At 61.1% G+C, this 60948-nt stretch overlaps 3 protein-coding genes across 3 annotated transcripts; 1 reads left to right on the top strand and 2 right to left on the bottom strand.

The window, feature by feature from the left end:
• Positions 1-12159: 12159 nt before the first annotated feature.
• Positions 12160-13462, top strand: RPS21 (ribosomal protein S21). Its single transcript, XM_060077748.1, has 6 exons — positions 12160-12258; positions 12487-12549; positions 12640-12703; positions 12822-12893; positions 13264-13319; positions 13399-13462. Exons 2-6 carry the CDS (start codon positions 12500-12502, stop codon positions 13406-13408), a joined length of 252 nt encoding a protein of 83 aa, XP_059933731.1. The 5' UTR covers positions 12160-12258; positions 12487-12499; the 3' UTR covers positions 13409-13462.
• Positions 13463-13579: 117 nt separating this feature from the next.
• Positions 13580-27917, bottom strand: CABLES2 (Cdk5 and Abl enzyme substrate 2). Its single transcript, XM_060078712.1, has 10 exons — positions 27409-27917; positions 20166-20237; positions 19978-20070; positions 18799-18876; positions 18106-18214; positions 17605-17770; positions 17120-17223; positions 16830-16936; positions 16000-16204; positions 13580-15861 (listed from the first exon to the last, which is right to left on the bottom strand). The coding sequence occupies exons 1-10, from the start codon at positions 27915-27917 to the stop codon at positions 15721-15723; spliced, it is 1584 nt and encodes a 527-aa protein (XP_059934695.1). The 3' UTR covers positions 13580-15720.
• Positions 27918-31138: 3221 nt separating this feature from the next.
• RBBP8NL (RBBP8 N-terminal like) lies at positions 31139-38148 on the bottom strand. Its single transcript, XM_060078907.1, is given in 13 exon segments — positions 31139-31197; positions 31848-31974; positions 32073-32143; positions 32630-32768; positions 33019-33712; positions 34287-34453; positions 34700-34782; positions 34925-35055; positions 35416-35488; positions 35934-36046; positions 36347-36442; positions 36956-36998; positions 38088-38148. Coding segments are annotated over 13 exon segments (1857 nt in total).
• Between the last annotated feature and the right edge of the window lie 22800 nt (positions 38149-60948).

The following is a 60948-nucleotide window of genomic DNA, read 5'->3' as shown; positions in this document are numbered from 1 at the left end:
GCTCCGCTACTCTGGGCAGCCCCCGGGCACCCCTCCCCCGTGTCTCCCGGGGCCTTTGGAGAAGGATTTGCAGCAGCAGTGGTGGCAAGCCACTGCCTGCCTGCCAGGCCTGTCTGCCCACCCGGGAAGCTCTGGCCGCAGGGTCCCGGTGGCCCTTGCGGGCCGGGATGGAGAGTGGGCCGGCCGGGGAGGACACAGCTCTCCTGGGCCCCTGAGCTGCCACACGGCCCTGGGACACGGCAAGTGAAGGTGGAGTCTACCTCGTCCAGGGGAGCACCACAGTCCACTGCCTGCACGTCGGGGCTGTGGCCCAGGGAGGCCCCAGGCCACGGGCAGAGGGGGACAAGGGCCCACATGGTGCTGGGTGCAGCCACTCCTCAGGCCAGTGTGGGAGGGCAGGGACTCTTGTCACCCGCTGCTCAGGTGAGCAGAGGAGGCGAGCTGGGCCCAGACCACCCTCTGTGCCTCCCCCGAGCCAGAGGCCCGAGGGCAGCGTGGGGGCCCCCGGCCCTTGCCACGTGCGCGCATCTTGCCGGCAGGCTCTCGGGGAAACTGAGGCGCGGGTGGTGCTGTGGCCCAGGAAGCGTGAGGCAACAGGGTGAGGGGTTGACAGCTGTCTGTGTGTCCAGGATGTGCTCCCAGGGGATGCAGTAGCAGGGCAGGGCTGCCAGGCTGCCAGGGCCGGGTTGGGGCAGGAGGCCTGGGGCAGCACCCGCCCTGTCCGTCCTCTGGGTCCAGACTGGCTCGTCCCCCGGGCTGGCAGGAGCCCGTGACATCTCCCCCAGCGCCGAGTGCGAGGGGGTGAGGTGGGGCCCCGGGGAGCCCTGGCCTGGACGCTGCCCGGGGGTTGAGAGCCACCCACTCTGGGGCCCCCAGCTGTGAAAAGGGGTCCCTCCTCTCTCCATCACTTCACGTGGCTTTTCAGAGGCAGACTGCCCTGTCGTGCCTGTGCTGGAGACTCGCCAGTGCCCCCCGCCCCGCCCCTGCAGCTTCCAAGGCCGTCAAGCTACCCCTCGCCCCCTTGTTGCCCCCAGCGTTCCAGCCTCACTTGCCTCCTTACAAAGTCTAAGTGCCCCCTCGCACCCCAGGACCTTTGCACGACCCACACCTTCCACCAGGAATCTTCTCCCACCCAGCTCTGAGCCACCCTACAGAGCCCAGCTCCTGGGGGTACATTCTTCCTTCCTTCATTCAACGACTATTTAATATTTTTATTTGTTTCATTTCATTATCTTATCATGTATCTTATGTCCCGAGCCCCATGCCAGGCAGGTACTGGGCAGTTGTGGCTGGATGCTGGGACACCTGTGCCCCATCACCTTCACACTGGCCCGGAGGCCCCGGGTGGGGGAGGGCAGGCCGACGGGGAGAGGGCTCAGCGTCCAGGCCCCCGCTTCTCTCGTGCAGCCTGAGGGCCACAGCGCAGAGTAAAAATATCAGGCAGTAACAAGTGCGGGCCAGGATGAAGGAAGTCGGGTCCCCTACGCTGCTGGCGGGGATGCAGACGGTGTGCCTGTGGACCTAGTGTGGTGCTTCCTGAGAGGAAACGCAGCGTCCCCGGGGGTCCACACCCCCACTTCTGGGGGTGCATCCACACCGATCCTGTGCACAACGTCTGTGGCGGCGCTTTCCATAGCAGCCAAAAGGCAGAAGCAGCCCAGATGCCCATCAGTGGACGAGCGGGAGTGAGGTGCTCCACACCCACCACAACTCCGGGCCTGGCAGGCAGACCCTTTGAAGAAGCCGCTGGAACCAGGAGCCGGCAGTTCGGGGTGCGCCTGGGCCACGAGGCTCGGCTGAGCGGGCGGAGCGCAGCGGAGGCGGGAGCGGGTGACGGCAGGTGGAGATGGCAGAGGCAGGGGTGCCTCTGGGTGCCCGACGGCTCCCACCACACAGCCAGCTGGTCCCGTGCCTCCCGTGAGCGCCCGGGAGGCGCAGGCCTGTGTTTAGGGCTGCGGGTAGCCCAAGACACTCAACCCTAAACAGGAGACTGACTCACACTGTCTCCCCTGAGTGTCCACGGGGCCCTGGGTCACGCGCAGCTCAGCCTGCAGGCTTGTGCCTCGGAGCCTGACCGCGAAACCTGCCAAGTACTGGGGCTCCCCCAGGGCCACCAGTGCTTCAGATGCAAGTGACACCCAACCACCTCCAGTCTGCTGTCACCCCCATTTCATAAAAGGAGGGCTTGAGGGTCTGGAAAGGTGGGGCTGCGGAGGGACCACTGGTTGGGCCCCGTCCCACCCGCCCAGGGCTCCGTTCTGGCATCCCCTCCAGGACCCCCGCTGGGGCCTCCCCCTGCCAGTGTGGAGAGGTAGGGACGGTGGGTGGGCTCAGCTCCAGGCCTCTGTTTGCCTCAAGTTTCAACATTTACAAAACATTGGTCCTCGGCTCTCCTGGGGAGATATTTCCTAGAGGAATGTAAACACGGGAGACTTGGAAGGCTCACCGCAGTGGTAGGGTCTCCTGAGAGCACAGTCTCCTTCTCTGAGGGGCTCTGGGGGGGTCTGTGGCTGGGTTTCCCCCCGGGGGTGGTAGTGAGGGAGGTGAAGCCTGGGAGTTGAGAGTCACCCCCTCCCTTGGAGCCCGGTCTCCTGTTGCCTCCGTGCTCCATCCGGGGCTTGCTGCGTGATCTCAGGTCAGAGGCGCAACCTCTCTGGGCCCCTGAGCCGATGGGGCTGATCGTGTTCTCCTGCCTGTCTTTGGCCCCAGTCCCCCAGCGCCACCATGTCTCTGTGCCACACACCCAGTGGGGCTTTAGGGAGCTGCCGTTTCTGGTGCCCTTGTGCTGGCGCTGGGCGGGCACCTGATCTGATGCTCACAAAAGCCCATTTTACAGACAGGAGACTGGGGATCAGAGGGGCTATGTGGACGCTGCCTGTCACCAGCGCTGTGACCCCGAGGCATTGTGCGACCCAGCCCGCCGGTCAGGGGTCAGGAGGCTGCTGGGTTGGTCAGTCCCGACCTTATCTGCAAGGTGCTCAGTCCCCGTCCCGAGGGCTTGCTCCTGGCTGGACATGTGCCCACATGCTCTGTAGCAACAGCTGACCCCAGGCATTCTCAGCGAGGCCCCAGCCCTGGGAAGCCGAGCGGGGCAGAGCCTGCCAGGAGGCTGTCTGGGCCCTGCAGGAGGCTGGCACAGGCTGCCTGCAGGGCCTCCTGTATCTCCACCGGAATGCACCGAGCCCCTATCCCCTGCCCACCCAGGGGGAAGAATGTGGCTGAGGCTACAGGGGAGCAGGGAGCCTGGGGGCGGTGGTAAGAGGCCTCCCTCCACCTTCTGGAATCCTCGGCCTGGCACCAGGTCCCCGCCTGCCTCTCCCTGCCCCCACTGCAGAACGAGCCCCTGGTCCTCCTCTCCGCAGGCTGCAGGGGCTCTGGGGTGACCAGTGTGAAGGGATGGCACCTCCCAGGGCTGGTCCCTGCGTGACAGTGTCCATTCCTCAGAGAGGCCTTCCCTGACCACCTGACCTACGGCCCCCTCAGATGGGCCGTTGCCCTTCAGAGCCCTAGACCACGCCCCACTGGCATCCTGGGCCGGACGCCTCCCTGCAGGGCCCTCCTGGGCACAGTGGGGTGTTGAGCAGCATCCCTGGTTTCTACCCACTAGTGGTCAGTAGCACCCTCCCCTCCCCCAGGCATGACAGTCAGCCAGACAGTCAGTATGTCCTGGGGGGAACCGTCCCTGGATGAGACCCAGTGCCCCAGACCTTCCTGAGATGAGATGCTTATTGTCCTCTTCCCTGAGGACATGGATCACCCGTCCTGAACGCTGCAGGGCCCAGTGCCTGCCCGGGGCCCCAGGACAGCGTCCCAGCCTGCACAGCCACCTGCGCGAGGTCACAGCAGGTTGGGGGGTGGCACCTCCTGGCTGGGCCCTGCTGGACATCCTGGGGCCTCAGAGTCCCAGAGCGCCTGTGGAGCTGGGCGGGGAGCGGAGAAGCTGCCCAGAGCCCAGAGGAGCTGTGGGGCCGGGCTGTGCCAGACAAGCCCGGGCCGCGCCCGTTCACGTGGGGCAGGAATCTGGATTCCGTCACTCTCCACCTGGGCTTTCCAGGCCCAGTAAACCTCTGTCCCTGGGCATGTTTCTGCAGCAGCTGACACGCTCGGCTGCCTGGTGCTCAGAGGCTGGGCTGGGCCCCACAAGCAGCCCTGTCCACCCAGGCCCCCTGCTGGGCGTCCCCAGGGCAGAGCAGGGAGGTGAAGGACCTCCAACCCGCCGCTTCGGAGTGCACCGTGCCTGAAAGCCCACCATTAACCCTCCTTAGGGCTCAGCTTGGGGCGGGCGGGGGGTCAGGTGGGGGTCCTCTCCGCCGGCACAAGGACCCATCCTGGCTGCGCTGTGTCCCACCCCTCCAACCCCAGAGCCCGAGGCTGGATTCGAGCCCTGCCCTGCATCCTGGCTCCGTGACTCTGGGGGAGCCACTTCCTCTCCCTTGGCCTCAGTTTCCTGAGCTGTACATGCTGCCGGTTCCTCCCAGGTCAGGAAGAGCCGGTCCAAGGTCACCTCCCAGACAGACAAGACAGATAGACCGCAGTACCCGTTTCCACTGAAGAGAACAGCAGCAAAGGGGTGGGTGGAAGAGTGGTCCTTCCCTCCCTAGATCTGTGCCCGCCCGCAGGTGTACAAGGCCCCCAGCTGCCCTGTCCTGTTGAACCCTCACCTCCACCCATGGGGGAAGGGAGAACAGCTTCGACCTTCTGATGGGGCAACTGAGGCTGAGAAAGGAGAGGGGGGACTTCCCTGGCGGTCCAGTGGTTAAGACTTCACCTTCCAATGCAAGGGGTGCAGGTTCGATCCCTGGTCAGGGAGCTAAGATGCCACATGTCTAACGGCCAAAAACCAAAACATAAAACAGAAGCAATATTGTAACAAATTCAATAAATACTTTAAAAATGGTCCACATTAAAAAAATCTTAAAAAAACAAAAAAGAAAGGAGAGGGGCCGGGGCCGGGGGATCGGCACTAGAAAAGAGGGCTGCCCAGTCCCAGGCCTTCGCCTTAATCACTGTGCTGGCCCTTCAGGATGGCGGGGCTTGGGACAGAGGTCAGCCTGGAGCCAGACCCTGGTGTCCACCCCGGCAGGCCTGGCCGGGGTGGGTAAAGGTGGGCCTTGCTGCCTGCTCTCTGCGGCCTTCTTGCTTTGAACCTGAAACTCCACTGGTTTGGCTGGAACATCTTGGCCTGTGGCCAGCATGCTGAGCCCGCAGCATGTCCACTAGGATGAGGCAGCTGGACGCTGTGTGCGTGCCTGGGGCGGAAGTGCCTCCTTTCCTGTCCTTGGCTCGGTCCTGTAGCCCGGCCCCACCGGAGGGATGGGGCCAGAAGATGGATGTTCTTGGGTGTCTCTGACCTCAGAGTCCTCTCCGCTGGGTGTCAGCTGGGGTCCGGTGCCCAGCCTGACCCCCCACTCCGCCTCCAGAGCGCCTGCGCCTGTAACTGGGGAAAGGGCCCGCGAGGGCCTCCTGGGTGCCACCCAGACCTGCCCCAATGCCAGCACAGTCAGCAGCACACCCTGCCTGCCTGGGTGAACGTGGATGTAAAAACCCAGGGGGTGGAAGCTTAGGGTTTGTGTTCCTCACCACGTTTAGGTTATACCTCAGTAAAAAATCTCATATGGTAAAATAAATAAAATAAAATGACAAAATAAAATAAAGTAAAATAGAAGAGAATGTGACACTGGCCAGACACTCTCAGGCTCCCCCGGCTCTGACAGCCTGTGAGTCACGATGCCCAAGGCCCCACAGCCCAGGTCACCGAGGCTGGGCCCACGTGCTGGGGCTGCACGCTGGCTGTGACCTCCCTTGAGCCTCACGGAGACTGGGGAGGGCCGATGTCTGCCTATCTCCCTGAGACCAGAGGATGGGAATCACGGCTGGGTGGCGGTGGCACCAGGACCTGCTCGGTGGGAGCCTGCGTGCTCCTCGGCCTCTGGGAGCCCCTCTGAGGCAGGAACTCTGACGTGAGCTGGGCCTTCTCCCGAGAGAACAGGGCAGGCAGGAAGGGCCAGTGGCCACAGCTCCTGGCCGGGTCTGCACAGGGAGAAGCCTGTCCTTTGGCCCTGAGCTGCAGCTCACCCTGGCCCGTGCCCAGGCCCGGAAGGAGGGTTTCCTGGTTTTGGGGCTGGTTCCCTTCCACACACAATACATTTCAGGCTGACCTGGCCCCACCCGGCCCAGAGGCAGCCACTCTGGGAGGAGGAGGGAGGCGCCCCAGGAAGGCTGAGAGCCTTGCTTACCTGTCTGTGAGGTGGGTCCCCAGGATGGTGCTGGGGAATGGGCAGCGGATACTGCACACGGACACCATCCAACACCACTGGCCGCTGTCACCCAGCTGGGCAGCCTGAATGAGGACCCGTGTGAGACTGAGGTGGTGATAGTGCATCTTCTGGAGTCATCAGCCCAGGGTTCAAATCTATAGCGATGGGACCTGGGGTCACAGCATAATAATGATGGTGATAGAGGTGATGATGAAGGTGGCAGTGATGGTGATCGTGACGATGGGGATGCTGAGGGCCTCCTGAATGCCACGTCCACTCTGAGCACCGCGTATGTGTTAACCCTCCTGGGTGGTGCTCTTACCGCTGTCCCCTACTTTAAAACCAGGAGGAGGAGGAGACAGCTAAGTGACCTGTCATACAGCTACGAGGCAGAGGGAGGGTGCAAAGTCAGCCTGCCATCCTGATGGGATACTGGAAGTCAGGGCAATTTAGAGCACTTGGCGGGTGCAGGGGGCAGTAACAGGTGTATGCTCTGTAGACCTGGAAGTGCTCGGGGATCCTGATGGGGACCATCCTGCTGAAGAGCTGCTTCTCTGAGCCCCTGGGAGCTGCCCCGGGAGCTGCAAAAAGGGCTCAGGACAGTGTCTTCAAGTGCCAGGTCCTCCCGTCCCCAATCCCTTCATCCCACCCAGCCTCTGGCCCTTTTCCAACCTGGAGACCCCACAGGAAACTCAGTAAACAAGTCACCCCTTGGGCAAGGGGCAAGGGGCCAGGGATCTGAGGGAGGTGGCCAGCCCCCTTCAGCTGGCAGGAAAGTGGGCAGAGAGTGGACAGGTGAGCCTCTGCCCTTGGGCCTCTCACAGGGCTGCCTGCAGGGTCAGGTGCAGCTCTTGGGCGCCCCATAGTGGCTGCTGGGGAGAGTACAAGTGGGATGCGGGGACACCTCTCCCCAGGTTTCTGACCTCTGGCAGCCTCCAGCCTGAGCAGCTGCCCCCGGCCACTTCAGATGCCAGGAGACCCTGCTGATGGAAGGCCCACGTAGGCTCCCTTCAGGGACCACTGGCTCCTCTGTCTGCAGGGTTTCTTAAAGGGGGGGGTTGCTCATCCAGATTTCACAGGCCCGAGGGTGGGGTCACAGGGTTTCCTTTTGAAGATCTTGGCCTTGGGATCCCACCTCGGGGAAGATGAGACTGTGATGTCTTGTGTGTGTGTGTGCCCATGTGTGCATGCGTGCGTGACCTATAGTCTTAAAATTTTTTTTTTGATTGTGATAAAATACAGATAACATAGAAATTACCACCTTGATTTTTTTTTTTTTTTTTTTTTTTTTGTGGTACGCGGGCCTCCCCACTCCCTGCCACGGAGCACAGGCTCTGGACGCGCAGGCCCAGTGGCCATAGCTCACGGGCCCAGCCGCTCTGCGGCACGTGGGATCCTCCCGGACCGGGGCACGAACCCGCGGCCCCTGCATCGGCAGGCGGACTCTCAACCACTGTGCCACCAGGGAAGCCCCACCTTGATCATTTTTATTTATTTATTTATTTATTTTTTTGCGGTATGCGGGTCTCTCACTGTTGTGGCCTCTCCCGTTGCGGAGCACAGGCTCCGGATGCGCAGGCTCAACAGCCATGGCTCACGGGCCCAGCCGCTCCGCGGCATGTGGGATCCTCCCAGACCGGGGCACGAACCCGTGTCCCCTGCATCGGCAGGCGGACTCTCAACCACTGCGCCACCAGGGAAGCCCCACCTTGATCATTTTTAAGTGTGCAGCTCAGCGGTATTAAACACATACATAATGTTGTGCAGCTGTCATCACCATCCATCTCCAGAACTTTCTCATCTTGTAAAACAGAACTCTATACCCATTAGACACTAACACCCCATCCCCCATCTTCCAGCCCCTGGCTCCCACCATTCTACTCTCCATCTAAATCTCCTCTCGGTACCTTGTATAAGTGGAATTACACAGTATTTGTCTATGACTGGCTTATTTTAATTCGCAGAACATCCTCAAGGTTCGTCTGTACACGTGTCACAATCTCCTTCCTTTTTAAGGATGAATAATGTTCCACTGTATGCATAGCCCACATTTTGCTTATCTGTTCATCCACCCATAGACACTTGGGTTACTTCCACCTCTTGGCTCTTGTGAATAATGCTGCTGTGAACATGGGTGTGCAAATCTCTCTTCAAGACACTGCTTTCCATTCTTTTGGGTAAATGACCCAGAAGTGGAATTGCTGGATCACACGGTAGTTTTAAGTTTTTGAGGAAACACCGTACTGTTTCCCACAGCAGCTGTACTATTTTACATTCCTAACAACAATGCCCAAAGGTTCCAATTTCTCTATATCCTTGTCAACACTTTTTATTTTTATAATATTTATTTTTTTATATTATTTTTTATAGTGGGTGTGAGTGGTATCTCATAGTTTTGACTGGCATTTCCCTGATGATTAGTGGATGCTACACGTTTAAATGTTCCTATTGGCCATTTGTATATCTTCTCTGGTGAAATGTCTTTCGGAGTCCTTTGCCCATTTTTTTTTTTTTTTTTTTTTTTTTTTTTTGCGGTACGCGGGCCTCTCAGTGTCGTGGCCTCTCCCGTTGCGGGGCACAGGCTCCGGACGCGCAGGCTCAGCGGCCATGGCTCACGGGCCCAGCCGCTCCGCGGCATGTGGGATCTTCCCGGATCGGGGCATGAACCCGTGTCCCCTGCATCGGCAGCATCGGCAGGCGGACTCTCAACCACTGAGCCACCAGGGAAGCCCCTTTGCCTATTTTTGAATTAGGTTTTTGTTGTTGTTGATTATTTTTAGGAGTTCTCTCTCTCTATTCTTAATATTAATCCCTTATCAGATGTATGATTTGCAAATATTTTCTCCCATCTTTGGGTTGCCTTTTTACTGTTGATGGTGTCTTTTTAAGAAAATTTTTTAAAATTTTGGGGGGCCACACCACGAGGCACGTGGGATCTTAGTTCCCCAAACCGGCACCCCCTGCATTAGAAGTTCAGAGTCTTAACCACTGGACCGCCAGGGAAGTTTTGATGGTGTCTTTTTTTTTTTTTTTTTAATGAATTTATTTATTTATTTTTGGCTGCATTGGGTCTTTGCTGCTGCGCACGGGCTTTTCTATAGTTGTGGTGAGCAGGGTCTACTCTTTGTTGTGGTGTGCGGGATTCTCACTGCGGTGGCTTCTCTTGTTAAGGAGAGTGGGCTCTAGGCACACGGGCTTCAGTAGTTGTGGCGCACGGGCTTAGCTGCTCCATGGCATGTGGGATCTTCCCAGACCAGGGCTCGAACCCATGTCCCCTGCATTGGCAGGCGGATTCTTAACCACTGTGCCACCAGGGAAGTCCCCCAATGGTGTCTTTTTGATGCACAAATTTAGTTTTTCATGAAGTCTAATTTTTTTTGGTTGTTGTTGCTGCTGCCTGTGCCTTTGGTCACATATGCAAGAAATCATTGCCAAATCCAATGTCATGAAGGTTGTGTCCTGTTTTCTTCTAAGAGTTTTATAGTTTTACGTTTTATGTACTTGATCCATTTTGAGTTAATTTTTGCAATTGGTGTGAGGTAAGGGTCCAGCTTCATTCTTTTGCATGTGGAGACCCAGTTTTCCCAGCACACTTGTTGAAAAGACAGTCCTTTCCTTCTTAAACGGTTCTCATCAAAAATCATTTGACCATATGTGTGCATGTGTGAGGGTTTATTTCTGGGTTCTCTACTCTGATGGACAGGACTCTCGCAGACCTCTGCCTCTCTCCTTTCTGGTGCTCCGGGGCTCTAGCTGTCTCCGTCTCCTGCCTCTCAGCTACAGAGACAATCTCTTTTTTTTTTTTTTTTTTGCGGTACGCGGGCCTCTCACTGTTGTGGCCCCCCCCACCGCCATGGTGCACAGGCTCCGGACGTGCAGGCCCAGCGGCCATGGCTCACGGACCCAGCCGCTCTGACATGCGGGACCTTCCCAGACCGGGGCACGAACCCGTGTCCCCTGCACCGGCAGGCGGACCCCCAACCACTGCGCCACCAGGGAAGCCCCAGAGACAATCACTTGATGACCAGGCCTAGCTGGGCTGACCCACACACTGACACAGACAGGCAGGCCAGCTGTGCAGACCCCCAAATCAGACAGGCTGGCACCTGGGACCCTTTGCTGCAGGGCTTGCACCTGGACAAATGTCTCCTTAAGCTACAAAACACTGTACAAAAAAAACTGTATGGGATGAAAAATAGCAGCATACATGCACCCTGGAAGCAAATTATGGACAGAAAGCTACAAAAAGACCAAAAACCCAGCTGCCACTTTTAAAGAGCTGGGAGCAAAAACAGGTTACAGGGAGCAAAAGCAGAGTCCTGCGCATGTGCCCTGCACACCCCACCACCTAAGGGGTGGGCAGACCACCTAAGCCACCCCTCTGGCCCGAGCCCTGGACCTGCCCCTATCCTCATATAAGAAACCAGCTCGACTTCCCTGGGGAGCTAGCAAGGGAGCCTGTTGTTTCCGCTCCCCCCTGCTGCAGCAGGAGCCCCGATAAAGCCTTGCCTGAATTTCTTGTCTGGCTTCTTATCAATTTCTATTGATTAGAGAAGGCCAAGAACCCTGGTCGGTAACACAACCACAAACATAAACACGTAATGTCTGTGCATGTGCTGGGGGTCCTGGAAAAAGCACACACCTCTCACGGCTGGCATGAACATGGAATGTGACCTTCCTACAGGGCGCTGGCCTCGGTGACCTCACTCCTGATGCCCAGCTGCTAGTGCCCAGCAGAAGCAACAGCAGACACACTGCCCGCACGAACACTGGTTTCCGGGTACGAGGGAACTGGTGGCCTCAGCCCTCACCAGGCCCAGATGTTAAACCCTCCCACAGCCGCATAGAAGTTGGCAGTGACTCAAATGGGGCACCGTGTGGCCAAGCTGATGGGGAGCATTTGCCCATCACCACAGGGTGAGCAGACACAGCCCTGGGAAGTGAGCTGGGAGCCCAGACTGGGAGGATATGGAGGGCGTGTCAAGCAAAAGGGCATTTGGACTTCGGAGACTCCACGGCCAGGCTCAGCCCGGGCAGCAGGCGGAGGCCAAGTGCGCAGGCTCTGGAGTCCACCCCCGAGGGGCCTTCCCTCTCCCCCGCGAGATGAAGCCCAGGAGGATGTTTTAGTCGAAGCTGCAGGGCTCGCCCCCAGGAACGCAGGGCGGGGGACCCTGGGAAGTCAGCTCTGCAGCCTGGAGTTTTTCTGTTTTCTTCCTTAACGGACCCTTAGCACCAGGAGAGACTGCTCCGTGGAGAACAGAGTGGAAGTGATGTGGGGGGAGGGGTCCTGGGCAGGGGCCGGATGGTGCAGGGCGAGGGAAGGGCTGGGGGGGTTCGACCTGGTTCTGCCACGAGGCTTGGCCGAGCTCCTTCCCTGCTCAGGCACTGGTTTCCCGAGGGGTTGTCTTCCACGTCCTGGGAGGGCGCCCCCCACCCCAGCCCTGCCGCTCCTCCCTCAAGACCCCAGGGGCTCTCCCCACTCTTCGCTCTTAGAACCAACGGCACCCCTCCTGCGTCCACGTTCGTGATGCCGGGCTTGTCTCCGGGGTAAGCGCTCCGGTCCGCAGCTCTCACGTGCTGACGAACGCGGCCCATTCCAGGGCCTCCGTCCCCGCCCTCGCCCCCCGGGTCCGCAGGTCCTGACTGAGCGGCCGCGGGCACCGGGCGGTCCCGGCGACGGGAAGCGCCCGCCCTGGGCGCAGCCCACCGCTGCGGGGACCCGCCCGCGGGCGCCCTCGCGAGTCCGCGCCGGCCACCCGCCCTGCAGGGGGACTCGCCCTCGTGGCTCGCCCGCGGGCACCCTGCAGCCGCCAGACCTCAGGAAGCTCTCACCCGCCGGAAGCAGAAGTACGTCAGAGGGGCCGGCCTTGCTCTCTGCGTAGAGTCGCGGCGGCGTGCGCGAGCCGGAAGTACTCGCCGAGGCCCCGCCCCACCCGCTAATAGCACTGCCGGGGGAAAAGGCCCTTCCTTTCTGCGCTCGCGCTCGTTGTGGTGCCACCAGGTAGGTCTCGCGGCCGCGGTCGGGGTCGGGGCCGGGGCCGGGGCCGGGGCCCGGGCTGGGTGGCGGCGCGGGGGCCTGGGTCGGTGCGGGGCGGGGACGGACTCGGGCGTGCGGGGGTCGGGGCCTGGGCGTGGGGGGCGGCCCGGGGCCCGGGGTCGGTGCGGGGCGGGGACGGACCCGAGCGCGCGGACACGGCCCGTCCTCACGGCGCCGCGGGGGGCTCCATAGGCGCTCCCTCAACATGCAGAACGACGCCGGCGAGTTCGTGGACCTGTACGTGCCGCGGAAATGGTGAGCATCCTCTGCCCCGGTCCCTGCATCCCCCCGCCGCCGCCCCTCGCACGCCGAGCCCCGTCCCCGCTCACTGCGCTCCCCCCGCAGCTCTGCCAGCAACCGCATCATAGGCGCCAAGGACCACGCGTCCATCCAGATGAACGTGGCCGAGGTGAGCCGGGCGGCGGGACGGCTTGTTCTCTGGGGAGGGGGCGAGGCCCCAAACCCCAGGTTGAGACCCGAAGGCGTTTGGGTGCACCTCTTTGTGACCCCCCATTCTCGATTCATAGGTTGACAAGGTGACAGGCAGGTTCAACGGCCAGTTTAAAACCTATGCCATCTGCGGGGCCATTCGCAGGATGGTGAGTGTTCCCCGGCCTTGCTCAGCGGGCCTTTGAGCCGGAGTGGCATCTCCCTCCCTGTTCCCAACCTGAGCAGGTTTGTTGGCAGAAAAGACTGCAGCCTGCTGCACTGGACTGTGCTGGCTGCCAGCCCCTTCCTGGGGGTGGAAAAGGGTGCTCGGGGGCCCAGGAAAGGGCCCACCCTGAGAAAACAGGCGACGACCTTGGAGCTTCCCAGTTATCACAGCTCTTTCAGGCCCCAGGGGTCTGACCCCTGTACTGTCAGGGGTTTGCCTGATGCTAGCGTGTCTACCCTTGGTCAGTTTGGACGGCAGTGTGGCTGGATCTCTGGCCAGCAGGGCGCCTGGTCCCAATGTGCGTTCTCCCCTAGGGCGAGTCAGATGACTCCATTCTCCGACTGGCCAAGGCTGACGGCATTGTCTCAAAGTAAGAGGACTGGGGTTTGGGCACAGAGGCCCAGGATGTCTTTGGAGACCAGGTTTTAAAGTTCTTCCTTTTGTTCCAGGAACTTCTGACTAGAGAGGATCCTGGATGTGGAACGTGTGTTATAAATAAAGAGTGAAAACCTATCTGTTGTTTCACTTCTGTGCTTTGGGGGGCGGGCTCCTCTGGGCTCCGGAGGGTCCGGGCTGGTGTTCTGCCATGACTGGAGGGGGTGGCCAGCTGAAGGCAGCCTATGACACATGTTGCAAAACCAAATTTTACTTAAAGCACAAATACATTACTTTTTGCAAACAGATCCATGACACTTGACTAGACAGTGAGGTCAGATGGCCACTTAAGCGCTCATTTAAGTCCACAGCGCCTCCTAGGCACTGAGGGAGTGGCCCCAGGCCCTTGGATACAGATGTCTGGGCTGGTTCTAGGGAGTGACATTTTAGGCTGAAGTTTAATGCCTTAAATACTGGCTTCATTTGAGTACCACACAGTGGCAGCTGTTGACATTAAAAAGGACGCAATGCACTAAAGGGAAGGTTACAGACGGGTCTGGTGAATGACTAATTCTCACTACGTAAACAGGCAAACTTACTGTAAAGTTACTGTATCAGCCATTCTAACATCTGTATAGAAATTTCCAGGAAGATGTGTTCCTCAAGGCTAATTGTAAACCAGGACGTACGTTTCCTAAGTCGGTCCCCTGCAGTGCCTGTAACAGGAGTGTCCTTGAGACGCTGTGTTGGCTGGACAGGTCACTTTGCAGAACAGTTGCCTGGGGCCTAGCAGCTTCATCCTTCACGCCCTCCTTGGTGCACGTCAGGTTTGGGAGCCATCTTGGGGAAGACAGGGAAGAGGCACTCCTCAATAAATAAGGTCAGAATACAGACACGGGCTTCGCGCTCCATCCTGCAGTTGCCTCCTCTCCTCCCTCAGCCCAAGTGACTGAGGAAGAAGGAACAGCAGCCAGCAGGGTGGGAGCTGCCGTCCTGCACCCCTGCTGGGGTCTCAAGTTGCTGGTGGTTGAGCGCTGATGAGGGCTGGCCTCTCCAGTTCCGCAAAAGCACCAGTGCACACGCGTGTAGGATGCACGGTGGGGCTGTCCCGGAGTCCCTCCAGTGACAGGTTTATGGGACAGCAGTAGGGAAGCAGCTTAATGGCCCAGCCAACACGGTCCTTTCTGAGAGCAGCTGACCCGTGAAGGAGAAGCTCCAGCCCGCGGTCTTCAGTGTTTCTGGTGGGGCAGCAAGTGGATGAACTGGGCCACGTGTAGCGTAGAGAAGCTGGCGTGCCGGGCACACACCTGCCCAGAAGGACAACGACCAGCCCTTGGGGTCTGCTTGGTGTGGCGGCTCCTCCGGCCAAGGCGGCTCCCACTTCCTGCCGGGAGGAAGGAGGAGGAAGAAGGCTGGCCTGACCCTTGCGGGGAGGCAGGGCTGTGAAGTGGTCAGTCTCCTCCCCACTGGAGGGTCAGGTGTGATTCAAGTCACAACTTCAGCAGACGCCATTTAACCAGTTTCTGTTCCCTCAGGAAAAAAAGACCCACAGAACCAAATCCTACACGACAGTAAACACGGTTTCTCCACAATATTGCTTAGGAAGATCAAGAGCCAGCAATCCAGTCATCCTGAAGGTCCAAGTGTCGTGGGCAAGGGGGGGTCTTTCCGGTGAGACGGATCCTTGCATGGGGTGGGCTAGTTCTGTGCCCAGAGGCCTGCTGGGGTGTGTGACCCCCGACAGGGCATCAGGACCTCACAGTGATGTGATCCTTGGAAGAACAGAAGTCCGAGAGTAAGAAAAATGAGACCCAAACCAACCAGGGGTCTGCTCTCCTTGGCTTAGGCTGACGCCGGAGCTGTGTGTGTGGATGTGGGTAGGTGGGTGCACCCCCCCCGAGGGGAGGGGGCCGTGCTGGGCTGGGAAGGAGCCGGGCCGAGGGGGGGAGTGGGGATTCCACAGTGCGGTCTTCACGTCCGAGAACCCCAAACAGCCGAGATGAATGAATGCCCCGACAATTTAACGCTAGCAATCCAGCGCGTGCAGCCAGGTCTGGAAAAGCAGATCTCCGTGAGACGCTGGTGCGGTGGCTTCGATGGCAGCAGAAGGCTGGGTGACGCAAGGGGGGCAAAGCTGTGAAGTCGGGGTTCACCGCCGCGCATCGTGAAGTCCTGGTGCCAGGCCGGGCGCAGGCGAAAACGAGACAGCACAGCGCCCCCGTTTGTTCACGGGGGAACGCAGCAGGGCTCTCCGAAGTACCGCGGTGGTGTGGTGTGCTTTGGAATGGAAGCCGTGTCCCTCCAGGGAAGCGAGGGCGGGGGGAGCAGTGGCACTAGCCGGCGAGGGCCGCGTGTCCGGCCGACGCGCCAGGAGCGCCCGCAGGGGCCGGGCCAGGCTAGAGCTGCTGCGTGAGGCGTCTGTAATGAGGCAACACCTGGTTCTCGGGAAGGTAGAGAGCAAGTTCCAGGGCCACGAGCACCGTGAACTCAAACCCAATTAGATCCCGTCTGTTGAACCGAAACTTTTCTTCTAACTTCTGTGTTGAAGAAGAGAGAGGGGTTGAGCTGCGGCCCCTCCTCCGGTTCCCGTCCAGGTGGCCGGGTGGCCGGGTCTGGGCGTGGGTGGTGATCGGCCCTCCGCAGCCGGGAGTGGGGGATGGGACACGCATACTCACGTCAATGAGCTGCTTCACGTCGTTCTTGCGGAGATCGCTGCTGATCTTGGCGGCCAGCAGCACGCAGGCGCCCGCGCACAGCTTGCGGTTCTGCTTGTTGAGCTTGCCCTGCAGGACCAGCTTCTCAAAGTACACGTAGGCCATGGACACGGTCACGGGCTCCAGACCACACTCCTCAGACAGGTTCCGCATCTCTCGTTTCAAACTGCGGGTTTACACGGGAGCCAAGGGCTTTGGGGCCAGGAGGCGGCCACGTCCCTGCTTGAGGGGTGTGCCTTTGGGCCACCAGAAAAGCGCCATTTCCTCCCAGAGGCTGTGGCCCGGCGCTAGAGCCCACGGCTTGGTGGGCGGGCAGCAGGCTGGTCTTGGTCTCCACTCAGCCCTCGGCACCCAACTGTCCTAAAGGGGACCCCCCAGAGGACAGAGTCCCCGTGCTCCCGTGGCAGTGAGGGGGCCGTGTAGGGAGGGGAGGGCAGTGCAAAGGCCCTGAGGTGCGGCCGTGCTGAGGCAGAGTCTGGCCCTCTGGCTGTGGGGCCTCAACCTCCTCATCTATCAAGCGGGGACGGTCACAGGGCCCGGCTCAGGGTCTGTGGGCGCCACTGAGGAGGAGCCCTGCAGGGGTGGGCAGGTATGAGAAGCACCGAGGGCACCTGACCCAGGAGGTGGCAGGGGAGGGGCTGGCACTGGCCTGGCTGGATGGCGGGAGGGGGCCGAGGAGGGGCGCAGCCCTTTATCAAGCTCAGGAGTCTGTGCAGACCTGGCCTGGCAGCAGCTCGCGGAAGGCCCTGTCGGGCAGCGGGCTTGAGGACGCCCGCCTCAGCCCTCCTCACCTCCTAATTTTGCTCAGCGTCAGCTTGATGTGTGGGAACTTCTCCCGGAAGGTCTCGTTCATGTCCTTCTTGAGGTCGGAGGGCTTCACGTACTCTATCACTGTGGTCTGCAACGGATAAGGACCGTCCCCATGCAGCCCCAGGGGCGTCTGCATGCCACCTGGGCCTGCAACCGTGAGGCCCGGGCCCCCGAGAACGGTGCCGAGACGTGGGTGAGGCTGGGCCCAGGGTGCGTAGCTGCCCCTGCCCCCGGTGCCGGCCCACAGCCCAGCCCTGGGCGGCGCCCCTACCATGTAGGACGCGAAGATGAGGACGCGCTTGTGCTTGCCGCAGGGCCACTGAGGGTCATCCAGGAGGTCGGGGTTGTACTCCAGGGCATCCCCTGCGTCGGCCCCTGCGAGCAGAGGGCAGCCCTGACCCACCACAAGCCCCGGTGAGCGGCTCGGCCAACCCCGGCCTAGTGCCAGGCAGCAGCTGTGCTGAGGGCGTCATCGTGGGACAAGGAGAGGGGGATCAGGGGCTCCAGGCGTGGCCCCCCTCCTCGGGGGCCGGGGGCGGGGAGGACGTCCTGAGGAGGAGGGGTCCCCGCCCAGAGCCATCAGTGGGTGCAGGTTCTCTGCGGCTGGGCTCAGGCGCGGCGCAGGGCGTGCGCTCTGGGGTCCCCCTCCTGAGAGGCTGCGGCGGACCCGCTCCCCGGGCTTGGGCTGAGGACTGTGGGTTTGGATGGGATGCACTGGGCCACCTGCCCTGCCCCCGGTCAGGGCCCTTGGGCTACCTAGTTCCGAGCCAGCTGGCGCCGCCCTGGGTGGGACGGGTTTGCATCTGGGCCCCAGCAGAGCGCGGGGGGCACTGGGCCGGGGCTGAGGCGGCGGGCCGTGGCTGTCCGGCTTGAGCGTGACCAGGGCGTTGGTGGGGTACAGGAACTTGGCGTAAGACACGACCTGGCAGGCAGTGCATTGGACTTAGCCCCGCCGCCCCGTCCAGGACCAGAGGTCCAGCCAGGTCCCTCCTGACCGCTGCAGCTCCCGCCGCCCAGGGCTGACGCTGCTCCCCCCTTGCAGGTTCCAGAATGCCCCGCCCCTCATCTGGGATCTGCAGCCGGAGCTCCTCCCTGCCTCGGGGGCCCCCACGAGGCGACCGGCCTGTCTGCACAGGCTGCGTGGCTTCCTCTGGTGGGACCTTACGTTTTCGAGGACTCAAGTGAAACACAACTTTGAGTCTACTTCCTTGACAGACACACGTAAGGCCCCTGCCCCCACCTGGCGTCTGCTCCTACCTTTCCATCCGCCCCCAGCTCCACGCCTTCCAACTGGAAAACCATCTCGGAAGACACGGAAACGCCGCCGGACGGATGCCTCTGCTTCTGGCTGTCCACCCTCAGGTCACTGCAACGCACGGGACAGGACAGAGCTGCCGGCCCCGCCCCCGACCTCGTGCAGGCGGGAGCCGAGCCCCAGGGGCCCGCAGCGCCCCACCTCTACACCCTCGAGGCCCTGTAGCAGCCTCAGCAGGGTCACGAGGACTCCCGTTGTGAGAGCCGGCTCAGTCTCAGCTCCTTCCAGGTCCCAGGCCCTTCCTGTTCAATCTCCCTGGTGGTGGGCCAACCTCGGCTTCACCCCAAGTCACTTCTCAGGGGTGCGCCCTCCAGCTGCAGCCACACCCTCGGGCACACAGGTCCCGCCGCGCCGTCCCCACCCTGACAGCCATCTCCGTCTTCCCGGGGCTCCGCGCTGGGCACAGCTGCCTGGACTGGTCACGGGATGCACAGCAGTGTCCCGCCAGGAGGAACATCCCAGGCACCAACGTTGAGCAGCTCAAACGAGGTAACAGTGCGGACGCGCCCCTCCCCGAGGACCAGGACCCAGATGGCCTTCAAGCTCTCAAGCAGCTTCCGCAGAAGCTGGTCTGCTGGCCCCGTGTGAGGCTGTGACGGTGTGGAGCCCCCGGCCGGTGGGGGCCAGCCGCTCACCTGACATGCAGGCCTTCTCCGTAGGGCAGGACCGAGAAGGCCGCACACAGGGACCGCTTGGCGCAGATGAGCACGATCCTGCGGGGAAGGACGGGGTCAGGGCAGGGCGGCAGGCATCTCCCTTCCCGCCTGGACTCATACGGGAACTGCCCCAGGCATCAGGGGACGCCCGGGATGGTGGTTCAGCGGTTCATACAAGAGAGGCCAGGCCGTGCAGACACCAGAGGCAGAGGCGCGTGCCCGAGGATGGCTGGTCAGGGAAGCCCATCCTCAGGCATCCCAGCGGGGCAGGAGCCTCACAGCATCAGAAAGCGCCCAGTTCCATGTCCCGAGACAAAGTGGCCCGAGGGGGGCCGCTGTGTGGGGCGCACAGCAGGGAGGACGGCCTTTCCTTCCTCTGGGCGTGGCTCTGCCCAGCCCGGCCCCAGTTCAGCAGAGAGGATGACGGTGGAAGACCCCCTCCCCTGGCTGGGACCCTGGGCACCCAGGGCCCACTGAAGCCAGCCCGGCGCTCAGTCTGCCGGGGGCCTGCTCCTGGGCCAAGCCCGTCACGCTGGGGACCATGCTGGGGGGTCCCGGACTGTCCAAGCTACAGCCACCGCAGGGAAGACGCAGCACTGCCTGACCAGGGCTGCCTGGTAGGTGCCTGGGCACGGCCTCCATCAGGAAGGGGAACGGTCTGGAGACGCTTTGGGTCAGGACGATGGCCTCAAAGCCAGGAGGGCAGAGCGTGAGGGACACGGGGCATGAGGGACGGGGCTCCTACAGACGTAGGGCCTCGGAGGGCTGTGCTGGGCACTGGCTGTCCCCCTGCAGCCCGGTTCAGGGAAGCCAGATGCCCTCCGTGCTCCCTTCTCTCCCGGACACAGCCCACCACTCTGCCTGTTCCCGCTGGGTTTCCAGCGTCCCTGCTGCTACTCAGGCTGCGGTGGCCGGGTGGCTCCTCCCCCAGGACGTGCTGAGGACCCCAGCGTTTGGTGAACATGGAGGGCAGAGGGTGGGATGGGGAGAGGGTCCACTTCCGAAGGGACATGGGCTGGGCCGTGTGGCCGAGCGCTTCCTTAGCGCACTGAAGGGAGGGCTGCTGCCAAGGGCAGGGCCCCGGACCCCGCGAGGCTCGAGGGCGGACGCGGTGGGCAGCCCAGGGCTGGGCTGGGCTGGGCCGGGCCCCGCTGGCACCTGCTGCTCCGGGTGTCGTACTGCCTCATGTTCTTGATGAAGTGCGTCTTCTTCAGGCCTTTGTGTCTCGGGGATCCAGAGGCATGTTTGGTTCTGCAGATGAACAGCAAGTCACTCTTCCCCTCCTGGGAGCCTCTCTGGCCCCAGGAGAAAGGACGGGGGTGCAAGCGGCACGCGGGGCTCCTTACCTTTGAACCGAGGCACATCCCACCGTGTCTTCCAGAAACTCGAGGGAGCAGCGCTGGGAGCCTACGCGCCTTCTGTAAAGAGGACACGGCAGGGCCTCAGGGTACTGTCCAGAGGCTGCCTCATGGGCCCTCCTCCCAGAGGCCCAGCCTGCTTCTCAGGCCTCGATGGGGCCCCCAGGCCATGGGCCAGAAGCAGGTCTGCAGTGAGGTCTGAGTGTTGGGCAGGGCCACCCAAGGCCACAAGAACCTGAGGGGGATGTGGCACCGGGAGGGATGGCTGGCCGGGCCCTGGTGTGCCCACCGCCTCCCAGAGCTCAGCCAGGGGTCCCGGGAAGGGGACGTGGCGGGGCTGGACATCAGACAGGCACACGTCCCGCCAACCCTCCCCGCCCGCCTCAGCATGTGCTGTCCCCGCCCAGGACACCCAGAAGCCTTGCCCACTCGGCTGGGCCGCCCTCCCTGCACCAGCCCCCCGCCCCCGGCCTCAGGGCCCTGGCGGGGGCTGTTCCCTCAGTCCGGAACCTTCTTTCTCCAGATCTTCCCGTGGCGACGTCCCCCTTGACTCGAGGCTCATTCCACACGTGGCCCCCCCCCTCCCCAGGGCAGCAGCAGTCCTGGAATGCCTGTCAGGGAGGTGTCTGCTTGGGCCTGTCGCCGGGCTGAAGCACAGTGGGCGTGCTGAGCTCGCCGTGCTCCCCTGCCCTTGCCTCCTGCCTCTCAGCTCACCCCTGGGAGCCTAAAGGAGCCAGAAACCCATCAACCCGCAGCCCCTCCTCAGCACCGTCCAGGCCTGGCGGCCAGAGCTCTTCCCGGAACAGAGCTCTGCCCAGGGACAGGGAGGAAAGCGCTTCTATTAGACCCACGCAGAGGGGAGTCTGAACCCAGATGTGTGGCTGCGTGGTCAGGAGGCCCCCTGGGCTGGGGAGATGGCCTCAGCGAGTCCTCGGGAGGGGACACAAATGGCCTTAGGTCGGGCCTGAGGCTGAAGGCCAGAGACCCCCAGACATGCTGGGTGGCTGGGGAGGAGTGTGTCCTGGTGACCACAAAAGGGAACCAAAGACCAGCAGCCCGATGACAGTCGGGGGCTCCCCCCAGCCCTCCGAGGTGCTGACAGTGCTGGGGTTGTTCCAGAGACAAACCGGGTGTTTGCTCTGGTTTAAAACCATCCCAGGAGGGGGCCTTACCAGCACCCAGCACACAGGGAGCTCGGGAGGGCAGCCTCGCACCTGGCACTGGGCCCAGAAACCCTGCGCAGGCTGCACCCTCAGGTCAAGGTCACACTCCCAGGGTCTTGCCACCAAGGCCACCAGCAGGGACCGCTGAGGACAAAGCCAAGAAGGTGGGCTCTGCTGCCCCACTCCTCCTGGAGCTCAGGTCGCCGTGGTTTACGAGATGGAGGAACACGGGTCTCACACTCAGCCTGGGCTGGGCAGGTGCCCAGGGCCCAGGTGTCAACAGCAGCCCTTTCCTAAGAGGCTGAGCCTCGCTGCTGAGCCGCTGCCGGAAGCTGCAGCCTGCCCAGATGCCGCCTTCCCTGCAGCATCTCACGGGACCCTCCCCCCAGCAGGACCCCTGGCGTCCAAACGAGGCCTGGCTCGGTCAGGCCATCTCTCCCAGTTCAGGCCAGGTGGGAAGGGGGCAGCAGGAGGGGCGCGTCAGGCAGACGCCCAGCAACCAAGGAGGCCTGGGGTAGGGGCCGGTGAGCACCGGCCCCACGGTGGGCGATGGGGCAGGCCCTGCCCTGAGAGGGTGCCCCACTGCAGGACCCGTGCCGGGAAGTGAAGCCGGCCTGGTGGAGGCGGGAACGCCCCAGACAGGTGTGTGCGTCCTGCCCCCGCGGCTGGCCTCAGAGGCCCCGGGCAGCAGTCCCCTGTGGCTTTCTCAGGCTCGCTTCCTCAGGTAATTTCCCAGGTGAGGCCCGACAGCTCCTGCGTGCCTGGGACCTCGCTCACAGGGCCCAGAGGCCAGCGGCAGTCTCCACCGAGGCAGCCAGGGGCCCTTGGGGGCCAACCCAGGGGCACAATCAGCACCCACACTCCCCGGCTGCCTGACCTCTGGCCCAGCTCGCTCCAGGAGACCTCTCTCAGCCCACCAAGCTTCAACACCTGATCCCAGCTGGTTTCGTACATCTCTGTCTTTGTGGTTTTCTTCTACATTTCCTTCTCGGTAAGCGTTTTATACGTAAACTCAGTCCTCACAGCCCTCAGCGTACAGGTGGTGAAACTGAGGCACAGAGCTGGCGGGGGTTAGGGGCTGGGAGCTGCGCCCTGCCCCCCGGCGCTGCCCCTGCCCCTGGATTCTGCCACCCACCCCTATGCCGCCCTCCTGACCGCGTTGGGGGAGCTGGAATCAAGGCTGCTCCGTGCTCTCAGGGCTCCTTTCCTGAACTCGCCTGTGTCTGCATGATGCTATTTGGGTCTGGGTCCAGAGATAGGGACAACGCTGACGAGGGTACCCTGAATTCTGAGCACAGACCAGGCTGGCCAAGTGAAAGGTCGTTGCTTTCGAGCCCCCCCTTCCCACCTCCCACCCTAGAGGAGCTGGCCCCGCGGCCCGAGGGAGGCTGAGCGCCCCGCTAGGATGGGGACACTCCGGGGGCTGCCAGGCAGCTGCAGGCTCGCTCGTCCCAGGACGGGGACTGGCGCCTGGCCCCTTCCTTAGGCGGCGCCCTTTCTAAACCCACTGCTGGCCGGTCGACCAAGGAGGCAGCCTCTCAGGAGTCCCGAGGCGGGACCTCCACGGTCTCCCACGTGGCCCTGGGAGGACGGCACCCCTAAGCACTCGCCGCTCTGGAAACAGCTCAGAATCCCAACGCTGACCACATGCCGGCCCGGGCCTGTAGGCACGACAGCAACGTTCCAGCACCTCTACCCGAAACGACACCCACTGGGAGCAATCCCGCCATGGGCCCCATTGGGAGCAGGCCCCTGGAAACGGTGTGTGCAGGGCCTGGCTGAGAACCTGCGGGGCGACAGGCGGTGCCACGCCCCGAGTCCTGGTGGTCAGTGGTCAGGCTGTGCGCGCCTCTCCCTGTACACCCGTTACTCCTCTGTTTAAAAAGTGCTACAAACAAACTACAAAGAACAAAGTCTGGGCTCCTGCCACCTCAGCTAACACCCTCCCACTCCCTGACGTCTGGGCAAATGCAAGTCCCAGGGAGCCAGGAGGCCCTCGCGGCTAAGCTATCCAAGGCACACAGGATGGTGTCCCCCACATGGCGGTGACTGGCCCGAGGCCGCCTGCGCTGGACTCTGTAGGGAAGACGGGGTCGGGGGCACAGGGGAGGCTGTCAATATGGCACAGGCGACCACCCCACTGGCTCACTTTCACAGCTGCCCCTTTACAAGCCGGTGACCCATACTCGCCTTCCCCCAGAGACAGGCAGGAAGAGAAATCGCCACTTTTTAGACGTTGTTTCCACTGTCTGATAAACTCCTTCACTTTGTAACTGAAAAAACGGCCCAGCTGAGAAAAGAAGGGCTCCTGCCTAGTTGGGAGACCACTCAGTCCGAGTCAGGGGCCACATGCAGGGGCTGCTGTACGTGGGCTCAGACGGTCTGAGAACGGGCAGGCCGCTGACAGGGGCCAGCACGACGACACTGAACCCTCCCCTGCCAGGAGAGCGTGGGCAGGGGTCTTGTCCGGCCGGCCCACCACACCAGCCCGGCCTGAGCACGGGGCCTGGCACATCACAGGCCGTTGTGCATCCTTGTTGAGTGAGTGGGTCATCCTAGGTACCCTGTCTCACCAAGTCCCTGCCAGCTTCCCCGGGTGACAGGACCCATGTGCGGTCCTGGGCCGGCCTCCATCTCAGCAAGGCCTCTGGACCCCCTCTAGGCTCCAACCTCGGTGACCACCTCCAGCCGTTTTCCAGCTGGAGAGCAAGAAACCCCCAAATCAGTGATGTGAACAGACTGTCAGACACTCCACCAAAATCGCTTTAATTTGGACAGGCGCTCGGCAGCCTCCAGAGCGCTAGGCGGCTCCTGGCTAAGACGGCAGCTAAAATCCCAGGCCCTTTCTCGGCGCCAACCCTGCGCAAACCCTTCAGAAGCGCAAGGGCTTCTGTTCCCAGCTAAGCCGGCCACGCCCCCGGCTCACCTTCCCCCTTGTTAGTGCCCTGGACACTAATGATGACTGCTGGGGGTTGAACAGTGACCCCAAAATATGTGAAGTCCTCACCCCTGTCAGCTGTGACTACAACCACATCTGCAATAGGGTCTTCACAGGTGTGATCAAGTTAAGATGAAGCCATTAGGCTGGGCCCTGATCCAATGACCAGCTGGATCAGGGTGTCCTTATAAGCAGAGAGAAACGCCAGGTGAAGACAGAGACACCAAGGAGAAGCTGTGTGAGGACGGAGTCAGAGACTGCAGGGTTGTGGCCACAAGCCCAGGACACCTGGGGGACCCTTACCCCGGAGCCCTCCCAGGAGCAAGGCCCTGCCCACACCCTGACTCAGGCTTGTGACTCCCAGGGCTGTGAGAGGAAACCCTGCTGCTGTCTGAAGCCCCCAGGCCTCCCCCTGGAGAGAGGAGGGCCAACATGACAGAGGAGGGCACAGCGGTCTGGTGGGGCAGGCAGACGGCCTGCAAGCCTGTGTCTGACCCATCCGGAGAAGCCCAGAAACCGGTAAGTGCTAGATGACCACGGTCTTGAAATGAAAGCAAAGTTCTAGGGAGGAAGATAAGGATTCTGATGATTCACTCACTGGCCTAGCAGAAACAGCCACACCAGACTGTGCCCTGAGCACGAAACACCAACTCCCCACCGTGGGCTGAGCTGTGAGCACACCCTGGGCAGCCGGGATGTAACCCGAGCCCTCACTCCCCAGGCCGGGCCCCTGCCGCCCTCGCTGAGCCCTGGCATCCAGCCCCTCACAAGAGCCCCTCGGCAGAAGTACCCAACACAAACCCATCTCACAGAGAAGCAAACTGAGGCTCAGAGAGGCTGTGCCACCTGCTCTGAGTCACAGAGCTCCTGAGAGGTGGAGCTGGAATTCCAACCAGGTCTGTCCCCAAAGCCTGGGTCAGACCACCACACTCATGACACAGACTTTGGGAAAAGACCCTCAGGATTCTCTCCATTCCCCAGAACAACTTACCCTAGAAGTCCACAGCCTATAGCTGGCAGCCCCCTTTGCTACTCAGCAGCGACTATCTGCCGCCCTGCCTCTGGGCCCAGGAAGCACAGAGAGAAACGGACAGTGCCCACCCCAGGAGCCTGCCATCTGTCAGGGGAGGGTCAGTGACTCTCAGGCCCAAGGGCTGGGCCCTGTGCTCGGCAGCAGAAACCGATGAGGGACAGAGTCTGGGTGGGCAGGCGCGGCCCTGCGACATCTGAACGGGGATTTTTTTGTTTGTTTGTTTTTTGGTTTTATTTTTTGTGGTACGCGGGCCTCTCACTGCTGCGGCCTCTCCCGTTGCGGAGCACAGGCTCCGGACGCGCAGGCTCAGCGGCCATGGCTCACGGGCCCAGCCGCTCCGCGGCATGTGGGATCTCCCCGGACCGGGGCAAGAACCCGCGCCCCCTGCATCGGCAGGCGGACGCTCAACCACTGCGCCACCAGGGAAGCCCTGAACGGGGATTTGAAGGAGGGGAGGGAGGAGCAGGAGAGGGCTCCTTGCACGGGCCAGGTCAGGGGAGGAGGGACACAGGGGCCGTGGAGGGTGCAGCGGGAACACCGAAGGGCACCTGACTTGTGCCACATCCCAGCCTGTTCTGTGTCCTCCAGAGCTTGGGCCCCTGCACACGCTCTTCAGAAGCAGCGCAAGCGCCATCAAGCACCATCGCCAGGCAAGGCTCCTGGTTACAGGCGCTTCATTGCATCCTCCTGTTCGAACAGCTTCGTGGGCCAGGCTGCTGGCCTGGCTGGTTCACAGGGATGGCCTGGCCCCCAACCAGGGCGCCTGAACTGTTTGCTGAATGACACACGGCCTGCCCAGCACCACACACAGGGCTGCGAGACCGGGAGAGGAGGGCACAGCGCAGGCCTGGCTGTAGGTGAGTGGGACCCTCGAGGCCTCACACAGTGATGTCCCTGCCGTTCTGCCCTGGAGTGTCGGAGTGACTCGAATGGGACCTGGCGTGAAGGGGGGACTGTCCTCGGGCTGATGGCTGCCAGGAGACAGGACCACTTCGTGGGAGAGTCTGCCGGCTGAGGAAAGCAGGCTTTGGGGCAGGGGGCACAGACTAGAGGGGCAGAGCTTAGGGGTGGGGTGGCCCTGAGATGGGCTAAGGCGTTCCTAGAAATGAAATCAGGGCAGGGGGAGTGCCTGTGATCTGGGATGTGACAGGCCCAGGGGCCCTGAGCTCAGAGGGGACAAAGGAGGCAGGGGTAATGGGGGGCCTCCAGTGACCAGTAGCTGTGGGATGGGGGGCTGGGAGGTCTGGCCTGGTGTGGGAGACTCTGGGGCTAGATGTCACAGTACAGGGAAGATCCCTGGCCCACATGGAGGGGGTCACCCAGTTTAGAGAACGAAGGGGAACACAGAGGGGGTGTTTGTGAGTCCCTGTGTCAGCGGGACTGGTAACAGTGGGCTGGGGAGGGGGGTGTGTCCTGAGCTGACAGGGCTCTGTGTCTGGGGGCTGAGGGAACCCCAGACCCATGTTCAGGGGATTGACAAGATTGAGAGGACCCTGACCCCGTATTCAGGGGTGGCAGAATTAAGGGGACCATGATCCTTAAGTCTGGGGACTCAGGGGGCCCGAGGAAACCCTAACATCCGTGTCCAGGGAGTTGACAGCTTGCAGATGACTCGTGACTCTGACATCTTAGGATGGTGGGGCCCAGTCAAGACTCCCTTCTGGGGCTGGCAAGGTGCAGGACACCCCAACCCTCTGTCCCTCACTGACAGGGCCCAGGACACCCCAACTTGTGTCTGGGGCTCACAGGGGTTCAGGGTCATCTCCCGATCTCCAAGTCCTATGCTGACAGGTCACTCAAACCCTGTGTCACGAGCTGATCCTGAACTTCTGTAGGTCACCTCAACCCCATTATGAGCTGAGCCAGCCCAGGGCCACCTTGCCACCCTGCTCACTGTGCTGATGGCCCCCAGGTCACCCCGACCCTGTGTCCCGGGCTGTCAGGCCCCCAAGCCACCTCAACTCCTGCCTGGGCCACTCCACTGCCCCCAACCCTGAGCCCTGGGTGACTCCGCCAGGTGACCCCGACCCCCGCGGTGACCCAGCCCCAGGCCACCCCGCCGCCCCCCAGGCCCCAGGTGACCCAGGCCACACTCACCTCTGGCGCTGCCCGTCCAGACCCAGGCTCAGGCCGAGGCCCAAGCCGGCGGGCGCGGGCGCGGGGCTGAGCAGGCCCTGGGGCGCCGAGGCCCTGCCCGGGGGTCCGGGCAGGGGCAGGCCGGCGGGGGGCGCGGGCGGCGGCGGCGGCGGTGGCGGCGGCGGCGCGGGCGGCTCGCGGGCCTCGGCGGGCGGCGGCGGCGGCGGCGGGGGCTTCTCGCCGCCCGGGCCCAGGCTCGGGGGCCGCCCGTCCAGGGAGATGTTGTTGAGGAAGAAGAGCGCGGCCTGGCGGCGCCGCGAATCCCCTCGCCGCCGCAGCGCCTGCGGCGCGGCCCGGGCGGCGGGGCCGGGGGACTGGCCCGGTGACCCACCCGCCGCAGTCGCGGCCATCCTCCGACTGAGCCCGCCGCCCGCCCGCCACCGCCCTCCCGCTCGCGCATGCGCCCGCGCCCGCCGCCCATTGGCCGGGGCGCACCCGTATGCAAATACATCGCCGTCACGCCCGCCCATTGGCCAGCGCGGCGCCACCGGGGGCGGGGGGGGAGCGGCTCCCTTGGGTCCTGGAACGGGTTCCGAGGCGGCCAACGGGGAGCCGGGAGAAGCGCGGGCCCGCGAGGCCTGGCTCTGGGCGAGCGGAGGAGGTGCCGCGGGTTCGAGTCCCTGACTCGGAAGTCGCGGCCCCGGGGCGCCAGTGCTCTGTTCCACTTGCTGGGCTGTGGCGTTCGTGGTCAGCGTTCTTAAAGCCTCGTCTTTAGGCTCCAGCGCACTTCCCCTCTTGGGGTGTGTGTCTTTGCCGGGGCGGGGGTCTGACGTGCGGGCGCTGGAGCTGTACCACCCGCCGGGAGCCCTAGGAATGGCCAGCGGTGCCCCCTGGCCTCCCCCAGTGACTGAAGACAACACCGCGAGTCCGAGGGGAGAAGGCACCTGCCTGGGGTGGCAGGCAGGCAGGCGGTGCTGGGCCTTCAGCCCCAGACAGAGTCCTAAACGGCCGTCAGCAGCAAAGCGACCTTGAGTCTGGGGGGTGCCAGGCCTGTTTCCTCTTCTGTACCAGGACCCCCAACTTCAGAGCCGGTGGCTTCATGCTCAGGTGCTGCCTTCTGGGGCCCCCAGGAGCCCACCTGTGTCTTGGGGGGCAGGGTCCTGCAGCCACCTGTGTGCCACTGGCCTGCTCTGTCCAGCTGTGTGCCTGTGGGCTTACTTATCCTTCATGTGGGGGACACCTCAGGGTATGGTCAGGGTTGAGTGGGCTCAGCCCGGGGCTGTCACCAAGCGCTGGGTCTTCCCGGCGGCTGGAGACGGGCACTTGCCGTGTGGTTTGCCCACGCAGCTGTGAATGCTCCTGCGTGGGACCATACACGGCACACGCATTTCTCTCTTCCGTGCAGGTGTCGGGGGGCGGGGCAGGCACAGCCCTGGCCTGCAGAGCGCCTCCTAGCGGGCGGGAGGCTAGGATCTTCATTATGGATCAGGGCCCCAGGGCCTGACCCTGCTGGACAGCTGTTACCAGTAGGAGGATCCTGGCAGGTTGGGGCGGGGGCGGGCTGCCAAACTGGTAGCTAATAGTTAAGCGGATGGCAGATGAGGGAAATGAAAAGGGGCGGTGGGAGGATGAAGCGATGGAGGGCTGTTATTTGGTTATTGGCCCTCAGCTCCAAAACCATGCTGTCTGCTGCCCGATAATGGAGCTGGGCCCTGTAGACCTTTCTCCTCTGCCAACTGGCATTATGTTAAGCTTTGGTGGTGCCGCAGGGACGCGGTGGGGGCGGGGGGAGTGGGCGTGGCCTTCTTCCAGGTTCTGTGTCGGGTGGGAGCCTGGGTGAGCTGCCCTGTGTGCCCTGTGGTGGTGCAGGTGGTTCACAGGCCAGTGGACCAGGGACCCAGAGTGTGGAGGGGCTCTGTGCGGGGCCTGGTGGACATTCGCTGTTGTGTTCCCACAGCCCTCCCCAGAGGCTGCCCTGGTCCCTGTGATGCTCTGCAGATGGGGCTGGTTTTGATCCTGCCCTTCAGAAAGGGAGTGATTTCCCAGCCCTGGGCACATTCAAGAGCCTCTTGCGTCACCTGCCCAGGCAGGTGGAAGCCCAGATGACCCCCGACCCTGCCAGCTGCACACGCCATCCTTCATGACACTTTATTCTCCGGGTGCCCTGGGACCGGGCCCCCCCCCCGCCCCCGCCCCTTCCAGGTGCTGCCGTCAGCCTTCCTGCGCCCTCACTGCCCAGCACCCGTTTGTGGGACTCCACGAGGGGGCGCCCGAGACCGCTGCTCAGAGCTCCATGCGCCGTCAGGAATGGGCGGCCAGGCTCGCAGCCCCTTGAGTCCAGGATGCTAGTGGAGTTGGTGGGAGGAGGAGGCACTGTCCAGGAAGGGCTGCTGTGCACAGCAGGGGTGGGGGCGGGGCTGGGCTGGAGCTTGAGCCACCCAGGCCTCCCAGGCCCTTACTCCCTGCAAGGGAGCAGATGTTGGGCTGAGGGTGGCGGGCAAGACCATTTCTGAGATGGAGGGGTTCAGAAGACCAGCCCTCTTGGCCTTCCCAACCCCTCTGGATGTGGGCCAGGACCCAGTCCACTACGCTGCTTCTGGGGCCGTCTGCTGGCTGGCGGCGTGGGCTGTCCTGGCCGCGGGCAGTCGGGTGGGGAGCACGGCTGGGCAGGCTGGGGTGCCCCTGTCTCTCTTCCCAGCTGCTGGTGCTGGGTGAGGGGCTGCCGTCCTTGGGGTCCCTCGGGCTCCTGGCTCCCCTAGGTTCCTTATTCCTCAGGACGGCTTCTTCGAGGCTGTGGGAAGTGGACCGAGGTTAGACCAGGAGGCGCAGTGGTGGCCTTGTGTGTCCTCTTTGGCAGCAACACTGGGCTCTCACCCAGGGCCTCGTGGGCAGTTTCTGGGAACTCAAGAGCCCACACTTGTTTGCAACAGCAATGGACACCGGGGCAGGGTGGCCCGATTGGAGGGTGAGCCTTGGGAATTTGGTGGAAGCACAGACCCTCTCTCTAGGTGTGTGATCCTAGAATCGGCCTGGCCCCGATGCCTCCCTTGCCACCTTGCAGAGGGTCTGGGACATTCTGGATAAGCCGAGCTCACGGGGAAATGCTCTCAGAATCCCCAAGACATGGGCTAGGTGCTTCCATGGGCCTGCCTCTGCGGCCACAGGGAAGGGGCTCTGGTCCTTGAGACCCTTACAGGTGGGACCTGCCGAGATGCTGGGCTTCAGGCCCATCTCTGATGCAGAACCAGCTCTAGGTTCTAGGTCAGACAGAACAGGTTGGAATCCTGACCCCACGTACCAGCTCCGTAACCCTGGGCAAGTTACCCCATCTCTGAACCTCAGTTTCCCCATCTGTGAAACAGTGTTGATTCACCACTGGGCTGGGTCACGAGGCCCAAAGGCAGTAACGACCGGACGGTGTCTTGAACCGCTCCATGCGCACAAGATGCAAGGCCGCTGCCCCTGGCGCTGAGCCATGTGGCACAAACTGGGCAAGGGTCCTGTTCTCACTGATCACCCCTGTGGGTGTTGGGGGGCGTGGGTGCCTGCTGGGGAGGCCCTGCCCTGGCCTGGGTAGGGGGGTGTGGGTGGGAGTGGGCTTGACTCAGTGTGGAGGGGGGGGCGGACACGGCGCACCCCTTCGGACCGCGCCCACCAGGACAGCTTCCAAAAATGCCCAGCGGGATGTGCCACGAGATCACACAGGCGTGCTGGCCTCCTCCACCGCTCACCCGGCAAACACAGGCTGCGGTCACCTTCCCGGCAACAGTGGCGCATTGTGGCGGCCACAGCCCAGCCTGCGACGCAGGCCTGCTTGGACAAACACCAGGCAGCATGCAGTATCAGCTAGCTCAGGCGTTCTAAGGCTCTCGTGGGCGCCCGGAGGCCTGGCCTGAGCTGCCACTGTGTCCGGAGCAGGAAGTGGGAGGATGTCCTGATACCCGAGGCTGGAGCGGGGGGGTGGGGGAAGCCCAGAGGTACCACCCTTGGCGAGCACGCGAATGGCCCCCGAACCCCCAGAGGGAACAAACACACCCACACCCTGGGGCAGCACCTTCTGCTGCTACTCCTCTTGGAAGGTGCACAAGAGGGTCCAGGAGTGCCCACCCCATCCCGGTGGGACTGGGAGAGGGGGAGGGGTTCAGGACCACCAGGCCTGGGGGTTGCTCGTGGCCCAGGACGCCCCTTCTCCCCTGTGACAACGAAGACGATACGACCATCCTCGGCTGTGTCCCTGGAATCTCACGCTAGCCCTGGTATCGCCCCTTTTCCAGAGGGAAACAGGCTGGGGGTGAAAGGGCCAGCCCGCGAGGAGGAGGAAGTGGAGTCAGGGTTCACGCAGGCCTGACCCGGGTCTCTGTTATGGGGCTGCTCCGGGAGAGGCTCCAGGGCTGGCTGCTGGGCTCCAAGTAGCCAGAAAGGTGGGGTGGGGGCCGCCCCGCCCAGCCATGGCCGCCCACCTTTGCTCCACTGGTCTGAGGCCCGCTTCCTCTTCTGTGGGCCCCGCCCACGCTCCGTGGCGCAGAACCCCCTGGGTCCCTCGGCTGGCAAGCTCCGCGTGGCCCCCGCCTCGGTGCTCAGCCCGACCTGATGGGGTGGGGGTGTGGTCATGCTGAGGACCGTCCCCGAAGCCTGGGGCAGCCCTGGTGCCCCCACCCCACCCCGCTGTGTGGCCGGGCACCCACCTCGCTGTCCAAGGTGTCTGGCTTGTCTAGCTCATCCGACTCCGGCCACTGTCCTTGGGCTTTGCTGAGCTCTGCAGGAGGCAGGGTGTGGGTCAGGCCAGGCAGGTGGCCTGGGAGTCTAGCGGAAGCACAGACCTCTAACCTGCCGTACTAGGACCAGTGGCAACGACTCTTCAGATGAGGAAACTGAGGCACAGAGGGACCGAGGAACCTGCCCTGGGGTCGAATACAGGCCCAGTGTCTCCAGCACCCGTACAATGACCCCACCGGCTGGGGTGTCCCCTGGCTTGGTTGCTGGGTGACGGTGAACTCCCTACCTGCCCGGAAGCCCTAATTGTTAAGATGCTTTCCCTTCACTGCCTGTGGTCAGAAACATGCCCTCCCTGAGCCCCCAACTGCTTTCTGGGTCTGTAGGTGGGGGGAACCAAGTCCAAGACCCAGGGTTTGGTTGGTCAGGCCCAGGGGGCTGAGCCAGGTCCCGGGACAGGGGACCCCAGCTGATGCTGACCACTGCACCTCCCTCCCCACTGTGGTACCACTTCCTGTGGTCTCGTGACGTCAGTACTCATCCTCACCGGGGTGGCCGTCTCCATCAGGCCTTTGCGGGCAGGGGGGCGGCCTCGGCCTCCCTGTGTCCTCATCTCCTGGCCCACGTGGAGAGGGCAGGCTGGGGCCTGGGAGAGAATGTGAGGGCTCCTGGGGGGGAAGCAAGTAAGTGACTTGAGTTCGCACGAAGCAACTTCCCTGCCCTCGCCCGGCTTTGGGCGCAGCCTGCGGGACCCTGGCCGGGGCTGGAGGGTCAGCCGTCTCCCGTGCGGTGTGACTCAGGCGGCCAGGCTCTCCCCCTGAGAGCTGGCTGGTGGAACAGAGGGAGGAGAGCAGCCCAGGGCCGCCGGGTGCTCTGGGTGGGGCGCATGGAGGCCAGGAACAGGGCTTGGCCCCTTACCGTGGAAGTCGGAGGCTCTTCGGCGCCCTCGGGGCCGTTGCCGAGTCCCTGGACCCCAGGCTGTGCAGCGGCCTCTACTCCCAGGGGTGGTTTGGGGCTGGGCGTGTGGGCACCTGGGGGGCTGAGTGATCCTGCCTGGCTGGCAGGTTTGGGGGCGCCGTCCCGGCCCCGACCCCACTCCGAGAGGTCCAGGGGCTTGTCTGGGACATAGTCCTGTGTGGCCGAGGCCTCCTTTGCCCCGGGACTGCCTGGGCCTGCGGGCTGTGGGTGCTGCCCTCTGGGCAGGGCTGCCCCGGCCGCCCCGACCCCGGGACCCTCGGAGCGGGGGCCGGCAGGCGGGGAGGGTGGCGCCTTCCCCGGCACCGGTGGGCCCTTCAGCCCGGCACCGCCCGCCCGCCCCCGCGCCCACAGCTGCTGGGCCAGGAGCAGGTGCAGCGCTCCCTCCAGCCGCGGGTCCCGCACGCCCGCCAGGGTGCCTGGCAGGCCCAGCAGACCCGCGGGCTCCTCCCAGGCCTCCGCCTCCCCGGCCTTGAGGCCCGGGGTCTGGGGGCCGCTGTGAGGGCTCCTACGGGGTAGGGCCAGGTGGCGGTTCAGGTGGCAGAGGTGGTCAGCCTGGAGGGAGTGCTTCGGGGACTCGCAGGGCTTGGCAGAGGGCAGAGAAGCCTGCAGGAAGCTGTGGGCGAGGAGGAGCCCGCTGACCACGGCCCACGGTCACCCCCGTTTCACAGGGAGGACCGGGGCCCAGGGAGGTGAGGCGAGCGCCCAGTCACACGGTGGGTAGTGGGGAGGGGAACGCCCGGGCCCCCCCGGGCAGAGTTGACCTGGGGTGTCTGGGGGCTCTGAGGAGGGACCTGGCCACCAGGGCCTCTCCCTCTTCTGGGCGTCGGCTGCCTGCCCAGTCCCCTGGAGTGCCCAGCCCACCCGTGGGCCCACTGCAGCCCCGCCCCCAGTCTCCTCTCAGAGGCTGAGAGTGGTCTCAGACCAGGATGAGAGCCTTTGCGTGGGCTCTTCTGCGGGGGTTCTCGGTCCCCATCTCTAACCCCCATGTACCCCCAGTCTTGCTCTGGCCATTCAGGAGATGGCCACGTGGGAACTGTGCTCCGGGCAGGGTAGCTGGGAAGGCCAAGCCAGGGAAGGGTGGGGCTCCTGAAGGGATAAAGGGAGGGGCTCCCCTGGGCTACTGACCCCTCCCCAAAGGTGGGACCAGAGTAGGAGACTGGGCGCCCGACTGAGGCTGCTCCTGGTGGCGGCAGTGGGCTGGGCCTCACCTGTCCAGCGGGAGGCTGTGCTCTCCAGGCGGGCTTGGGGGGCTGCTCCTGGGGGGCGGCAGTGGGGACGTCCCATTGACGGATCCCCGGTTGGCGGAGCAGGCCCGAGACCCTGGCCGCACCACGGCGATGGTCCCGTGTAGCTGGTTGGAGATGTGCTGGGGGCTCTGCACGGGGTGGATGGGTCAGCCTGGGTGGGGTTGGCTGCTGCCCTCTGCCCTTTTCTCTGTGCGACCTTGGGCAGGTCACCCACCCACTCTGAGCCCCGCCTCCACCCATGTCACAAGGAGCTCAGGGGTCCCTGCTTGGCACGGGCCATGTGCGTGGCACACAGCAGTGCTGGCGGCTGCCAGCCTCCTGCCTCGGGCTGCCTGGGGAGAGGAAGGAGTGGGCTCCAGGTCCCTCTCCCTCACCATGTCCGGGGCCCGGGGCTCAGGCAGGTTGGCACCCGGGGAGATTTTGGCTACTGGAGACGTCCCGTACCCCACTGGCCTTTCTGTGGGAGGAGAAACAGAGGGCAGGATGGTTGGGAGGTGCTCAGAGGGGCCAGCTCAGTGCAGAGGGCTCCCCGGTCCTGGGGCTCCAGCCTCCTGGCCTCCCCCGCCCCCCAACAGCCCCTCCTCCCCGTGGACCCGCACCTGCGTGGCCATCCTCCATCTCCTCATGGCCTTCTAGTGGCTTCTCAGTGACGGCCTTCCGGGTGCCCAGGGAGGGGAACAGCAGGGGTGACGTGGGGTCTGGGGCGCCCTCCCTGAACTGGGGCTTGGCCCTGTCTCGAGAGAGGGGGCAAGGACAGGGTGGGTAAGGGAGGACAGTGTCCCAGAGGCGATCAGAAAGGCCAGGGCACCCTCCTGGGGACCCAGGTGACCAGGAAAGACCACCATGGTCGGCTCACACCGATGTCCCGTGGAGCCCAGGCATCAGAGCTGCCGTGGGTGCTGGGGCCCAGCTCTGCTTCCAGGACCTGTGCTTGCAGACCAGGGGAGGTCGCATCTGCTCTGGGGAGCTGGCCTGCGGGAGCCCCTCCCCTCTGTGCCGCGTGCCCGGGGCCCGTGGACGTGCTGGGTGCCTGCTGTGGCTGAGGTGTGCGGGGTAAGGGCTGCTGGGCCCTGGTGCCTCCCCCACTCACCCTGGGCCCCGGAGCTGCTTCACCTCCTCCTTCAAGGCATCGTTTTCCTCCTGCAGCCGGGTCAGCTCGGTTGCTGCAGAAAGCGCTGATTAGGAGGGACTGGGGGAGGGGAAGCAGGGCAGGGTGGGGCCCTCACAGCCTCCAGGAGTCCCTCCTGTCCTGGCCCCAGACCCCAGGGACACCCCCTCCCCGCGCCGAGAGAAAGGGGCGTGTCCTCATCGGCAGACCCTATGAGACGTCAGGGCTCCGCAAGACCCTCCTCATCATGGGAAGGTGGGAGCTGAGGCCCCGAGAGGCCAGGGACGCCCCCTGCCTGGGTAACTGACCAGTGGGGGGCATGTGGGCACCAGCGGGGGACTTTGCACCATTTGTCTGTGAGTTGGGGTGTGGGTGTCCCCCCCCACCGATGGCGCAGCCCAGATCGCCTCTTCCCCTTTCCCCGAGACCCCTCGTCGGGCTGAGCGGGCCCTGGGGGGTCGCCGGCCCCCACGGGAGGGACGCCCGGGGGCCAGGCTCACTGAGGAGGAAGACATGCTGCAGGCTCTGGAGCAGGGAGCTCTCGAACTCCTGCTGCTTCTTCCTGGCCAGCTCCTGGGTGACCATGCAGCGGTCGCACAGGCCCGCCCGCAGCCTGCGGGGGCGAGGAGGCGAGAGGCCGCTCTGAGCAGGGAGCCTGGGACCCGCACTGCCCCCGTCCCTGGACGAGCCCTGCCTTTCCCAAAGGGTGTTCCGTGGAAGCCCCGCCTCACCCCTCCCGTGGGGGCTAAGCGCTCCGTGCGCCGTTGAGTTTGGGAAGGAACCTTGAGAATGCAATTGACTTAAGGCTCTGAGATGTCCTGCGGTGGTTTAGTTTATGCGTTCTCCGCAGAACCCTCTTGGGCTTCCCTGTGCGCCCCGCCCGCATCGTGAGCGCGGCCTTAAGCGCCCCCACCTGTTCTCCAGCGCCCGCAGGTTCTCCTTCAGCGCCCTCTGCTGCTCCCTGAGCTGGCGGTTCTTGGCACAGAGCTCCTCCGCCCTCTGGGCGTCCCTGTGTGTGGGGGGGGATGGGCCACGGTGCACGTGCTGCTCTGCCAGGGCCCCGCGCTGCCCCGCCAGCCTCTCCCGTGGCCTGGGACTGCCTTGAGAAGTGGGGCCTCGCGAGGGCAATGCCAGCATGCCCAAGCGAGAGTGTTGGCAGCCTCCCTGGGGACCCTGTCTCATCCATGTGACACCGGCAGCCTCATCTGTGCAATGGGGACCTGGGGAGCCGGCCAGCGGGTCTCTCGGACTCACGACGAGTCCTCCTGTTGATAATGATTGGTCCCGGAGGTGCCCTGCATGGATGCTGCTTGCCCAGCCCCCTGGAGGGTCCCTGTTCAGTGGGGGAGGGGCTTGGACCTTGGACCAGAGACTCCCCCACCCCCCAAGCCGAGCCTCAGTGTCTGCTTCTGCATCACAGCTGGTGGCCGTTCCGGGGGCCCTGGGGCTGCGGGCGTGCGCGTGAGCAGCTGGGGAGCCGCTGCCCTGCCCATCTGCTGGCCCAGGGCCTGTCCTCACTCACCGGCACCTCTCTGAGTTCAGTTCCAGAAGCTTGTTCTGCAGGCCTGGAGGAGCGAGGAAAGGAGCAGCGGGTCAGGCCCAGACGTGCTGCCACCCCTGCAGCAGAGCTGGGGCGTTTCCTGTCCCCGGTTGTCTGGCAGGGCCCTCTCCAGATGCCTGCCGCCTGCCTGGGTCCCCTCACTGGCTCCCTGAGGTCGCCCCCTCGGCGGGCTCCCAGTCTGCACCTGCTGACAGCTTCTGCCCCCTCTCCTGGCTGCCTGGGACCCTGTCCGGGCCCAGCCTCGCCCCTCCCCGAGGTCTCTGGCTCTGGTGTCTGGCTGGAGATGGGGAGGGACCCTGATGCTGGGAGTGACCAGCTACCTGGCCAAGTCCCAAGAGGAATGTTTTTTGGGTGCTGCCAGAGTTGAAATAAAATGGGCCCTTGGGGGAGACCCCAGCAGACCCCCTCTTCCCCACCTCATTGTGGTCTGGCTTGGGCCGTAGGCTAGCCCAAGCAGCCCCTGCCCCTCTGGGTCTCTGGGGGAGGTGACCCAGGCCCTTTCGGGCTTCAGGGTGTCTGTGAGTACTCTCAGAAAGGTCTCGGGAGGGTCTGGCCCAGGCACTGGAGTGAAGGGAGTGGTGTTGGCTGCAGCCCTGTTGCCGGCGGGAAAATCGGACAGATGTGTCGCCCGGGCAGACCTCAGCCTGGGTGTCCTGGAGGGGAGTAGAGGGATTTCAGCTCAGCACCCTGGAAATCTCTAGACAGGCCTCTGGAGCCTTGAGATCCCACTGCTAGTAGGGAAGTAGGTGATCTTCCTTTTGGGGGACACTGAGGTCCCCACCTTGGGAAAGGGGCCGGTTTTGGCCAGAGCTTCTCGGCTCTCTGTGACCAGGCTGGCTTTTTGTTTTTGCTCTGATGCTAGCTGACCATTCAGGGACCACCCATCCAGGGCTGCGATCGGGGGTGCTGGTCTGAGGCTGGGCTCCTGACCGCTTGCAGCTCTGGGCTCTGGGTCAGGACTCTCCTTCTGGGCCTGGAAGGCAAGGTCCCCAGGTTTGGCGAGATTTGGAAGTGGTGTGTGGGAGACCTCCGGCCTGGCTTTGGCCCTTAGACTGCTGTCCGGGTGAGGGTTTGTCCATCCCAAGCCGCTCACCCGTGATCTCATTCTCATGGACGTCCTTCAGCCTGTTTAGCGACTCCATGAAGCTCTCCATGGCTTCCCGTGGCCCTGGCCCTGGCCCAGGCCCCTCTGTGCTCCAGGTGTAGGGGTGGCCCCTTGGCCTCTACTGCCCCTCCGTTTCCAGCCTGTGGAGCAGAAAGTGCAGAGACGGTCACATTAGCTCAGGAAGGGCCTGTGGGATGTAGGGTCCAGCAGTAGCCTGGAGAGGAGGTGGGTGCCGGTCCCGGTGGGTGTGGGAGTCCTGTCTGGTGACCACCCACTGGGTCATGTCCATACCTGAGGGGCACATAGAGGGATGGGACATTCTCACTTAATCTCAACTACCTAATCCAGTCCTCACAGCAAAGCAGATGCCTGAAGGCATCAGTTCCCGCTTGGTGCTGGGGCTACAAAGGTGCATGCAATGCATGTTGATGAGGCCCCAGACTGGAGATGCCCATGCCTGCCCCCAGCCAGAGGGTCAGTCAGCCAGGGTGCGTTCATCCAATGGGAGAGCCCACTCAGTGGGATCCAGGTGCCCGCAGTGACATGGATGGCCCCGTGGGGCCATGGCGGGGGCTTTGGGGGCCGGCTGGTTGTTTTCCCTGCAGGAGCTGGTGACCATGCATAGGTGGAAGTCTACCCAGCCGCCCCTTGTAGCCTGGGCCCTTTTTCCTGCCTGTGTTTCACCTCCATGAAGTGTTTGCTGAAAATTAAGAGTGTGGGGTTGAGAGCCTAAGCTGGGAGTTGGACAAACTTTGCCCACAGTGTGACCACCGTGAGCTCTGGCCCCTCTGAGCCATGCTTTCTTCCTTCTGGCAGTGGCCATGGTGCCTTTCTAGTGGGCACTGGTGAGTATCCTGCGGGGTCCCATGGGGTCCAGCTCCTCGGAGCTGGGTGTGAGGCCGGGGCTCAGCCCAGTGACAGCTTCCTTACCATGGTGCCAGGCACCACCCTCCACCAGGTGAGAGCCCCTCAGTCCTTGTGGCAGACCTCTGGTGGTGGGTACCGAGGCCACCATTGCCCGCCACTGTCCAGCTCTGTGTCACCATCTGTCACAGAGCTGGGAGTCAGACACACAGCTCACAGAGCCAGATCAGCGCAGATGCCACCAGCAAAGACCCCCACCATCACTGTCTCCAGGCCAGGTGGTGGCAGCCCCTCTGTTCCCTCCTTGTCCTCAGCCTGAGGAGCCCTGGGGGTCAGCTGACCCTGAAAATGAGCGTCTGGGGTCCTGGCACTCCCGACTCACCTGCCGGCACCCTACCCCCATCTGTCAGCAGCGGTTCTTGGTTTGCCTTCTGTACACTCCCGGAACCTGCCCCAGAACCTCACCTTTCTTTCCTTCATGGCGCCCGCCTGGCCCAAGCCACCACCCCACTGCTGGTGCACTGCCGGCTCTGTATTGGCCCCCCCACCTTCCATGCCTCTCCCCAGGAGGCACTCTCTGCACAAGGCCTGGGGACCTCTGCTCAAAGCTCCCTGCGGGAGGTCATGCCTGATTCCCCCAGGGCACACTGAGGGAGAGGCGTGGTCTCGCTTGCATTTCAAAGTTTGCCCCAGGACTGGAGTGTTTGCAGCAACAGTCCCCAAACTGGAAACCCTCAAATGGTGGCAGGAGCAGTGATGTCCCATGCCATTACGGTTCCGACACCACAGAGTGGGGGGTGCCCGCTGTGGGATTCACTCACCGGGAGTGCAGAAGAGGCACAGCTGCTCTGGGCTCTCAGAAGTTGAGGTGGCGGGCACCCTGGGGAGGTGGGATCAGTAACTGAGGCGAGCAGGCCCTGTGATCCCTCGAGAAGCCAGGGGCCAGGGCGAGCTGCCTGAGGGGAGACTTGACAGTGGAGCCTGGCTTTCAACTGGGTCCTCGAACCCCAGGTCAAGGTCAGAGTACCAGGGAAGCCTCGACTTCGAGATGCGAGGCTGGGACCAGCAAGAGGACAGAGCGCAGTCCTGTGTCCCGTGCTGGCCACGGGAGCTGCCGGGCAGGGCCAAATGGGGTGTGCTGGGGATGGGTGAGCGGCGGGAAGGTGGAGCTCCCCAGACTCATTGTAGACCGGCCTGGCTTCTGGGACACCCCCGAGCGACAGCCAGGGGAGTGGGGGCGTTGCCTGACGGCTCTGTGTCGTGTGGGTGAGGGCTCTGGGAGCAAGGGGAGCTTGAGAGGGTCCCCCTCCTCGAGGCCAGGAGCCAGAGGGATGTCCTGGCAGGTTAGGGGAAAAGATGCTGAATTGCAGAGGCTGGGGGAGACCAGGGCTTGAGCGGGGTATACGTGATAATCCCGGCCCCACTTCCTGAACCCATCTAACCCTGATGATGTTGCAAGGAGCTCACTTTCCAGATGGGGAAACTGAGGCCCAGAGAGATCAAGTCACGCTCCCTGGCCACCCAGTGGGAAGCGGTGGTCGGGGCTTGAGTTCACTCTGGTGCTGAGGATGTGCCCTCACCACCGTGGAGCAGGTACGCACTCCAGGTGGCCCTGCTCTGCCGGCTCTGCACTTCTTTATATTGCGGTGGGGCTTCTGGGAGATAAGACTGTGAGGGCCCACCCCCCCACACCCCCTCCCACCGTGGGCTCGGGCTCCCTGCAGGCTGGGGGAGGTTGGCCAGGGAGGGGCCGAGCCACTGCGCCTGAAATTCCACCCAGACCTGTCTGTCAGGTGGTTCTTCCCCATCAGAGCCGGAGCCTGCTGCCTGCTGCCGCATGTGGGCTGGGCCAGTGCTCGGAAAGGAGCCGCCCCAGGGAGCCTGCAGTGCCCTTGGGGCTGGGAGAGGCTCTGTGGACACCAGGCCTGAGTGACAGAGCAGCACCGTTCCCTATGCCAACGCTGTGCTGTGGAGGCCCCGTTGGTGGAGGCCCAGGGCACCCTCTGTCCCCCGTACCCCGGCTCCTCTCTGTATCCAAACCATCCCCAGCCACCCAGGGCCCCACCTGGCTGCCCCTCTCGGGGTCTCTGATGGGCAGGGGGAGACACCCTCCTCCACGGTGGGCAGGGACACAGCATGGACATGGGTCCTGGGCAGGATGTGTAAGAGGCTGGGGGCACAGCTGGAAGGGATGCATCCGGCTGGGAGCCCCGCGTTTCCCATCCAGGCCCTGGTGACAGTGCCATGGGGGTGGTGTGACTTCCCTGGGCAGGCAGGAGACAGAAGGGCGTTTGGCCTGTGAAGTAGACAGTCTCCTGGGGCAGCCCCTGTCCCAGCCCCACCCTCGGTGCGGGGAGGGTCCAAGGAAGCGGCAGGAGGAGGAGGGAGGCGGGCCCCCACCCCAGGTGGATGTGGTGGCTGTGAGTAGGAAGAATCCCCTCTGGAGAAGTGCACAGGGTCTCCTGCCAGGGCTTGGGGGCCCAGCCGTCCCCGGTGGCTGCGCTGTGTTTGCCAGGTGTGCAGAGCCGCCGGGTGAGGCGCTGGGGGTTCAGGGGACTCCAGGCAGGAGGGCTCTCCCCCAGGCCTGTGGGGTGGGGCTCCAGGCTGCTGCCTCTGGGCCGGGGGGGGGGCCTGCGTACAGGGGAGGGTGGCCCGACTTGCCGGCCGGGCTGGGGGTGGGCCTGGGAGCAGAGGCCTGAGAGCTGCTCCCCAGGGTCCTGCGGGGATCCCAGCCCCTCCTACTCGGGATGCTCAGGCTGGGAGGAGCCCCGGAAGGAGCAGGTGGGAGGGGAGGGCCGGGGGTCAGCTGCGCCAGTGGCCCTGCCCACCTGCCACTCACACAGGGCAGAGGACCTCCAAGCCCACAGACCCCTGTCCTGCCTTTACCCTCTGCGTGACTGGGACAAGTGCTTTACCTCTCTGAGCCTCAGTTTCCTCATCTGGGGGGTAATTCCATCCCCATATCAGGTTGTTGTTAGGCTCCACCAAGTAACATGCGTCCAGGTGACACGTGTCCGGGTGACGTGTACTCAGCACAGGCAGGTGCTCAGTTAACTGCGGGTGGAGACCCTGCGTCCACCGCGTGCAGTGCCCCCACCAAGACCTCCCCCGCAGGTGGCCCCAGGAGTCCAGCGGTGCAGGTTACAGGAGCCCCTTCTCCCTCGGACAAGTTCAAGTGCCATTGCCACAAACGCCCTTTGCAAGAGGACAAGAACACCCCTCACCCTGAGTTCAGGGCAGAGGCCTCAGATTCCAGCAGTGATGGCACACACTCGTTCACTGAGCGGACACTCACAGGGTCCGCTGGGTCTTGGTGGCCGTGTCTGGGGGAGGTGCCCCCTGGACCCCCTGCACAGAGGAGGCCACGGAAGCTCCAGCTGTGGCCCTGGGCCGGGCTCTGCCTGGCTGAGCAGCAAAGCCCACGGCGGTGAGGCTCTTGCCTTGCTCCTGGGTCCGCCGGGGCCCCAGACTCCTCAGTGCCTGGCCGCCTTCCCTTGTTGGAGCCTCTTCTCCAGCAGGTCCCTCAGGTGCAGGAGCACCCAGCCCCAGATTATGCTCCTTCTCTGCCACTCATCTGTCTACCCACCTTCCCGTAACACAAGGACAATGACACAGCAGTAACAATAGCAGTGGCCTCGGTTTCCGGAGCGTCCTGTCAGCCAAGCACTGGGCCGGGGCTCTGCACGCCATGTGGCATCTACTGCAGGGGCCCTGCAACGTCCCAGAGCTCCTCTGAAGAAGCGGAGTGACCCCAGGGACACTCAGCCTGCCTGTCACCAAGGGACCATGCAGGGCCAGGCACACTGTCCAAGCCCTTTGAATGTTCTTGGCACGAGCATTTATGGAGCACCTGCTGTGTGCCCAGGCTCGGCCCACACATGTGATTGGAGCTCGCCCGGCCTTCTGAGAAGTCTCTGCCTGTCCCATTCTACAGATTCAGGCACTGAGGCTCGAAGCAGGTAAGAGGCTCTAGTGTCTCTGTGTGGCCTCAGTGGTGATGGGTGAAGCCCCTTCCCTGGCAACTTTAGCCAAGTCACTGTCCTGGCTGTGCCTCAGTGTCCTGGGCCACAAAACAGACAGTGGGGTGTCCTGGCCCAGCTCCTGGAGGCTGGAGGGAGTCTGCGCCACCACCTTGGGCCGTTGGGTCTCCTCGATGTGGTGGGCTTCCAGTGCCCATCGACCACAGGTGGTCAGGGGCCCGCCTGCCAGCCCCCACGTCCAGGCGCCCAGCAGGAGTGTCACGTGCAGTGAGTCACCGGGCTCATGTTGCCCACGGAGTGGCCCCGGCAGTCCCCAGTTTCCAGATGAGGAATCTGCAGCTCAGAGTGATGTCACCTGTCCACAGTCACCAGCTTGCAAGGGACATGACCAGTGAAGCCTCCTGGCAACCTCCTGGGCAAGTTCAGATGGCAGGTTGAGTCCACAGAGGTGCCACTGCCGGGATGGTTTCTGACATCGCCAGACACATAGAGCCATAACACACGTGCACACATGTGTGACGCCCACACCCACACATACAGACACAACAGTATCCCCACAGTATCCCGACATGCACGCGCACACCAGAGAAACGCCAAGCACGTGGGTGCCGCCCTCAGCCACCTCCCCCGCTGCACACACAATACTGCACGGGCACAGGGAGAGCTGCCTGCACGTGTGTGCACATACTCGTGGGTTGCACTACGTGTACACACATGCACAGAGGCGCAAGGCAGGTGCGCGCTCGCTCAGCGAGGCCGAGGTGTCGCCGGGTGGCTCAGGTAACAGCGAGCCGGTGCAACCCGACTCCTCGAGGATGGACCGGGGGACCTCCCTGGCGGTCCAGGGGTTAAGACTCCACGCTCCCAATGCAGGACGCCCAAGTCTGACCCCTGGTCAGGGAACTAGATCCCACATGCTGCAACTAAGAGTTCGCATGCCACAACTAAGACCTGGTGCAACCAAATAAGTAAATAAATAAATATTAAAAAAAAAAAGAAAAAGAAAGATGGGCCGGCCCCACGGCCGCTGTGCCTTTGTGGGCTGCCTCCCAGAGGCCTGTCTGGGGCAGCTGAGCAGGACCCCAGGCCCCAGGAGCCATTGTCGCTGCCTCCCAGGGGACAGCAAGCTGAGGGCAGCCAAGTGTCCCACCGTGCCCGGCTCTGAGCTGGGGCTGGCTGCACCACGCACCACCCCGCACTCCTCGGCTGCACCCTTTCTGACCCGGGAGGGTCTAGGCAGTGAGTCAGGTCCCGGATGAAGTGGCAGACCACTGGCCCCTTGCTGGTGCCCCCAGACCCTCACCCGACCAGGGGCAGTCCCAGGCCCAGCCTTGGCTCACCCAGCCCCTCTGCCCAGGAAGCCCACTGAGGCCCCTGCCCCCACGCGGTCCCCTGGACCAGGTGCCCCAGAGCAGGTGGCTGTGCCCCCTAGGCCAGCCCCGCTGCCGGGCCCACCTCCTGCCGAGCCAGCAGGGGCTGGGCCTCTGCCTTCGTGGCAGGCGCCCCGACAGTGACCCCAGCTCATGCGCCCCCTTCCCTTGCCCCCAACCTGCTGCAGGTACTCACAGGGCCCCCTGTCCGCATGGACCTCCGTGGACCTCCGCTCCGATCCGGAATGTCCCGCCCGAGAGATGTAAGCCAGCACTGTGAACTTGCTTGAGAACAAGACATAATTTTGGCCAAACCCGCTTGACAGGTTTTCGATTCCCCCGGCCAGGAGCAGAAGGGAGGCAGAGACTGCCCAAAGCCGCCCAACGGGTTCTGCCATCGCACAGAAAGTGGCAAAACGGGTCGGGTCTGAACCCTCATAGAGATGGGATTGTTTCCCCATAATTACCGCCTGGTCCGTGCCTCTGGCCGGAGTGGGCCGGGCAGCAAGGAGAATCCAGGGCCTAGACACGGACGCGAGGGGCAGGGCGGCGGGGGCAGGCAGGGCGGGCAGGAGGGAGCAGTCGTCACCTTGGGGCAGAGGCGGGCGGCAGCGGTGCCTCCTGCCTCTCCCCCTGGCTCCCGCAGGCTGACCTTTCTGGCCTCAGTTTCCTTGTCTGTAAACTGGGGATAATGACGGCAGGCCTGTCCCTATCAGAGCTCTGTAGATGGACATCCAGAAGTGGGGTTGGCAGTGGCCCTGCCAGATTGGAGGCCCCTGTCAGGCGCTGCCCCCTCCGCGCTCCCACCCCAGAGGAGAGCAGGCAGGTGGCCCAGTTGGGTGGGCACCTCTGGGTCTCAGGGCAGCCTGGGGTGCCCTGTGGGGTGGTGAGTGCAGGAGGAGCCAGGCGTTTTGGTTTTCCATGTTTGTCCTCCGCCTGGCGACACTGTGGCCACACTCGTGCGGAAAAGAGCTGGCCTCCGAGGGCCGCAGCCGCTGACGCCCCTCCCCCGCTCGCCCACAGCCCTCCCCCACTCCCCTGCTCCCTCCACCAGCCAGCCCCTGCCCTGTGCTCCCCTCCCCCCCATCTCCAGCTCTGCACAGGAGCCCTCCCCCAAGGGCGCCTGAGGGAACCCCAGGGAGTGCTCAGGGCTCAGTGGGGGAGGACCCAGGCTCCAGGCCAGCGCCCTGGTGAGGTCCCAGAGGCACTTCCTGCTCCCTGGTGAGGCCTCTGCTGGCCACTGCTGGCCGGACCCGGGCTCTCAGGGGAGTAGCGGTCAGCCGGGCACCCCGCAGGCTCCAGCTGGGCCCTGGAGCTTTGCTGATGCCTCCTGGCTGGGCCCTCAGGAGAGGTGTCTGCATGCTGAGGGGTGTTTGTGCCCTAGGGCCCATGTGCATGTGTGTGCTCATCCCTTGGCTTGTGTGTTCATGTGTTTGGTGTGTTCCTGTTGTGTGGCTGGTATGCCATGGGCAAGGTAGGGGTTGTGGACGTGAGTGTGGGCTGTGTCGCTTTGCGTGTGTATGTGTCTGGGTGTCCCTATGGGGAGGGCAGAGGCAAGGGCAGGGCCAACCCTCAGACCAGCCAGGGTCAGCCTAACTGAGCCCTGTTCCCCTGCCCCCACCTCAGCCAGGTTTGAATCCCGACTCTGCCCCTTGAGAGCTGGGCCACCTTGGGCCAGTTACCCAAACTCCCTGAGCCACGGCCTCATGAAAATGAAAGCCATCGTCTTCACGATGGCGGCCGGGCCAGGGACCGCCCCAGGAGGTGCTCACCATGTTGGTCAGTGGATGGGGCAGGGGCTCCGCCTGGACCACGTTAGTAGTTGAGCAAAAGCTCTGGTCTCCTAAAGACAAGCTCACAGCTACCCCACAACCCAGGGCCCTGAGGTGCTCACAGCGCCGTGTCCATAACTATGCAACCGTGCCTCAACGGGCGCGTGGATGAGCGATCCTCGGGCCATCCACACTGTGGCTCTGGAGGAGAACACCTCTGACACACGAGCAATGCGGTGAATGTCAGGCATCCCGCCGCCGGGGCAGGGCGCTGCTCAGCAGGGGGCCACCGCCTGACTCCGCTGACAAGAGCCCAGGAGGGAACAGCCAGGGGCGGTGGGAGGCTGCCAGGGTCCAGGGTCGGGGTGGACAAAGAGCAGCAGAAACTTCCCAGTTCTGATGGCTAGTTCTGTATCTTATTGTGGTGGTGGTTGTTACAAGGGAGTGCCTGTTTGGCAAAACTCATCAACGTACACTTAAAAAGTGTGTTTTATGTTTTATGCAAATGATACCCCAATAAAGTTTTTTTAGAATGAATACGCTTTATTTATTAGAGTAGTTTTAGGTTCACAGCAAAATGAGAAGGAGACACAGTGATTTCCCATATGCCCCCTACCCACACACATACACAGCCTCCCTCATTATCCACACCCCCCACCAGATGGTGCATTTGTTACAACCGGTGAACCTACACGGACACCTCATCACTGCTCGGAGTCCACAGTTTACACCAGGGCTCACTCTTGGTGACGTACATTCTACGGGTTTGGACAAAAGTATAATGGCATGTATCCAGCTTTACAGTGTCATACGCAGTAGTTTCACTGCCCTAAACATCCTCTGTGCTTCACCTGTTCACCCCTCCCTCCCCCCAGCCCCTGGCAACCCCTGATCTTTTCACTGTCTCCATAGTTCTGCCTTTTCCAGAATGGCACAGAGCGGAATCACGCAGGCTGTAGCTTTTTCAGATTGGTTTCTTTCACTTAGTAAAATGCATTTACATTTCCTCTACGTCTTTCCATGGCTTGATAGCTCATTTCTTTCTAGTGCTATTCAGGTGAATATTATTCAATACTCCGCTGTCTGGGTGTATCACAGTTTATTCATCCATTCACCTGCTGAAGGACATCTTGATTGCAACCAAGTTGTGGCAGTTATGAATAAAGCTGTTATAAACATCCATGTGCAGGTTTTGGTGTGGACATAATTTTCAAATCCTTTGGGTAAGTGTGAAGGAGCGTGATTGCTAGATGGTATGGTAAGAGCATGTTTAGTTTTGTAAGAATAGAGTTGATTTTTAAAAAGCTGAAATGCTCTCTAGGGCCGGGGGCCAGGTGTGACCATCCATTGCCCACGCTCTGCCCAGCAGCTCCAGCCCCTGGCTCCTGCCCTGCCTGCCGGTCAGCCCCAGCCCCAGCCTGGCCTTGGGGCAGGGCACCGGCGTTGGGCTCTGGCCTCATTTGCTGTGTGCCCTGATTTCTTTCGGGCCTTGTCTGGGTTCTGGCGCGGCCGCTGGGCTGCGCAGAGGCCACTGCTCCCACCCTGTCTTGGGGAAGCGAGCAGCTGGACCTGACATCCCTGAGGGGGTCCTGTCCCCTCCCTCTGGCCGACCTGTTTGCACGCGGGTGCGGGCTGGAGGACAAATAGGTGTCTTCCTGCTTTGCAGCCGGGGCCCCCTATTCCCCCCGTCCTGCTGGAATCACAACAGTTGTCCTTGAATGTGGGCCAGAGGCCAAGGGCTTTCCTGTAGCAGCACCTTTGCCCTCTCTTCTCAGGGGGAAACTGAGGCCAGGGAGGTGAGGTGCCCAGCCCAGGACATCACCTGCTGAAGGACTTGAACCCAGGTTTGTCTGAGAGCAGCACCTCAGCCTTCCCACCACGATGCAGCCCCTCTGTGCACATGGGGAGTCAGGTCCTGGGGGGCGGGCCTCTCCTGGGTGGGGTCCCAGGCTGCACCCCCCCAGCCTCGTACACCCCCCCACAAGCTTCTTTCTCAACCTCTCCCCACGCTTCTGTGTGTTCATGTCTGGCCTGGGGGCTCCTGGACTGGGGTCCATGATGGTCTGCAAGGTAGGGGCGGAGGGTCTGAGACCCTCTGAAGTGGGTGAGACTGTGGGTGTGCTTGTTTCTAAGAGAGTCTGGGAGGCGTCTGGCTGTGACATTGGGAAGCTCTGCTGGTCCCATCAGACCACCTGTCCCCTCGGGGATCCATACCCCCCTTCAGGGCTCAGTTCCTCCTAGACTGAACCCCCAGATGGAGACCTGGTCAGAGTCAGCACTCACACAGGTCAGGCATGCAGCTGGTGCGCCATCAACATTGCTCTTTTGTTGATAAGGTTCCTAGTGCTACAGCCTGGCTCAGATGCCCAGGTGAGCCCCTCCTGGATGCCTTGCCAGGACGAGCCCCCCTATGCCTCCAAGGCAACCCTGGCACCCACCACCAGGCACCCTGTCTGCAGGTCAGAGGTGACAGGCCCTGCTCCCCCAGGGTGCTGCAGCCCTGAGGGGAAGAAACATGTCTGTCTTCTTCTGGCCACATAGTGGGGGGCTTGGGGAGCCCCCATCTCAGGGGAGGGTTGGGCTGCACAGTCAGTATTCACTCCCACCCCTTCCCGTGTGGCCCACCCCAACCTTGAAGATGGAGGTGATGACATTGCCCACCATCGTCGGGGGGTAGCCCACAGGGGGCCGCAGAGGGCCTGGCAGCCTGTGAGCCCGGGAAAGGGGCAGCGGGCAGGGGGCTGATCCAGGAGTCTGGGACGGTCCCCACTGCCCCTGGGAGACCAGGAGCTCATGCACTGCAGCCACGGGCCTTGCAGTTCTGGGGAAGCGACCTTGACCTGAGGACCTGTCAGGGCCCAGAGTCTGTGGGTGTGGGGGAGAACACACAGGGCCCCAGTGCGTGCCCCCTGAGAAACCCTGCCGGGGCAGGTGGGCTGGCTGTTCTCGCAGCCCTACACCTGCCCGGCACCCAGACCCGAAGATAATAAAGCTTCACTGTCCAGCCAGGCCAACGGCCACATCAGCCTGACACTCCCAGGTGACACCTCCTGCCCTTGCTGCCGCCACTGTGCAGGGACCAGTAATCCCCAGGGCCAGGGGAGATGGGGGGTGCACAGCTTCATTCCGGCTCACCCCCTCCGCCCCAGACGTGTGCGGACACCGAACATATGACATTCGTTCCTGTGTTAATACAGGCCACGTGGGTTGGGAGTGGTGGGGCCAGCCTGGTGCAGGTGAGCTGGGAGGACACAGCAGCCTTAGGTCCCGCCTGGCTGTTCACAGAGCACCGCTGTCTGCAGGCTGTGACAGGAGGGAGGCACCTCTTTCCAGAGCCCCGCTGAGTGTGGGCCCTGGTGATACATGATCGCCCTGGTCACGTGAGCTGGAGCTGGTGCCAGTGCCGTGGGGAAAAGGAAGCAAAGGCCTGTTTGTGACAGGGTGAGGGCGCCCTGAGATCGGGTGCAGAGCAGGACGCCTCCGCTGAGACCTGAGGGAGGAGAGGGCTGAAGGGTGACGTAGGGTGGGAACAGGGGGGCGAAGCTGAGTGGTTGGAGAGTGCCCGCGGGGTGGCGGGGTCCATGAGGTCAGGGAGGGGTGATGTGGTCCCTTCCCAAGGCCGGCAGCTTGGGGGACCCTGGTTCAGGCCTTAGTTTCTCCGTTCATCTGACCGACCGCCGCCAAGGCCCTGCCTGGGAAAGCTGGATCAGCTCTTTGGACACGAAAGCCCAGGAAAACGCCCTGTGAGGTCTGGGGCGCCCGTCCCGCTGTGCCGCAACTGAGGGGCCATCGGGAGAGCCGCAGCTGGCCAGGGCTCAGGCGCAGGCACCACTGGGTAGACCAGCAGCTTCTAGGAGCAGCAGGCAAAGCTTCTCTGCCTCTGGGGCCGTGGGCGGAAGAAGGGGGAAGGAAGAGCAAGGGCAGCTGGGGGCACCGTCCAGCCTGAGGAGGGGCGTCGGGGGGAGGGTCTGGGGGAGGGTCTGGGGGAGGGTCTGGGGGTGAGGTCTTGGGGGAGGGTCTGGGGGGAGGTTTGGGGGATCAGGTCTGGGGGTGAGGTCTGGGGGAGGGTCTGGGGGGAGGGTCTGGGGGAGGTCTGGGAGGAGGGTCTGGGGGAGGGTCTAGGCGTGAGGTCTGGGGGAGGGTCTGGGGGAGGGTCTGGGGGGAGGGTCTGGGGGTGAGGTCTTGGGGGAGGGTCTGGGGGGAGGTCTGGGGGGTCAGGTCTGGGGTCAGGTCTGGGGGTGAGGTCTGGGGGAGGGTCTGGGCGGGAGGTCTGGGGGGAAGTCTGGGGGGTCAGGTCTGGGGGAGGGTCTGGGGGTGAGGTCTTGGGGGAGGGTCTGGGGGTAAGTCTGGGGGAGGGTCTGGGGGGTAGGTCTGGGGGAGGGTCTGGAGTGGGGGACTGGGGGGAGGGTTTGGGGAGAGGGTTTGGGGGTGGGGGCAGGTACCCAGCTACTGCCCAGTCGTTTGTTCACTCATTCACTCATTTCTTCATCTCACCATCTACAGAGCTCTGTCCTGGGCTCTGGGCACACATGGTCGTGACCCTGATGCTAACACTTCCCTCCTGCTTAGGAGACTTTTGGCTGGCAGAATCGGGCGCCCAGAAGCACTCTCTGAGCCTCAGTTTACTCATCTGTAACCCAGAGACAAAGATGCCCACTTTGCAGGTGGATGTGAGGATTAGGTGGGATTGTACCCTGACATCATGCATGAATTCATTCAAAGTTGAAGCCCTAGGGAGCTAGGAGCTAGGGAATGGGATGATCTAACCAGCGTCACCCGCCCCTCGGAGGGCATGTTGTCCAGGAGACTGCCGCCGTGTTGGAACTCAGGTGTCGGAGCTCGGGGGCTGCTCCATGGCCACCCAGTCTCCAGCTTGAGATCGAGGCTGGAGCAGGTAGGGCCGTCCCTGCCAGGGGAGCAGGGAGTCAGGAGCAGCTCCCAGAACACAGCGCAGGGGTTCTCTGCACCAGACAGCTCTCCTCTCACCCCTGGGGGCTGGAGCTGCGAACCAGGGCTCCCGGGCCCCTGGCCCAGCTTCCCCAGCAGACAGCTGGAGGCAAAATGCTGGCCCAGAGGTGAGGCGTTCTCCTGCGCTTTTATCCCTGTGCTGGGAGGGGTCGGAGATAAGGCTTCAAAGGCTTTTGCAAATGTACCTTCAAAAGCCGGGCCTGTTCTGCCTGCTGTTTGGGTTACTGGATTGATGGATGGGGTGGGAGGGTGGTGTGGGGAGCCGGGTGCAGGGCACTGGCCCCCAGATAAATGGGTCACCTATTAGTATGGCCCTGTGGTGGTGGGGCTTCTGTGATGTCTGGGGCTGCGGTCCCCACCCTCACTGCAGACAGGCTCTGGATGACCTGGCTGGGGGAGGGGCGGCTGGCGGTAGGCCTGGCCTGGGCAGTTGGGAGGGTGAAGGGTGCCTGGGATTTCTTGGGGGAGGGAGAGGGTGAGGCACCCCCAGCCCTCCCTCCACTTGGCCTCAACACTTGGCACCCTATTTTTAAAATTCCTTTTGATAACACAAGAACTGTAAGGATGACCCACCTTGCAAAGCAGTAAAACACTACAAACAAGACCAAAGTCTCTTTTTATTGTCACCTCTCGTCCCCTTCCCAGGGTAACCTGTGCTTGGGCTGACTGTTTCTTGCCAGATCTTTCTCTGTGTAACCACTTACCTGTGCATTTTAGCACAGCTAATGAGAAGCACACACAGTCTTTAGCGCAGCATGTTTTGCACATCCTGATGTTGGAGTCATCTGGGGTCCTTATTGAAAACAAATTTTTCTGTGTCTATTGTAGTGCATGGAAGGAAGGTCAAGAGATGATAGATGGTAGACAGACAGATGGAACAGGTAGACAGAATGACGGAGACATAGATGCATCTGTGGATAGATGGATTGAGAGGTAGATGGATACAGAGGTGGATGGATAGACGGATGGATAGACGGATAGAGAGGTAGATGGACAGTTAGATGGATGGATAGACGGATGGGTGGATAGAAGGAAAGATGGACAGATAGGCGGATGGATAGATGGATGGATGGATGGATGGATCTATGTCCAGGCTGGTGTGGAGACTCGGAGCCAGCAGGTCAGAGGTGAAGCCGGGGAGTCTAGTTTTAGCAAAGCTCAGGCAGTTTGTAGGATCAGGCGAGTCTTAGAAGCCCGATCCCCCTCATCCATCCTGACAGCTCCAGGGCATCCCTCCCTGCGAGTGACCTCACTGAATTTAGCCATTTCTACTCATAGACTTTCACATTGCTTCCATTTCTGAGATTGGTTTTATTTTTCAACTGCGGCAAAGCGCTGGAGGGCCATCTTCCCTGAGTCTGGGTGCAACTGATTCTTGCAGGAAGATGAGAAGTGGGCTTGTGGAGTGGGCTCCATGCCCACGTGCTCCAGGCTGAAGGGCTGCACCCTGGCTCTGAGCTGGGCTGCGCAGGAGACCTGGCGAAGGATCCAGCTGGGCCTGCATAGGTCTGGGTCAGGAGGAGAGGAGGGGCATCTGTGTGGTCCCACGGTCCCACCAGGGCTGGATCTGGGTGAGGAGAGGGTGCAAAACTTAAGGCACACCACAAGCTCAGCAAACAAGAGACGTAACATACATTTCTGGGTTTTGCTTTAATGAAATTTTTATCAAGATGGTTGTGGAGTCACATGCAGCTGTAAGAAATAATGCAGAGAGGTCCTGTGTGCCCTTTACATGGAAGGCATGGCTGCCTTCATTGGTGATACGTTACCTGCACTGGTGTGTGTCTTAAATTCTGCATGGTTTTATCTCCTCTGTAGTTTCCTGGACCCACCACCAAAGCTGAGACAGAGAACATTCCCAGCACCCTTTGTGACCTTACGCTTGTCCTTTTATAAACACACCCCCTCCCTCCGGCCCCTGTCCCTAAGCCCTGGCAGCCACTAATCTGTTCTCCATTTCTAGAATCTGTTATTCCAAAAATACTCTATAAATGGGATCCTACTGTGTGTGACCTTCTGGGACTAGCTTTTGCATCCAGCGTAACGCCCTGAGGTCCTCCTGAGTCACTGGCACTTATGCAGCGGCTTCTTCCTCTTTACCACTGCACGATGGAGCTCTGCAGTGTGGACAGGCCGCACGTGTCCATTTATTCCCCCTTGAAGGACGTCTGGGCCCTGTGTGGGTGACCACACATAAGTATCTGTGAACAAATTTTCTTTTATTTATTTATTTATTTATGGCTGTGTTGGGTCTTCACTGTTGCACGTGGGCTTTCTCTAGTTGCGGCGAGCGGGGGCTACTCTTCGTTGAGGTGCGTGGGCTTCTCACTGCGGTGGCTTCTCTTGTTGCGGAGCACGGGCTCTAGGTGCGCAGGCTTCAGTAGTTGTGGCACGCGGGCTCAGTAGTTGTGACACATGGGCTTAGTTGCTCTGCGGCATGTGGGATCTTCCAGGACCAGGGATCGAACCCATGTCCCCTGCATTGGCAGGTGGATTCTTAACCACTGAGCCACCAGGGAAGTCCTGAACACAAGTTTTCATTGCTCTGGGATATAAGCCCAAGATGCAATGGCTGGTTCGTATAGCAGTTGCATGTTTAGTTTTTAAAGAAATGGCCAATGATATATATATATATTTTTTTGCGGTACGCGGGCCTCTCACTGTTGTGGCCTCTCCCGTTGCGGAGCACAGGCTCTGGACGCGCAGGCTCAGTGGCCATGGCTCACGGGCCCAGCCGCTCCGCGGCATGTGGGATCCTCCCGGACCGGGGCACGAACCCGTGTCCCTGCATCGGCAGGCGGACTCTCCACCACTGCGCCACCAGGGAAGCCCAGCCAATGATATTTTGATACACTATTTTAAAAGATCAAAATTCATAGGAAAGAAATCCCATGATGGACAAATTATCAACATTTGAAATAAAGACAGGACAAGGGTGAGGGGAAGGAGGTGCCTGCTCTCAAGGTTGTACGGACTCAGGGTGGAATCGGCTGCAGGCCCCTCGGGGCAGTGAGCCCTTTGCTAATCTGCAGAGAGGCTGGCCCCACTCCGCCTCTCCAGATTGATCTAAGGATGGGGTAGTTTAGGCGCGCAGCCCAGGGCCGGCCCGTGTGGGCTGTCCCCTCCGTGGGGCCCGCCCTCTTCTCCGCCTGTTGCTAATGCCTCTCTGGGCCAAACTCCTGCTTCTTCAGCCCAGCCAGCCAGCAGCCCCCTCAGAGCCTTGAGGTCTGATCCCTCCTGGACGGGCCCACTGATGCCCACCTGACGGGAATCCTCTGTGGCCAGCTCTCCCCCTCCGTCTAGCCAACTCCTGGGCATCCTTGAGGTCTTGGTCCAAGCACCACCTCCTCAGGGCAGCCCTCCTGGACTGCAGATTGGGTCAGGCCCTTCTCTCACAGGCTCACACGGTGCAGGTCTCAGTGGCCTATTGATGGTCCGGGTAACTTCAGGATGCCATCTCCTTGTCCCACCACTGGGCACGTGGTGGGTGCTCCACACACATTTCCTTTTTTTTTTTTTTTTTGCGGTATGTGGGCCTCTCATTGTTTTGGCCTCTCCCGTTGCGAAGCACAGGCTCCGGACGCGCAGGCTCAGCAGCCATGGCTCACGGGCCCAGCCGCTCCGCGGCATGTGGGATCTTCCCGGACTGGGGCACGAACCCGTGTCCCCTGCATCGGCAGGCGGACTCTCAACCACTGCGCCACCAGGGAAGCCCTCATTTCCTTTTTTTTTTAAGCGTTTTTTCCATTATAGTTTATTACGAGATATTGAATGTAGTTCCCTGTGCTATACAGTAGGAACTTGTTGTTTATCAATTTTGTATATAGTAGTGTGTATCTGCTAATCCCAAACTCCTAATTTATCTCTCCCCCTCTTTTCTCTTTGGTAACCATAAGTTTGTTTTCTATGTCTGTGAGTCTGTTTCCGTTTTGTAAATAAGTTCATTTGTATAATTTTTTTAGATTCCACATGTAAGTGATATCATATGATGTTTGTCTTTGTCTGACTTACTTCACTTAGTATGATCATCTCTAGGTCCATCCATGTTGCTGCAAATGGCATTATTTCGTTCTTTTTTATGTCTGAGTAGTATTCCATTGTATATATGTACCCAATCTTCTTTATCCATTCATCTGTTGATGGACATTAGGTTGCTTCCATGTCTTGACTATTGTAAATAGCGCTGCAGTGAACACTGGGGTGTGTGTATCTTTTCAAATTAGAATGTTCTCCAGATATATGCCCAGGAGTGGGATTGCTGGATCATACACACACATTTCTTAAACAGATGTATGAACAGGGCGATCCCAAAGTGATTCCAACCTTGGCAGATTTTGTCCACAGCTGAAGGAATAATATAAGAAAATTTCCCCAAAGGGAAGGATGCACGTGTCCACAAGGAAAGGACCTTGAGGGGCCAGAACTGTGCGATGGGCAAGCCCCGCAACTGGGCATCTTGGGGCAACGCTTCCAAGCACCTGGCGCGAAGAGGCAATCCTGGAAGCTTCCAGAAAGGAAGGAGAGGTCCTAGGCAGGGATCAGGACACAGCAGGGCTTCAGAATTCTCCTCAGTGACTCTGGAGGCTGGAGGGCGGTGGAGCAAAGTCTGCGTTCCCAAGACCGTGACTTCAAGCCTGGAAGCATCTACCTAGGCGCTTGTTGCCAGGCATTAAGGTGGACTCGAGTTCTTATGGGCGAGGAGGGCTCCCTAGGCAGACTGCAGGGTCTGTGTTGTAGCAAACAGGGCGTCAGCCAAGGGAGTGCGGGGCTGGGCTCTAGAGAGGGGTCCCCACGGGGTCACCAGGGAGAGGGGTGCAGCCGGGTGGCCCAGTGGGAGGTCTCCCAGAGGCCTCGGCTGGATTGAGAAGAGATGTAGACAAAGGCTGATCCGTTTGGGAATTATGTACTGATAAGAATATAGAATGAAAAAAAAAAAAGACAACCATTCACCGCAGAGTGCTCAAAAATTGTGCAAAAAGGGAAAATAAAATCTCAGTATCTTATATAGCTCACCTCTGAATAGTGTTTTGTTTGTTTGTTTTAACATAAAGATTTTATTCTTTAAAAAAAAATTTAATTTACAAAAAAAATTGAGAGCGAGGTACAGAGATTTCCCATAATATACCCCCTGCCCCCCATGTTCACAGCCTCCCCCATTAACCATACCCCCCACCAGATGGTGCATTTGTTACAACCGATGAACCTACATTGACACCTCATCACCACCCAGGGTCCACAGTTTACATTAGGGATCACTCTTGGTGACGTACTTTCTATGGGTTTGGACATTTGTATCCACCACTACAGTATCATACAGAGTATTTTTACTGCCCCCCAAATCCTCTGTGCTTTATCTCTTCATCCCTCTTCCTCAAGCCCTGGCAGCCACTGATCTTTTTACTGTCTACATAATTTTGTTTTTTTCCAGAATGTCATAGAATTGAAATCACACAGTCTGTAGCCTTTTCAGATTGGCTTCTTTCACTTAGTTAGATGCATTTAAGGTTCCTCCATGTCTTTTCATGGTTTAATAACTCATTTCTTTTCAGGGCTGAATAATATTCCACTGTCTGGATGCACCACAGTTTTTTCATCCATCACCTGCTGAAGGACATCTTGGTTGCTTCCAAGTTTTGGCAACTATGAATACAGCTGCTTTAAACATCTGTGTGCGGGCTTTTATGTAGACATAAGTTTTCATTCTTTTGGGGTAAATACCAAGGAACACAATTGCTAGTTCACATGGTAAGAGTATGATTCGTTTTGTAAGAAACTGTCAAACTGTCTTCCAAAGTGGCTGCACCATTTCACAACCCCACCAACAGTGAATGAGAGTTCCTGTTGCTCCACATCCTCACCAGCATTTGGTGTTGCCAGTGTTCTGGATTTTGGCCATTCTGAGAGTGATATAGTGATATCTCATTGTTTTAATTTGCACTTCCCTGGTGACATCTGATGGGAAGCATCTTTTCATGTGCTTATTTGCCATCTGTAAAGCTTCTTTGCTGAGATACCTGTTTAGGTCTTTGGCCCAGTTCCAGTTGGGTTGTTTGTTTTCTTACTGAGTTTTAAGAGTTCTTTGTATATTTTGGTTAACAGTCCTTTATCAGATGTGTCTTTTGCAAATATTTTCTCCCAGTCTGTGGCTTGTCTTTTTCTCTTGAAGTTGTCTTTTGTAGAACAGATGTTTTTAGTTTTAATGAAGTTCAGCCTATCAATTTTCTCTTTTATGGATCGTGCCTTTGGTGTTGTATCTGAAAAGGCATCACCAGGCCCAAGTCATCTAGGTTTTCTCCTGTTATCTTCTTGGAGTTTTACAGTTTGTACTTTACATTTAGGTCTATGATGCATTTCGAGTTAATTCCCGTGAAGGGTGTAGGGTCTGTGTCTAGATTCATCTTTTGCTTGTGGATGGGTGTCCAGTGGTTCCAGCACCATTTGTTGAAGGGACTGTCTTTGCTCCATTGTATTGCTTTTGGCCCTTTGTCCAAGGTCAGTTGACGGTATTTGTGTGGGTCTATTTCTGGGCTCCCTGTTCTGTTCCATTGATCTATGTGTCTATTCTTTCCACAGTAGCACACTGTCTTCATTACTATAGCTTTTTAGTAAGTCTTGAAGTCGGGTAGTCAGCCCTCCGACCTTGTTCTTCTCCTTCAATATTGTGTTGACCATTCTGGGTCTCTTGCCTCTTCTCCATGTGAACGTTAGAATCAGTTTGTCAATATCCACAAAATAACTTTCTGGGATTTTGGTTGGGATTTCACTGAATCTCCCACATCCTCCTGACACAGCCTTCGCTGGCCGCGGGGTGGAAGCTCTGGGGAGGGGGGCAGAGGGGCCTGGGGCCAAACCTGGTGCCCTGGACTGTTACCCACCTCAGCTTCCTTTTGGGGACAATGGTGGCTTCTGGGGTGTCTGCCTCCTGGCGGGTGTGGGCATTCAATGGGAGAACTGCCCGTGTTGGGGAGCTTGGGCGTTGCCTGGCCCACTGAGACCTCCCAAACGTGCACTCTTGAGATTGCTTTGCTTGCTGCCATTTTGGGGGTCAGCAGCTGAGAAGGGCACTGACCCCTCAGCCTTGTGGCCAGGTAGGCCATGGGCTTAGGGAGCAAGGCTGGCAGCGAAGGCGGTTCTGCCCCTGGACATGGCGTCCTGGTCACCAGAGCTGTGACGCCCGTGAGGAGCCAGGCCAGCAGTTCTGGGCCTCCAGGAAGCTGAAAACTCGTTTTTCTGCTTACTTGTCCCCAGATATAAACAGCCCGGACCACGATGGCAGCGCTCCCGGACGCTGTGTGTCTGCGCACAGCGGCCCTGGCTTCCTTGAGCTGCGGGAATTTATAGGAGCGCGTAATGGGAACTGTAAGTCGCTGTAGGGCGGGATGACTTGATCCGAGCTTTCAGGAGAGGAGCGGGGGCGGGGAGGTGTCTGTGATGGGAGTGATCACAGCCCTGAGCTGGGCTGTCCACCGGCACCTAGCGGGTAATAAAACTGCATCTTCCTGCAGTGCGCAAGGGAGCCTGTGTCGACAGAGATGCTGTAATGAGGCCTCGTGGGCCGGAGTGTGAGGTTGGAAAGCCATGGCCCACACACCACGGATCCCGCACACATCATAAAGATACATTAATGGGCCATGTGTCTTTACAGAAATACTAATATTGTTGTTTTACGAGAAACGAGAGTTGAAAATATTAAAAGTCAGAATGTTAGGGCCTTAAAAAATGTTAAATAATGAGGACATGGGAATGGAGATCAAGGTCTCTGTCCCTGCCGGTCTCAGGGTCCTGGGGGCGAGGTGCCTCCGACGCATGCCGCTAGCCTCTGGCAGCCCCTCTGGGGCGGCTAGGAGCCTCATCCTCTGGAGGTTTGGAGGGCACAGTGACAGGACGAGGGGTGTAGCGGTTTTCCAAACATTCACAGGCCCGGCGGGGGGGTGGGCACTGCATGTTCAGGGCTGGGGCCCAGCAGCAGCAACTGGGCCTCCAACAAGCCCAGGTCCCCTGGCTCTGGTGTGGCCGGGATGCTCTGAGGACTTGCTTGTACCCCAGCTCCTTCCAGAAGGGGATTTTTGTGGCTACCTTGTGCTCCTTGTCAGATGGTAGACTCTCTGGGGCGCAGAATTTAAGTCTTTATTTTATTGATTGAACAGCTTGAATGACCTTGTACAAAAGAGCAAATTAGGGGGTCCCTGAAGGTACTGTGGTGGTGGGGAGTCGGGGTGGCCATCCCCCAGCCCTTGCATGGGCTCTCCTTCACTGGGAGCTGCCCAGGGTGGGCACTGAGAGAGCACGAGGTCAAGTGAGGGGTTGTCGGGTGAATTGCTTCTCTTGTCCGGCTGTGCCTTTGCTCCCCACCCCGCCCCCCGGGGTTTGCTGGTTGATGGGGTGTGTGAGCTCTGCCGGCCGTGTGTACCCGGAACACTGCACACCCACGGTTAGGCTCTTCTAAACTTTGATCACGTTTTATGTTTATTTTTTAATAAATTTATTTATTTTTGGCTGCGTTGGGTCTTCGTTGCTGCACATGGGCTTTCTCTAGTTGCAACGAGCGGAGGCTACTCTTCGTTGTGGTGCGCGGGCCTCTCATTGAGGTGGCTTCTCTTGTTGTGGAGCACGGGCTCTAGGCGCGCGGGATTCAGTAGTTGTGGCACGCGGGCTCAGTTGTTGTGGCTCGCGGTTCTAGAGCGCAGGCTCAGTAGTTGTGGTGCACGGGCTTAGTTGCTCTGTGGCATGTGGGATCTTCCCAGACCAGGGCTTGAACCCGTGTCCCCTGCATTGGCAGACGGATTCTTAACCACTGTGCCCCTACGGAAGTCCTGATCAGGTTTTATTTTAATTCTTAAAATTAAGGTGAAATTCTCATGATCTCAAATTAACCATTTTAAAGCGAACAATTCAGGGGCGTTTAGTACATTCACAATGTTGTGCAACCTTCACCTCTATCTAGTTCCCAAACATTTTTATCTCTTCAAAAGGAGACCCCATGTCCATTAAGCAGTCACCCCCTGCTCTCCTTCGTCAGCCCCTGGTGACTACCAATCTGCTTTCTGTCTTTTTTTGTTTGTTTGGTTTTGTTTTTTTTTTTTGCGGTACGCGGGCCTCCCACCGCTGCGGCCTCTCCCGTTGCGGAGCACAGGCTCCGGACGCGCAGGCTCAACGGCCATGGCTCACGGGCCCAGCTGCTCCGTGGCACGTGGGATCTTCCTGGACCGGGACACGAACCCATGTCCCCCGCATTGGCAGGCGGACCCTCAACCACTGCGCCACCAGGGAAGCCCTGCTTTCTGTCTTGATGGATGTGCCTGTTCTGGATGTTTCATGTAAATGGGGTCCTACAGTACGTGGTGGCTCATGTCTGGTTGTGCTCACTCGGCATCATGTTTTTGAGGTTCATCCATGAGGTAGTGGGTGTTGGTGCTTCATTCCTTTTTATGACTGGCTGATAGTCCATTGTATGGATGGACCACATCTAGTTTATCCATCAACCCTTGATGGACACAGGCTGCTCCCACCTGCGGCTACCGTGAAAAGTGCTGCTGTGACCGCTCGTGTATGTGCATCTGGGTTCCTGTCATCCGTCTTTCGGGTATTTTGCTCAGGATGGAGACACATTTTCTTCCCAGTCGAAGGACATCTTGTTGAACAGTAATTACTTTTCTTGGGCATTAACTCCTGGCAGGTGTTTTTTGAAGGCATCACACAGCCTGAAACATTCAGTTTGATGAGTTTTGATGAACACCTCCAACCATGTGACCCCCAGATCGCAGCTCAGGGCTTTCCCCAGACGGGCAGGCTGCCTCTGGCCTCTTTCTGGGGAATCTCACCCCCTCCTGCCCCCCAACGAAGTTGCCAGGCTACGTTCTGCCACCGGAGGTGAATGCAGCCCCACCGCGGGCAG

Source organism: Mesoplodon densirostris, chromosome 16 (assembly GCF_025265405.1).
Source record: "Mesoplodon densirostris isolate mMesDen1 chromosome 16, mMesDen1 primary haplotype, whole genome shotgun sequence".
Taxonomy (NCBI): Eukaryota; Metazoa; Chordata; class Mammalia; order Artiodactyla; family Ziphiidae; genus Mesoplodon; species Mesoplodon densirostris.
This window is presented reverse-complemented; position numbering and strand designations above follow the sequence as displayed.

Excerpts from the sequence above, each read along its gene's own strand:
- CABLES2 (XM_060078712.1), bottom strand. The coding sequence starts at position 27,917 with ATGGGCGGGCGTGACGGCGATGTATTTGCATACGGGTGCGCCCCGGCC. Across the intron at positions 20,071-20,165 it reads GGATGTGCCTCGGTTCAAAG|AACCAAACATGCCTCTGGAT; the intron begins GTAAGGAGCCCC and ends GTTCATCTGCAG. Across the intron at positions 16,205-16,829 it reads ACGCTGAGCAAAATTAGGAG|TTTGAAACGAGAGATGCGGA; the intron begins GTGAGGAGGGCT and ends GTAAACCCGCAG.
- RPS21 (XM_060077748.1), top strand. The coding sequence starts at position 12,500 with ATGCAGAACGACGCCGGCGAGTTCGTGGACCTGTACGTGCCGCGGAAA. Across the intron at positions 12,550-12,639 it reads CTGTACGTGCCGCGGAAATG|CTCTGCCAGCAACCGCATCA; the intron begins GTGAGCATCCTC and ends CTCCCCCCGCAG. Across the intron at positions 12,704-12,821 it reads TCCAGATGAACGTGGCCGAG|GTTGACAAGGTGACAGGCAG; the intron begins GTGAGCCGGGCG and ends CTCGATTCATAG.